The sequence below is a fragment of the Gigantopelta aegis genome, chromosome 9 (assembly GCF_016097555.1).
Source record: "Gigantopelta aegis isolate Gae_Host chromosome 9, Gae_host_genome, whole genome shotgun sequence".
In the NCBI taxonomy this organism is placed as follows: domain Eukaryota; kingdom Metazoa; phylum Mollusca; class Gastropoda; order Neomphalida; family Peltospiridae; genus Gigantopelta; species Gigantopelta aegis.
This window is the reverse complement of record NC_054707.1, coordinates 20,471,942-20,532,889: the sequence shown is the minus strand read 5'-3', so window position 1 is coordinate 20,532,889 and position 60,948 is coordinate 20,471,942. Positions and strand designations below refer to the sequence as shown.

Below are 60,948 nucleotides of genomic sequence, written 5' to 3'. Positions count from 1 at the left end.
CAACTAGGTATGGTATTAAAAGCAACGACAGACCAAACTTTTCTACATAATCTGGGTGAGACCCTTGATCTCAATGCAGGGCTTCTAGATTATGGTATCCCCACTTCTATGGCTAGTTGGGCTAGTAAATAACTAATATTACCATGCCCGACAGCTAATAAAATTTGTTGGTCAAATGTTGCAGTTAAGTCTATTTTGTAAATATGAATATCCTGCCCTTACCCCACCCCCAATGTTAGTGTTTTTAAGCTCTATCTCTGTCTTTATGTGACATTCATAAATTTTTTACCCTTATTTAGTCAAATTGTATTAACGTAGAGCTAGTCAATTTTTAATCGTGGCTAGTCAATTTTTTAAATCACCGATACCATGGCTAGTGGATTTTCTAAAAAATTCTCAAGTCCCTGCAATACATTTTGTCCATTTATCCTTCAAGCAAATGAGAACTCTTCCAACTGGCCCATATCAGCCATAATTTTTGCAGCCTTCAGACTTTCATCCCTCAAATCAGGAACTATGAAGAAATTACAATTTTCAAATTCTCATAGAGAATAATACACGAGTGGCTGGTAGATACCATTTATCTCACAACAAGTTTTTTTAAAATGTATCTAACGAGCAAAAGCGAGTCTGATACATTTTTAAACATCGGGTTATTCTATTTCTTACATATCCTCAAAAACCAGGTTTTAAGCAAATTTTAACATCTTTATCGACTAAAAGATATTTACAACCCTTTGCACTTGTAGCTGACTTATGCATCATAGACACAGGATTGCCAGGTTAACTATACGTCACAGTGTAATCGAGTTCCACTGTACTGTTTTTTTATTGGATGTACAGGTACGGCATTGGTGACCTGGTCATCACCTAAGAGCAGCAAGTCATATGTTACACACGTACCTGTGTAAATAACTGTGTGTTATCAAAAATAATGCATGGTGTTCTCACCAACAGGTGTGTAAGAAAAATAGATAATAATCGCTGGAGGCCAATCTGGGCTGTATAGAGTGGGAAGGTGGGTGATTACCATATATCTTCGCCTATAAGTCGAGTCCCTAATTTCAAGCCCTGAAAACATATTTTTTTATTGACCCATTTATAAGTTTCAGCACATAAGAACAATAATGTACAATATTTGAACAAAAGAAAATTATTTTACAAACTTCAGTTTTCACGTTTTGTACATCACAATCAAACTACATAGCATCAAAACAAAACATTCCCTTAGTAGATAGTGAAAGCTGTTTGACTATCACCGTATAGCACTGTACAGCATGGTTTTGAGCACAGACAACAACTTTATTTATAAACACTGACAACAGATCACTACGATAAAACTGAAAGTATCAGTTAATCACATGGCCTCAGACTAGAGTTATCCACCCATTTGGTTGTCCAAAATACGGAAACTAATGCGAGAAAATATAGTTTTCTTGTGATGTGATTAATGGCTGGGGAGCTGCTTAGTATACTGGATTGTTACACTGGGTTTGACAGGTAAGAGGATGCAGTTAGTGAATATGTGCACTTGGTTTGCACTGGATACTGCATAATGTCCCCCAGAGCACATTGAAGTCATGCAAAATTTGTGTAAAATGCAGAGAAATGGGTGTGATTCGGTCCCTTGGCCCACGTGTGTTTATTTACATTGATATAACGCGGAAAAGAGCTGGACAACAGATGTCGTCCTTTCGAGTGTTCAATGGGCCCAGGCAGGTAATGTTTCCCGTGAAATGCTAATGGCCTGGTGAAATTAATAAAAGTGCTACAGCCACTGGGGCTACATGAGAATACATAGTGAAATTAATTGTGGTCTGAGGCCTGATATAGTAGGATGTTTGACACAGGGTGACACACTTTGATACCTAATTGTGAGGTAACTATGACAGTTACAGCACTCAAAATGTATATGCTAATTGTCCAGATAGGTGGAAATCTGAAACTAATCAGTTTGGGTGATGAATATTTTATTTTGTTTAATTAAATTAAATTTTATTATATTTATATTTTCAAAATTTGTAATTTCACAAATTATGACATGATTCAGCCAGCATTGTACCCCTATCAGGTCATAGGTCATTCTTTTCAATCAGATTGTATCCCTACACCCTATGAGAGCCTCACTTTGAAAGTTAAGGTCAAATAAGTCAATATGGAGGATTTCTTCAATGATGTTTGACACAGTGTAACACACTTTGATACCTAATTGTGAGGTAACTATGACATTTACAGCACTCAAAATGTACATGATAATTGTGCAGATAGGTGGAAATCTGAAAGTTATCAGTTTGGGTGATGAATATTTTATTTCTTTAAATTAAATTAAATTTTATTATATTTATATTTTGAAATTTTTAATTTCACAAATTATAACATGATTTGACCTGCATTGTACCCGTATCAGGTCATAGGTCATTCTTTTCAATCAGAATGTATCCCCACACCCTGTGAGAGCCTCACTTTGAGTATTAAGGCTAATTGAATAAGTCAAAATGGAGGCTTTTTATCAAAAATACCAGAGGGTAATTTTTTCAAAATGTGATCCTGGGCCAAATGGTGAATGTATAATATGGAATGGGCCTCCCAGACCAAATGGATATGGTCCTATTAAGTTCAAATCACCAATCACAGGCCAGTATCGTACAGTAAATGCTCACAGATTAAGTTTCATGGTCTTTAATAAGGAGATGGACATAGATGGCAGTGACATCAGTCACCTGTGCCATAACCATCTTTGTATGTTTAAAGATCACTTATCTGCTGAGCCACATGCAATTAACAGCTCGCGCATACAATGTGTGAACAGGGATGTCTGTCAGGGACATGGACAATACCCTCCCTGCCTCTTGCATCTCAGAATGCATAACATATAAGAATGTAAAACTATAACAAAGTTTAATTTAAAGAAATATTTTATGTCATAAAATCAAATATAAATATCACATATAAATATCACATGATACATTTATTCAAAAGCATACATTTATTCACATTACTATTTTTTATTGTTTAAAGTCAATCTTCAATGTCTAGGGTTCATGTCCACAGCAGAAATGCTATCATGCAAACTGATAGTTCCTATATTATATGTATCACTTGAAAGTTTGTGACAAAAATTACTTTGAGTAACTGTGGTCACAAGAGTTGTCTGTTCTTTGACTGTCAATATCTAATAATCCTTTCTTGTAGTCAGCTTGTTGATCTCTGTGCAAATGTTTATATCGTAAGTGATCTCTAATTTTACTTCCTTGCTGGACTAAGTGCCTTTTAACCACCTGTGGATTGTTTTGATATCTTTTTTAATAGTCCGACTCTTTGTCCATCTGACGCAGTGAACGCCTCACCCGAGCTGACAGTTCGATGCCACAGTACTTGCACTTTTCTATCATCGATGTTCCCGGGGCGTTGTTCAGCCTGTGGATGGTGGATGCAGCTCTCCCAGTCATCGTTCGTGAATAGTTCACATTCTTAGGTAAGGAAACACTGAGAAAACGGTTCGCAGCCTCACATTTCTGTGTGTCTGTATACAGTTTCATTTGCTCTACAGCTGAAATACTTAGTTTAATCTTCAGAAGTTCCAGTACTAATATTTTGTCATTTTCATTCATATTCAGCTCTGTGATTCTGTGTGTACCCAGGAACATGGATCGGTGCCACCAGTTGTTCGTTATTCCTCCACTGCAGACGACCGAGTACCGCGAACACTTTGAACAGTCACCACCGTAGCACGAAAGTGTCGATTGCAGGACCTTTGGTAAGTTTCGTTTCAGTACACCGATATTACCAGTGTGTAGTTTCATCAGTTCTTTAAGAATTAAACTGCACCTTGCTTTCATATCCTGGCTGAATACCTTCTGTGCTTCACGCTTTTGTTCACGGGTGGACCCAGTAAACATGTCGGGACTGGAGTTAGCTTTGTAACACTTACGAAACTGACTCTGACCTAAGTGGGTTGGATCAGCTAGCCGCTGCACTTTCCACATTGGATGTAGAAGTTTCAAAGCACTATCAACTCCAGCAGATGATCTGGAATCTCCATCTGTTGTGACGTATTTTATGAGAATACCTTGTAGAGCCAAGTCTGTTCCGATATCTTTTCCCATCTCGTATTCCGACAGCGGAGCAAATGGCGGCAAGTTTGCTGTGCAGTCAGGATGACCACCGGGACACGTCACATGAATACCTTTGTTTCTTAACCAGGCTCCGGTCCAACAAAGTTTATTCTGGAAGCAGGCACTTACAATGAATTTTCTTTCAGTCATTGTTTCACACGCAAGTCCTATAGCTTGTGATGCATTCTGGCCCGGTTTCTTCCGACTTGTTATTGTCGTGGAGTTGTATCTCCCATCCATGGCTATGTTAATTTCATCACGTTCATTTCCACGTTTCATGTTAATGTCTTTCAGTAGCTCAACTTTTTGTGCCATATCTTTTTCATTTAGATCTGTTACAGCCGTTGATACCTTGTATGATGTTCTCTGCATGCTGCTCCGACACGGTGGTGGAATGTCCATGCCTGCCAATAGCACTCTTACTCTCGTATTGCCGACGGGAGTATCTTGGAGACCGATAGCAAGACCCACATTAGTTTTTGCTGCATTTGGGCCAGGCTTATTTGTCTTCACCTCATTGTACAATTTGCTTTCAGGAGCAGTGAAGTCACAATTCACACAGTGTAATGTGACTTTCCAACAAAGACCCCACTTAACCTCTTTTAATATTTGCATTTCAGGCTCGTCGCACTCAGGGGGAAGCTGTTGAGTGGTATCTGAAAGCTGCATTCCATGCATCTACCATTCTGTCATTGTCCATTATTCTCATGCCTTCTTTGTCTTTACACCGTTGTTCTTCTTTCATTTCAGACGCAGTACATGTACTCATAATGGGACGTAGCAGGCGGACTGGCTGTGACGCACCTTCGCAATCTGGAGTAGATATGGTGGCTGAAGTGGAACTCGACTTCGTGACCAAGGCAAACTCGTCTATATTCATCCGGACTACTGGTCGCAACTTCTCAGTGTGAGATTCTGGACTTGCATGTTCATGCAGCAGAGTTGCACCCTTATTCCAAGGTGCATGTCCCTTCTTGAACTGTGTCTTTCGTCTTGTATTGCCTTCCATGGATGTGACTCGTAGTGTATAAAACAGTGAAATACTTATTGTGGTATGCATGTCCACCCTTATATATATCAGTTCATGTGTGATGTCACTTTCAGTTCTGATGCATTAAAACATTTCAATGCAGTGGCAGTTGACAGCTTTTTTTTGTTCACTGTGTATTCGGTACTGCATCTTTGCAGGCTGGTGCCCTGTCCTCTGCATTCAGGTGTGACCTGTTACGGTGTGCAGACACCTTGCTAATTACCCTCACCAGAATGACACTCGAGCAGTCCTAATTTGTAATTGGCATATGTTGACTGTGTGCAGTATCCAAAATTTAACAGTTTTAAAGATTAAATTTTTGTTAAAAAGAGAACTTTGTGGGAATTTTTTTTTGAAAATGTATCAATTTAAATTAAATTGATTTTTTTTTAGAAAAAATCATATTCCTGCCAACTGCTATATTTCAATTGCAGAGAACACAATAAGGAGCAAGTTTCTTTTTGTTGTTCAGAAAAATGTCTGTAACTTTTAAAGTTATTGCATAATTACTAGTCCACTATTGGGAATAATTTGACGCAGATTGCCGCCTTTTGCAGCTCAGGCAGTCCCCCATTTCACAGGCTCCAATAGCCATATTTGGTATCAAATATTCTTTTTATTGCCTGTATGCAACTTGACATATGTATTTAAATGCCATATGTGAGTTTGAGTGTCATGGTGAAAACAATTTTGGTCTGATAGGCCTCAGACTAGAGTTATCCACCTATTTGGTTGTCCAAAATACGGAAACTAATGCGAGAAATATAGTTTTCTTGTGATGTGATTAATGGCTGGGGAGCTGCTTAGTATACTGGATTGTTACACTGGGTTTGACAGGTAAGAGGATGCAGTTAGTGAATATGTGCACTTGGTTTACACTGGATACTGCATAATGTCCCCCAGAGCACAATGAAGTCATGCAAAATTTGTGTAAAATGCAGAGAAATGGGTGTGATTCTGTCCCTTGGCCCACGTGTGTTTATTTACATTGATATAACGCGGAAAAGAGCTGGAAAACAGATGTCGTCCTTTCGAGTGTTCAATGGGCCCAGGCAGGTAATGTTTCCCGTGAAATGCGAATGGCCTGGTGAAATTAATAAAAGTGCTACAACCACTGGGGCTACATGAGAATACATAGTGAAATTAATTGTGGTCTGAGGCCACATGTTTTGCCGCCATATTAATACATGTAAGGAGGACAACTCTGGAAAGTACACTGGTTTTGTACCAAATGATGTATGTCCCTATTGCTCTAGTGAACTGTAGAGATCAGTCTAATCTGTTTTAAGGGAAAGCTCAGTAATATTCATGAAGTTAATCACCGACAAAACATTGTTTGAACAACCATTAATGCCAGTGACCAGATTTCAAAATAAGCTCAGGCAACAGATAGTTAGTATTGTTTACATTTTTGCTATTAGTGATGACTGTTATTTTAACTAAGTGGACTGTTCTCTTGGCATGTGAGAGATCGCACGCCTTTTTGCATAACCGAAACCGTTCTAATGCCAAAAAAAAAAAGGTTATACAAAATAAATGTGTCAAATTAACATATTTGAGTATAAATACAGGGCATACTTCAACAATAAAACTTGTAAAATAATCCCCAAAACGGTAATATTTTTGGGTGAAATTTTTTTACCCTCTTATAAGTCGACCCCCCAAGTTATAAAATAATTTTTGGGTGAAAAAAATTTGACTTATAGGCGAAGATATACGGTAAACTTCCCGAAGCTACACTTATGGATAGCAGCTTGCTTTCACTCATTAGATATACAACTCGGTGTACGATAAATAGCATCTAACTGCCACTCGTGTCTTATTCCCTGAATATAATCTACCCATCTTATGTTGTAAGCTTGCTGTATAAATGTCATCCATCGGCAATGTACAGGTAATTAATAAGCATTGTGAAAACACTGACACAGTGCAGTGTGCCCAACAATAAGCTGTATTTTGACACTAATACTTCTAGAAACTAATTAATTATATTCCAATTCTCCGTGAGACTGCATACAAACCCTACAATAGTAAGATTTCCTCCACTGATGGTGTTTATCAAGAAGTTTACACAAAGAATGTGGTAAAGCTGTAGAAAGAGAGTGTGTGTGCGGACAATACACATGTTTACATCATTACTTACATGCAAATCAAGTATTGTTGGATCCAAAGGATCAGCTGGGAACATGCCATGCACCTACAAATGCAGTAATATATTCTAAACAAGCACTATGAAATGAGGAAACATGCTGTATACTAATAGAATCAATAACCATTGTGAGGTGTACATAAGACATTAATTCCATCCCAAGGGATTTTTTTTTTTTTTTGAGGGTCGAGGTTTGCTGATTGATTCTTTTTCTTGCACATTTAATCACAGTATAACAAAGCATTAGTTCTGTGATCTATAATTTGTTTATTGTAGAACGATTCATGAACTTTTCACCTATAAACTCATTTAATCGTATGTGGAAAAAGAATATAGCTACTTAAAGGGACATACCCAGGATTTTAAACACTAAGACATATTTTTCACTATTAGAGATGTTTTTCATCACTGAAATCAAACATTACTTATATTTTATTGTTTAGATTATCCATTTCCGTACAATCAAAGTGTTTCTGGTCATCCTGGGGTTTCTAATACAACAAAATGCATTTTTTTCATAATTTTAAAAACCCACGTGCATCTGAGAAGTAACAGTTATGTAGTCGCATTTTAGTGTATTTTTAAAGGTATTTCAACATCTCAGACTCTTGTTTCACTCTGTTGTAGACAAATTTGTTACAGGTTTGTAAATTAACCAAACTTAGTGTCCATTTTTACGGGTTGAAACTAGGGTCTATTTGAAAAATATGCCTTAGTGTTTAAAAACTAGAGTCTGTCCCTTTAACCATAAATATAAAGTTGAAAATATTAATTTGTTTAAATACACGGTACAGAAAGAAATGTTTTATTTAACGACACATTTAATTTTCGGTTATATGGCATCAGACATATGGTTAAGGACTCCAGTGTACCACGACTGGTATATCAAAGGCTGTGGTGTGTGCTATCCTGTCTGTGGGACGGTGCATATAAAAGATCCCTTGCTACTAATAGAAAAATGTAGTGGGTTTCCTCTCTAAGACTATATATGTAATAATTACCAGATGTTTGACATCCAATAACCGATGATTAATAAATAAATGTGCTCCAGTGGTGTTAAACAAAACACACTTTGCTCAGTGGTGCAGTGGTTAAGCCATCGGACTACAGGCTGGTAGGTACAGGGTTCGCAGCCCAGTACCGACTCCAAAGAGCGAATTCTTAAGGGCTCAGTGGGTAGGTGTAAGGCCACTACACCCTCTTCTCTCACACTAACCACTAACCAACTAACAACTAACCCACTGTCCTGGACTGACAGCCCAGACAGCTGAGGTGTGTTCCCAGGATAGCATGCTTGAACCTTTATTGGATATAAGCACGAAAATAAGTTGAAATGAATGTGTGTGTGTGAAATTGGCTTAATTGCTACATATAGGTTGATGTTTGTAAGCTTGACTATATGTAAAAAAAATAACACTTAGTGAAATAATTACATGTACCATTAGTCGGCCATAATTAAAGTCAATAAATCAATTATAACTGTGCATGACTCCCAGCAAACTAATACCATGATACACATCAAATGTATTGGAAATTGTCCTGTATCTGACAGCTTTTATTTGCTTTTTATGGATAACTAACAACGATGCATCGATTCATGACATTAATAAGACTAACTTCCCAAGTTCATTATTTTCCATAAATCAGTGCTTTCAAGTTGTAATTGAGTTTCATAGGAGAGGGACATAGCCCTGTGGTAAAGCGTTTGCTTGATGCACGGTCAGTCTGGGATCGATTACCGTCGGTGGGCCCATTGGGCTCTTTCTCGCTCCAGCCAGTGCACCAGGATATGTGCTATCCTGTGGGATGGTACATATAAAAAGATCCCTTGCTACTAATGGAAAAATGTAGCAGGTTTCCTCTTTGGTCTGGGATCGATCCCCATCGGTGGGCCCATTGGGCTATTTCTCGCTCCAGCCAGTGCACCATGACTGGTATATCAAAGGCTGTGGTGTCTATTATCCTGTCTGTGTGATGGTGCATATAAAAGATCCCTGGCTGCCAATCAAAAAGAGTAGCCGATGAAGTGGCGACAGCGGGTTTCCTTTCTCAATATCTGTGTGGTCCTTAACCATATGTCTATATGTTTAAGGTGTTTAATAAAACATTTCCTTCCTTCTTTCTTGACACCTCAGGCTGGCACTCCACCGCTGACCTCCATCCTCCCCAATCTAGCAATTTGCCCTGTACTTTCATAAACAACAAAATGGTATTCATCCATTTTCATATAGGTTCTACATGCATGGTCTGTGGGGAACAAGTTGGCCATAAAGTAATATTCCGCTATATAGTGAAGCCAAAGGATCGAGAGCACCACAAATTGCCATCTTCGCTTGAATCTGCCCATGGAATTAGCGCCGGTAATTGTATTTATTATTTGGTAAAAATCAATAGCTGTGCCTCTTTAGATAATTTAGCTGGTAACAACTGACAAAACAATATCTCAAGCATCATGATAAGTGTGAACGTTCTTCCGTCAAAAAATGTATTAGGATGAAAATTTTGCTAATGAATGTCAAATTGGAAAGCAGGGTTCTAGGATTTAGACAGTTATTGGGCAAAGCTGGCTGTTACCGGGTAACAAGGTTTTGTTTGCAAAAAATTCTACAAGTAACGGCTTATATGGTGTTTTTTTCATATTTTAACATCAATTTAATGTGATGTATTGTTATGATGATCACTGTTCTGGGCCTTCAAAACAAGAAGCTAGGCAAAGATGTGACAGAGTTTAAAGTTTGTTTTGTTTAACGACACCACTAGAACACATTGATTTAATAATCATCGCCTATTGGATGTCAAACATTTGGTAATTTTAAAGAATCTTCTTCTCTTTTTTTTCTTCTCTTTTTTCAAATCTTTTTTTTACAAAGAAATATATATGAATGGGTTTGTTTTTGTGGGTTTTTTTTGTTCTTTTGTTTAACACCACCACTAGAGCACATTTATTTATTAATCTTCACTACTGGATGTGAAACATTTAGTAATTTTGACATATAGTCTTACAGAGAAGAAATCCGCTAAATGTTTTCCATTGTTAGCAAGGGATCTTTTATATGCACTATCCCACAAAAACAGGATAGCACATACCATTGCCTTTAATATACCAGTCACGGTACATGCACTGGCTGGAATGGAAGGAAAGAAGGAAATGTTTTATTTAACGACGCACTCAACACATTTTATTTTATGGTTATATGGCGTCAGACATGGTTAAGGATCATACAAATACTGAGAAAGGAAACCTGCTGTCACCACTTCATAGGCTACTCTTTTCGATTAGCAGCAAGGGATCTTTTATATGCACCATTATACAGACAGGGTAGTATATACCACGGCCTTTGATATACCAGTCATGGAGCACTGGCTGGAACGAGAAATAGCCAAATGGCCCCACCGACGGGGATCGATCCCAGACCATCTACGCATCAAGCGAACGCTTTACCACTGGGCTACGTCCCGCCCACCCAATTTGGTGCACATACCATTGCCTTTAATATACCAGTCATGCTGCATGGCTGGAACTAGCCCGAGTACTCTGACTGTAAGAGAGCTAGACGGACATTTGGACATAAATACACTCATTACAGTCAGAGACCAAGCTATGTATTTTTTTGGCAATTGCCGACAACCATGTGTGTATTAGTGATTAATATCTGAATTTGTTTTAATCAAGTAACTCGAAAATGGTCGATGTAAATGTATTTGATGTCAAACATAGGATTGTAGTGGTATTAGAGCAGAAATCTTTGACAACTTTTTGATTGTCAGCAATTGCCAAAAAAATACATAGCTTGGTCTCTGACTGTAATGTGAGCGTGTTTATGTCCAAATGTCCGTCTAGCTCTCTTATAGTCAGAGTACTCGGGCTAGGCTGGAACGAGAAATAGCCCAATGGGCCCACTGACGAGGATCGACCCAAAACCGACCGTTTATCAATAGCGAGCACTTTATCACTGGTCTACATCCCACCCAAGATGTGGTAGAGTGTTTGCTTGATTATGATGACGGCAGGCTTGACAGCCCTACAGTCCTCCATGACTGATACATGTATAGCAAAGGCTGTGATATGTTTATTTTAATTTTTTTTAAACCAATATTGATTGACGTTTGTATTAATGTTGGGGATTGACCAACAGGCGATGCCTATATTAAGGTCTCACCGTATATTTGACAATTACATTTTACATGGCAATTTTACTTTAGTTTGACATCACAGAAACAGCTTAGTGCATGATGTTATTCCAGCACAGACATGAAAAGGTTAAGGGGGCTTAAGAGAGCTTTGTGAGTTAGACCACATGCCTGTAGTACAGCACTCGCTCGATGCGCGATTAGTGTGGGATCGATCCCCGTCAATGGGCCCATTGGGATATTTCTCGTTCCATGCCTGTAATTTATGGTATAACAAACAAAAAAAGTTTGTTTTGTTTAATGACATCACTAGAGCACATTGATTTATTAATCATTGGCTATTTGATGTCAAAACATATGGTCATTATGACACAGTCACAGAGAGGAAACCCACTACATTTTTTCATTACTAGCAAGGGATCTTTTATATGCACCATCCACACACAGACAGGATAGCACATACAATGGCCTTTGATATACCAGTCGTGGTGCACTGGCTGGAATGAGAAATAACCCAATGGGCCCACCGACGGTGATCGATATCCTAGACCGACTGCGCATCAAGCGAGCGCGTTACCACTGGGCTACATCCCGCCCCCTCATGGTATAACAGTAAAATAGTATTGTGAAATCCTAAATTTGTGTGATTTTGCTTTTAAAAAACCCACACACACATTTTGTTGGGTACTTTAATTTGTGAATTGTAAAGGTTAAAAAGTTTGTTTTGTTTAACAACACCACTAGAGCACATTGATTAATTAATCATTGGCTATTGGATGTCAAACATTTGGTAATTCTGATTCGTAGTCATCAGAGGAAACCTGCTACATTTTTCCTAATGCAGCAAGGGATCTTTTATATACACTTTCCCACAGACATGAAAGCACATTCCTCGGCCTTTGGACAGTTGTGGTGCACTGGTTGGAATGAGAGAAATAACTAAATCAGTTGAATGGATCCACCAAGGTGGTTCGACCCTGCAATGCAAGCACCTCAACCGAGCACTCAACCGAATGAGCTAAATCCCGCCCTCGTAGTTTGTATTATATGTATAAATGTATTATATTTTCGTTGTGTTCTTAATTTGTTTACTGCACTATAGTCCATGAATTACACATAAATTAGATAATCACGAACAAGAACAAAAATGATTTCACAGTATCATAATTTAAAAGTGAAACATTCTGCTTGGTCAGTAATAAATTCAATGGGTACTTGACATTGGATGCACAAGTACACATACATAGCAATTTGGAGATAGGGAATATGTTTTAGTAAATATAACAGACAGGAATAAGTAGCACAAATGGCATTGTTGGAGAGACAAGGACGGGGATGTGGAGATGGAGATGGAGCAGGAAGAAATTATATGCCATTCAAAGGAGAGAAAGGAAAGGGTGTGTGGAATAAAACAAATAAATAAACACACATCCTGTGATTATTGCTACAACAATACCTGTCCCCTACTGGGCCTCAAAACATTTTTGTATCAAATTCAGGGAAGGAAGGAAGGAAGGAAGGAAGGGAGGAAGGAAATGTTTTATTTAACAACACACTCAACACATTTTATTTACGGTTATATGACATCAGACATATGGTTACGGACAACACAGATATTGAGTGAGGAAAACCCACTTTCGCCACTTCATGGACTATTTATTTTTATTTTTTTAGCAGCAAGGGATCTTTTATATGCACCATTCCACAGACAGAATAGCACATAACACAGCCTTTGATATACCAGTCGTAGTGCACTGGCTGTAATGAGAAATAGCCCAACGGGCCCACCGATGGGGATCGATCTTAGACCGACTGTGCATCAGGCATGCGCTTTACCACTGGGCTACGTCCCGTCGGATGAACAGATGGAGATAAAACCTATTGTCTCCTCAATATGCAGAGGACCAATAAAATAAAATGATAACTAGTCGAGATCTGTGGCTGTACAGATTCTGAAACACCAAAACAATGTTGGTTTTATAAATAGGATGGCATTGGGGTTATTGTACTGGTAAATTATTCTTGAGGGAAAACACCAAATACATCTATAATTTCATGCATAATTTAATCATGCTCAGAGCATAAAGCAAAAATGATTTTCCATTTAGTACTTTACATCTCGGTAAGCACCATGCACAAGCAGTATACAATCAATTGAGTGCCTACTTTGATGTGGTCGGCTATCTTCGTAACGGAGTCCAGTGAACCAGAGATTTCCATTTTCTTGGCTAGCACCCCCAGCATTGTCCGGTCAATGTTAATAAGCTTGAATCCAAACGCCTCAGTTAAATCACTCATCAGTTTACCCTTCTTTGAGCCTGGTCCACCTGAACAAAATAATGTCAAAAGAAATTTAATAATTAATAAATAAATATACAGTGTATTGTGAAAAGAAATAAGGGGACACCTGTTATTGAAAGGAAGGAAATGTTTTATTTAATGACACACTCAACACATTTTATTTATGGTTATATGGCATTTGACATATGGTTAAGGACCACACAGATATTGAGAGGAAACTCACTGTCACCACTTCATTGGGCTATTTTTTTCGATTAGCAGCAAGGGATCTTTTATATGCACCATCCCACAGATATGATAGTACATACCACGGCCTTTGTTATACCAGTTGTGGAGCACTGGCTGGAATGAGAAATAGCCCAATGGGTCCACTGGTGGGGATCGATCCTAGATCGACCGCGCATCAAGCAAACGCTTTACCACTGGGCTACGTCCTGCCCCGCCTGTTATTGGAGACCAACTTTAATTCACTAGTAATGTCATAATCTATAACATGCAACGCCTTCTTTAAAGTTTCCCATCGTTTTGACAACTTCTCCTCTTTTCATTTGTAACTGTACTACCTTCTTTGTACTTTCCTTAAGCTAGAAATCCATGTGTACATATCGTGCATGTGATTCGTAATGCATATTGGAACGATCACTGAGGAGTTTGGGAATTAACGTATTATGCATTATGCATTACGCATTGCGTATAAGCGCTTCAGTTAATTTAAATATAAACTGTTGTTTATGCACCACACACTAAGCATTATGTACACATGAATTCCTCGCTTTATATGCCACATTTCGAACAGATCTTTTTGTACTCGGGTCCAGTCGACTACCATACACCCATCATGCTAAATATTGTGTACATTAATACAACCATTATTGAGGCGCCATTTTTGTTACTTAACGTAGAAGACTCTATATATATATTTATCCCATAACTTACCCATGAAATCCATGTCATAAACTTAATTTTGTGTAATAATGGTATGCAAATTTAAAGGTATATGCAATTTTGCAATGTCTCTAGTTGCTGTCAATGTGTCATTTGTTTACAAGCCAACAAGATCTGAGTGTAACATTTTCATAATATTTAGTTAAAATGTGTGACATCAAACTAATTTGTGCTAATGTTATAGGATAAATAGAATTCGCTACTCATGTCTTTTCATATGTAAAATATCAACCTCATCTAGTTAACTGGTATTTGTCTCGGCAGAGCCTCGACAAATACTGATTAACGTAGACTCGGTTGATATTTTCCATATTAAAAAATACTTGTGACGAATCCTCTATATATACTGTACAGTGGGAAAGCCCAATGTATAAGGTCACCACACCCCATCTAAATTCTCTCGCGTGTACCGGCCTCGGTGGTGTCGTGGTTAGGCCATCTGTCTACAGGCTGGTAGGTACTGGGTTTGGATCCCAGTCGAGGCATGGGATTTTTAATCCAGATACCGACTCTGAACCCTGAGTGAGTGCTCCACAAGGCTCATTGGGTAGGTGTAAACCACTTGCACCGACCAGTGATCCATAACTGGTTCAACAAAGGCCATGGTTTGTGCTATCCTGCCTGTGGGAAGTGCAAATAAAAGATCCCTTGCTGCTAATCGGAAAGAGTAGCCCATGTAGTGGCGACAGCGGGTTTCCTCTCAAAATCTGTGTGGTCCTCAACTATATGTCTGACGCCATATAACCGTAAATAAAATGTGTTGAGTGCGTCGTTAAATAAAACATTTCTGGGTTCGGATCCCAGTCGAGGTATGGGATTTTAAATCCAAATACCGACTCAAAACCCTGAGTGAATGCTCTGCAAGGCTCAATGGGTAGATGTAAACCACTTGCAACGACCAGTGATCCATAACTGGTTCAACAAAGACCACGGTTTGTACTATCCTGCCTGTGGGAAGCGCAAATAAAAGATCCCTTGCTGCCTGTCGTAAAAGAGTAGCCTATGTGGCGACATCGGGTTTTCTCTTAAAAACAGTGTCTGAATGACCATATGTTGGATGTCCAATAGCCGATGATAAGATAAAAAAATCAATGTGCTCTAGTGGCGTCGTTAAATAAAACAAACTTTACTCTTTTTTTCTTTTATATGCACCATCCCATATATAGGATAGCAAATACCATGGCCTTTAATATAACAGTTGTGGAGCACTGGCTGGAACAAGAAATAGCCCAATGGGTCCACCGATGGGGATCAATCCCAGACCGACCACGCATCGAGCGAGCGCTTTACTACTGGGCTACGCCCCACCCACCCCCACCACAGGACAAAGTAAAAAGACTGCTTTTATATGTTTCCACTTTAGAGAAGTTACCGTATGTTATCAAAAAATTCTGGCTTTGATAGAATTCCAGTTTTCAGAGATTGTTTTTTTTTATGGATTTGACTGTATATGCAAAGGGCTTAATGAATATTGTTTAAGAATTATTATTAATTTTAGACCAGCCCATCTAAATTTGCTCCGAAAATATATTATATTAATAATTTATATAGATTAGGAATGTTGATATTTTCCTTTAAGGGCACAGCCAAAACTTTTTAACCCCAATTTTCCCCTTTTTATACTTTTGGAGTTAATATTCAAAATTTTCCCTATTTGTTAGGTTATCCCTGTCCCGAGTCAGACCCCCGATCCTATCGGAGGCCAGACTCGAGATAGGCGTGTTTGAAACCCTAGTGGTATATGGACACGTTAAACAAGTTACTAAGCTAAGTATATGCAAAACATAATACCGGGTACTGGTTTGCAATTTTCAAATAATATCATATGCATGATATTTGCAATGTTTCACAAGCTGTGCAGGCAATGCACACAGTGTATTTAATATATCTTGCTTTCATAAGCAAAAAAACAAACAATTTTTTTTTAACTTAAACAACTGCAAAACATTTATCGTCTTCTAGCAACCTCAAAGACAAACACAATCTCCCAAAACACTGTTTTTGTTTCAGGAAAACATGATTTTGACTTTAATGGCATCCACTGTAACGTGGCCTTTGATCAGCAACTACCTATTAAATGTCTAACATATATATATAGTAACTGTAACACTTAATTGTCCTCAGAAATTTCATGACATTTATATGGATATGTACATGTGGGTTGAAGGACAATGAAATGGAAACGAACAGGTAAACAGCATGCAATCAGCATATTTTTCTCTATTGATTAATCGTTGGGTTCGTGAATCCCGATAGAAGGATTTTTTCCCCTACATTAGAAACAGATGCAACAGCATCATGCTTCTTCTCTGCTGAACCATGTAATCTATGGCCACCTTTATTTGATTTATTTTTCAAATATTTATTTAAAGCATTTTTAAAGAATATTGTGTGTGAGCATCAATATGTTTTAAGTCAAAAATGTAAACTGATCCTTGTGTTCTTTTCTGCTACTGAAGCAGAAAGTAGCTCAGCATTAGTGTGTTCATCTGACGTGAAATGGATTGTAAACTATTGTTTTGTTTAACAACACCACTAGAGCACAGTGATATTTAATCACCGGCTATTGGATGTCAAACATTCAGTAATTCTAACACAAAGACTTCAGACGAAACCCTATATATTTTTGCATTAACATCAAGGAATCTTTAATTTGTATGCAGTTTGCCATTAACAGGACAATAACATACATGTACAACCACAGAATTAGATATACCAAGCATGGGGGGAAAATGGGTTAACAATACCACTACTAATCATCAGCTATTGGATGTCAAACATTTGGTAATTCTGACTTCAGAGGAAACCCTTACTTCTTTTTTTATTTTTTATTAGCCACATGGAATCTTTTATATGCAGTTTTTGGTTATTGGATGTCGAACATATGACCATTTTGACACAGTCATAGAGATGAAATCCATTAGTAGCAAGGGATCTTTCATATGCACCACCCCACAGACAGGGTAGTACATACCACAGCCTTTGATATACCAGTTATGGAGCACTGGCTGGGATAAAAAAAAAAAAACCCAATGGGTTAACTACACCACTAGAGCATATTACTATTTAATCATCAGCTAATGGATGTCAAACATTTGGTGATTCTGACACAAAGACTTCTGAGGAAACTCATAGTGACTACAGTTTTCCATTAGCAAGGTATCTTTTATGTTTCCCATAGACAGGACAACACACACCACAGCCTTTGGTACACCAGTTATAGAGCATTGGATGGGATGGGGAAGAAACAATAGGTTAACTATACCACTAGAGCACATTTGTGATTTATTAATCATCAGCTATTGGATGTCAAACATTTGGTAATTCTGACATACTTTGTTTTTCCATTAGCAGCATGGAATCTTTTATGTATGCAGTTTCCCATACCACAGCCTTTAATATACCAGTTATGGAGCACTGGTTAGAATGGAACAAAAACCAATGGGTTATCTATACTACTAGAGCATATTACTATTTAATCATCAGCTATTGGATGTCAAACATTTCATAATTCTGACATACTTCTTTTTTTTTCTCCATTAGATGCATGAAATCTTTTATATGCAATTTCCCATAAACAGGACACCTCATACCACAGCCTTCAATATACCAGTTATGAAACACTGGCTGGAATGGAACAAAAACCAATATGTTAACTATACTACCAGAGCATACAGGGGCGGATTATGCTTTAGGTAAGGGGGGTTTCCGAAACAATATGTAAATGTTTATAATTTGAAATTATAAATTTTACGTGGACATGAATTTAGATCTAAATGGTGGGGTTGTTGGGTTTTTTTTAGCTGGGGGGGGGGGGGGGGTCTGTGCAAATGGGAAACCCCCTATAATCTGCCCCTGAGCATATTACTATTAAATCGTCAGCTATTGGATGTCAAACTTTTGGTAATTCTGACACAAAAGACTCCTACTTTGTTCCATTAGCAGCAAGGGATCTTATAAATGCAGTTTCATCAAAGACAGGACATCACAAGCCACAGCCGTTGATATATACCAGTCATGGAGTTATACTACATGTCGTTGTCATGGGAAACGTCAGTGATACAGAGTACTCACCTGATGTGTGAGGGTTTGTATATCCTAACCAGTCCATTAGCAAAGTCTGAACTGTTCTATCTTTTGTTTTTCTTATTTCACCACATCACTACCACACATTGATTTATTAATCATCAGCTACTGGATGTCAAATATTTTGTCGTTTTGACATGTGCGTAGTTTTAAAGGGACATTCCTGAGTTTGCTGCAATTTGTAAGATGTTATCGACTAACAGAGACTTTTTAACAATTGTAATTACATATCTTTTATATTTTTCTGCATAAAATATTCGTGGCTGTACATTAAACGTGTTTCTGATCATTCTAATATTTGTACTAGGTTAAATTTCAATTTATTTCCTACAATATTTTTTTTCGTATGTACAGAATTATTTGAAGACAACATCCAGTTTGGGCTTCTTACAAATATTAAGATGACCAGAAACACATTGAATATACAGACACTGATATTCTAAACAAGAAAATATATTTAATATGTAATTTTAATAGTAGAAATATTTTATTAGTTGAAAACATCTTATAATGTAGCAAACTCAGGAATATGTCCCTTTAAAAGAAAACCCACTACATTTTTCCATTAGTAGCAATGAATCTTTTATGTCAGGACAGTGTATATATATATATATGTATACCATAGTCTTTGATATACCAGTCAGGAGGCATTGATTAGTATGGGGGGAGGAATAAAAAAAAAAAAAAGTTAATGTTTGTTTTGTTTAAAAACACCACTGGAGCACACTGATTAATTAATCATCGGCTATTGGATGTTAAACATCTGGTAATTCCGACTCCTAATGCAACAAGGGGTCTTTTATATGCACTTTTCCACAGACAGGAAAGCACACACCACGGCCAGTTGTAGTGCACTGGTTGGAACGAGAAAAAAAACAATCAGCTGAATGGATCCACTGAGGTGGTTTGATCCTGCGATGCAAGCACCTCAGGTGAGCACTCAACCGACTGAGCTAAATCCCCCCCCCCCCCCCCCTTTTCTTTTAGTAGAGTAGCCTATATGCTGACAGTGAGTTTAATTCCTCTCTCAGCAAATATGACTAGCTTGTCTGGTCAAAAATTTATCCTAAATTATTGTAATTATTGCCAAATTTACAAAACCTGGTTTTGTTTTGGTTATTTTGGTGACGTTTTTTGTGGGGGTTAAGGCAGATATTTAAGCATTGTAATATATCAAGGCTAAAGCCATAATCAGGGCTCGAACCTAACGCCAGCACCGATGGCAAACTGCCGTAGGTAGAGAGCATTACCGATGGCACTTTTGTGTATATATATATGTATATATATATATAAAGAAGAAACGCAAAACCACATTGTCGTAACATTTGGAGAATTGATTTAATTATTGAATGGTGAGTCCGATAATTACCAAATGTTGCAGGATTGTTCACAATTCACTCTAGTCCATTGTGAGTAAGTGATAGGACACACCACCAAGGTCAAGGTCATCTGGAGTCAATACCGGGTGTGGCCTCCGCGTGTGTTGACAACTGCCTGGCACCGCCTGCCCATTGAAGCAACCAGAGTACAGATGACGTCCCTGGGGATGGTGGCCCACTCGGCCTGCAAGGCTACTGCCAGTTCGGGCAGGGTCTGGGGCTGTGGTTGTCGCTGTCGGAGGCGTCAGTCCAACTCGTCCCATAGATGCTCAACTGGGTTCAAATCCGGTGATATCGATGGCCAAGGAAGGACATTAATGTTGTTGTTCTGTAGGAAAGCCATTGTGAGACATGCTGTGTGAGGCCTGGCGTTGTCATGTTGGAACACTACGTTGGCGTTGGCCATAACTGGAACGATGTGTGGCCGGAGGATCTGGTCAATGTAGCCCTGTGCATTCAGGTTGCCCTGCACGTGGACCAGGTCAGTTCTGCCAGTGTGTGAGATGGCTGCCCACACCATGACACTACCCCCGCCGAATCTGTCCACTTCCTGCACGCAGTTTGCCGCATAACGTTCACCACGACGCCTATACACGCGACATCTTCCATCATGACGTCGGAGCAGAAATCGGGACTCGTCACTGAACCACACCTGTCTCCATCGCAGTTGAGGCCATTGTCGATGAATCTGGCACCACTGCAGTCGGAGTCGACGGTGTTGTGGTGTTAAAATGACACCTCGAACTGGACGTCTGGCACGAATTCCTACCTCACGTAGGCGGTTCCGTACGGTCTGGTCGGATATCCTGCGCAAACCTGGTATTGCTGCGGCTGTGGAGGTGGCAGTAGTCAATCGTTCCCGAAGGTGGCGTACCCGGATGTAGCGGTCCTGCCCGGGGGCAGTGACCCGTAGTCGACCGGATCTAGGGAGGTCACGTGTTGATCCATGTTGCTGGTAACGGTCCCACAGTCTGGAGATGGTGCTTGGGGACACATGGAATGCCCTGGCAACGGCCGTTCTGGATTCGCCTGCGTCTAGTCGGCCGATGGCATTGTTTCTCTGCGGTGCACTGAGACGTGGCATGTCCTGGATTGTCAACTGTCGGCCAGATACAGAGGCCAGGCAAGCGAACACCCTGCACTTTTATACTGTCGGTGTTCATGTTGCACGTGCAGACTACGCACGTGCAGTGGTGACATGGTTTGCACGTGGTTGCGTTTTTGCGAATATTCACATTTTGGAACTTTATTGTACAGTAGCTGCGTTTTATCGAATATAACCGTGGGAATGTGTTTGGGACATGCAATGACCTTATATTCACAAAGCATGAACCGGTAGGAAACATAAAATCGGAGTTATAACCCATTTGTACCCTTTTGCGTTTCTTTTTTTGAAGATATATATACAGTATATATATATATATATATATATATATATATATATATATATACACACACACATTAAGACAAAAACAGGCTTTGTAAATTTGGCCAAATGATTTTAGCCTTTCATACATGTATTTCAGCCTGCAACATGCCTGTTAAATACTTTTCTTTTTTCTCTTTCTGATATAGGCCTGTATATAATGGACCACGTTTATCCAATTATGGCTGTATGGGATTATGGTAATGCGTTAGTAAGAGAGTAAGCCTGCTGTTTGCTACACAGCTGCTCACGTTACCAATAATTAACAGCAAAGGCTCACAATGTCAGTGGGAAGATTAATTAATTGCTTTTTTTTTATATACAGACTAGCTAGTCCGTTTGCGTCAAAAGGGAACCGATGAATTGACATGTAACTTTATAACAAATAAAATTAAAATTCATATAAAAATATTGTAATACATTTTAAAACCATACCAACTTTAAAAATTTTGCTAAAAATTTCAATGGAAATTTAAAAAATGTCTTTACAAATTACCATAATGTTTTTAATTTTTTTTACATGTGTACAAATTACCATTAAAAAAATACTTTTTTTTACATGTAAGTTGGGATGTGTTTAAAACATAATAATTATGTTATTATACAAATTTTAATTGCATTCATTATAAAGAACTGTAGCCTATACATTGCAATTCATCGGTTCCTTTTCACACAATTACAGGGTGTATACTACCAAATCAAAACCCACAGACGACAATAGTAACATATGTGGCTAAAACTCCTACCTGCAGCGTATCAATCAACATAAACGCCACGGATATAAATACTACCACCCCTCACACTTAAAGTGAATCAGAAAAAATTGGGGGTCAAGCTGCTCGTTTCTGAGATAACGGGTAGCGTCTCTGACTACCCTAGTTCCGCACAAAATTCGAGTACTTTTTTTTACAGGTACCCCATACATGTTTCAAGCACAAGGCTACTTGACACATTTGGTACTAGACGAAAACAAATTGCATTTTTTTTTTTACCCAGATGAAACTATTATTTTTCACAACCAACACACTCACATTTATAACCAATCACAGGACTTGTGGTGTTCACTTCTCTATCAAAAGTTCAGTGTACCTCGAACTTTGACCCAGCCAGAAGTTATTTGGTTTAGTACTACCTACAAGGGTTGGCTAGGTAAATGTATTAATATACCTATTTTTATTAATGCATGTGGCAAATGCAACTTTAAAAGATGCATTGCAAAGAAAAAAAAATGCCGAGTTGTTTTAGCTGAATTCAGTTTAGTTTTAGCTCACACCAATTAAACAACAGCAGGAAGTACGTGGTATTTGTTTTGACAGTCAATCCACTGAAAACTTCAACTTCAAACCAGCTTCTCGTTTCGACAGCCTGCACCACCAGGTTGGATTCTTTTTTAGCGAGATTCCTTGCCTCCACGTCATTTCTCCATTTGACTGTCGACTTGTTTTTTTCGTGACTCATATGACAGCCATTCGAACCGGTTGTTCTTGTTTAATCTCTACATGTCCGAGCCTGTCCTAGCAGCACTGGAAGATTTACCGCCCCACTCTAAGAAGAAATAGGAAGCGGGGTCGGCCCCTACTACTCTTTTTCTAGACTTTACCTTGCTTTATAGTGATACCATCTTGTATCCTCCAGAGTCAGGCCCGTCCGCACCACTATACCAAACCATGACGACTGGACTATACCCTAGTCTGATACTCTCTCTCTCGTTCAGACGGATCCGGCTTCTCAAGATCTGTATTTCAGCACAGCACTACACCTTCAATGTCTATCGACTGTCAATCTAGGGGTTTTCTTGACGGGATGCAACCCATCTCGTCCCTTTAAGCTGTGCGGACCGGCCTCGGTGGCAGGCCATCGGTCTACAGGCTGGTAGGTACTGGGTTCGGATCCCAGTCGAGGCATGGGATTTTTAATCGAGATACCGACTCCAAACCCTGAGTGAGTGCTCCGCAAGGCTCAATGGGTAGGTGTAAACCACTTGCACCGACCAGTGATCCATAACTGGTTCAACAAAGGCCATGGTTTGTGCTATCCTGCCTGTGGGAAGCGCAAATAAAAGATCCCTTGCTGCCTGTCGTAAAAAAGAGTAGCCTATGTGGCGACAGCGGGTTTCCTCTAAAAACAGTGTCAGAATGACCATATGTTTGATGTCCAATAGCCGATGATAAGATTAAAAATCAATGTGCTCTGGCGGCGTCGTTAAATAAAACAAACTTTTTTTACTTTAAGCTGTGCACCCAAACGGCCTTAATGAGGCCACTCGCGTGGACATATCGACCAGACTTTAAACTTTTAGATCTGTGTTCAAAATTTTATGTCGAAATTACTTAATTACTTTAATATTATTAAATAGTCTGATCCTCTCTTCTTTCTCTTATTTAATTTTGGACTGTCCTTCTAAAATGCTCCAAATTATATAAATATTCGGCCGAGCAGTCAATTCTTTTTATTTTTGGCTTTTGTAACCTTTTTTTTTTTTTTTTTCATTCTATTAACTTTTTTACTAATTGCTATTTTCAAAATTCTGCCCATTCCCCCCCCCCCCCCCCCCCTCCATCCCGAGTCAGGTCACCGATCTTATGGACTCGGGATGGGCATGTTCGAAACCCTAGTGGTATATGGGAACGTTAAAACTAGTTATCATCATCATCATCATCAAACCAGCCATTTGTGTTAGTCGGTGGTAATTTCCTCCACCTCTTATTCATGCTGGTGACATTGGTTAAATATATAATGCATCAAGTAATTACTATACCGATGCATCGGACACATTATTTGCATTAATATCTTGCTCGTATTAATTTTATGATTTACAGCACATACACTTTCAATGGCTCAGGGGACCAGAGTTCCCAGAAACCTCATTATATAGTCCCATATTACTGATTGTAACCATTTAAAAAACAAATACATTATGTAATATTTGTGACTGATCCTGAAAAACCCCATCTGTATTTTGACTTCATCTGGAATATTAATCAAACTGGAATGTAACTTGCCTAAAAGACTTCAGCAATCCCTGCAATTAAGGAAATGTAGTGGAAAAAAAGAATGTTTTTATTTTACATTGCATTCAACACAATTTAATTAATATATGTTGTTGGAAATATGATTACGGACCAGACAGATGAGTGAGAAAACTGATGCCACCAGATCATGGGCTACTCTTTTCTATTGGCAGCAAGGGATCTTTTATATGCACCATCCCACAGACAGGATAGTACATGTATACTATGGCCTTTGTTACACTGGATGGAATGAAAAATATCTCAATGGGCCTACTAAGGTGGATTGATCCTAAACCGAATGCACATATGATGAGCCCTTTACCAGTGGGCTGCATTCCACCCCTCCAAACTTTATAGGATGCAGGAAAGATAAATGCACAAAATGTTTTCTAATAATCAGTTTCACAGACAGCTCTTGCATTCAGTTCTAGGTACAGGGATCATGCTGTTTTTACATCATAATTATGAAAGATGGCTCACTTTTAACATTTCATTTAACCTACCAGGAAAATTCCAGTACCAATTCCAAGAAAATAAAATGAAGAAATGGGGCACTCTCTTCAGTGGAACTAATTCCTCACCTACATGCCGCTGATAGGCTACTATAATGGTGTGATCTCGTATAAGGTTTCATGTAGCTCAGCGACAGGTTCTTGCCTTAGCCTCTCTAGCACAGACATATATCAGCAAACTAATGAGGGAAGGAAATGTTTTATTTAACAACCCACTCAGCACATTTTATATACAGTTACGGTATATGGCATCTGACATATGGTTAAGGACCACACAGATATTGAGAGAGGAAACTCACTGTCGCCACTTCATGGACTACTTTTTTCGATTAGCAGCAAGGGATCATTTATATGCACCATTCCCAGACAGGATAGTACACACCATGGTCTTTGTTATACCATTACCAGTAGTGGAGCACTGGCTGGAATGAGAAATAGCCTAATGGGCTCACCGACGCGAATTGATCCTAGATCAATCGTGCATCAGGCGAGCACTGTACCACTGAACTACGTCCTGCCCCCCAATGAGGTATAGGACACAACCCTTTCCTACAAGCATCTTTCTGAAGGAGAACTGGATGTTCCACAAAAAAGTGTCATCATGGACACTAACAAACTGACTAAAATCAGCAGGTTTGAGGTCAAAGAGGGTAATCTTTGAATTTGTGACACTTTTTGGTGGAACTTGAGGACATGGAGGATGATCCACTAGTCAGATGAAAGAAGGTTGCGTATCACAGACGTCAGTATCCAGGTCTGGCAGCAAACAATATACCAATATATACATGGCCTGGAATATTCATCCCACAGTGGAGGATCAGTAATGATGTGGGGTTTCTTGTCCCTTGACTGCAAGCTGGACAAGTACAGGCATCAAATCCTTGATCCGATTATTGTACCACATTTTGACATCACCCTTTGGCAACCAGTCCCGTCTCCATGGACGACAATGTGGGATCACACCATTCCTGATAGGTAACCAAGTTCTTCCAGCAGAACGTCATGTTGACCATCCCTTGGTCCACCATGACTCCATGCAGACCTCAACTAGTTGGAATACATCTAGGATATCCTGGGGTGTAACATACTAGAAAATGGAGCCATCAGTATCTAATCAACTGGATGAGGAACTGGAACAAGCTCTGCACATGAATGCATATAAGACGTCTCACTGGATGCATGAGAATGAATGGATGGGGTGGTCATGTGGTGACTATACACACTATTTCATCACTGGAATCCATGCTGGGGCCATAAAGGTAATTTTTAGCAACAACTTATCAGCCACATACATGCAACTCTCATGGGCACCTTGCAGCCTCATACTTATTGTTAACTCATACATGTATACTTGTACCAATTTTTAAAATAAAATGAATATTATGAATACCACTTCCTAAAATGTCATGATTGTTATCTGTATTTAACATATTGGTGTACATGTAGATCAAATGTTTCCAGAGTAATTACAGTAGAAATATTGCTATTAATTTTTTAAAGTTAAAAACTTCTTAGTTTCATTAACACCACATTGAATAATCAATCATCGGCTACTGGATATCAAACATTTGGTAATTCTGACATGCAGTCTTCAGACGGAACCTGTTACATTTTTCAGTTAGCAGTAACGGAACTTTTATATGCACTTTCCCACATACAGGACAGCACATACCATGGCCTTTGATATACCAATCTAGTCCGGAGGGACGTAGAAAGTGTTGACTTAATGTGCCCTGTGCACTAATACCAATCATGGGGTGCTGGCGGCTACAATGCAGGGCTAGCTCTGGCACTCGCCAAATTCGCCAATTGTGAATTTTGAAAGCAGTTGGCGAATTTTATTTTAGTTTGGCGAAATAATTTCATGTAATAATTTACATTTTTTTAGAAAATAACTGACAATTTCTGCAAGTTTTTAAGTTTAATAGACAATTTGGCGAATTGTTTTGCTCACCCAGTGCTAGCCCTGCAATGGCGGGGGTACCTTGGAGTGGATACATTGAGGTGATTATTATTCAAATTACAAAGGGCAGACTCTCAATCATTGGTGTGACTTTGTCTGGGACTGAATAAACAAGCTGTATGAAGTTCAATATGAATTCATTAATTTTGTTTTATTCACATTCTTCTGATACATCTCCAAACAACTATTTAAATATTACTTAGATACAGTTAATTAATTAGGTCTTAGGAATTAATGAACTTACCAAACACAAATATAACAACAGGGCTTGTATCCAAAATTTTGACATTGATGCCGATTCGGACGCTGATTTTCTTTTTTCTTTGGGCTGCATCATTTCCAGACTTCTTGGAATTCCTCCTGGAGCTTCCACCACAACCCATTGAAACACAGTGTCAGTACCAGGAACCTACAGACACAGCATATGCCGTTTAAATCTACATGGACACATACTTTTACTATCCGGTGTCCTGGACATATCTACTACGTGCATGTATGGCCGGCGATGCTATTTAGATTTGGGTCTCGCTACGCGAACACTGAACACTGTTTTTCTCTCGAGAATAGCCAAAATCAATAATCAACGCTGCTCAAAAGTCCCTGTTTTTAGCTCGATTGCGAAAAACAAATGTTTCCATTGTTTGGCGTGTTTTGATGGAAAATCATTGTTGTTTTTGTGAGACTAGCTAATACACTATGTCATATTCCACGAATGTCTTTTTAGTTGACATTTCAATCACAAAATTGAGCTCTGCTGTCAGAAAATATGGGTTTGTTTTTATATCGCTCGGCACATTTCGTAGTTTTAGGTTTTCCCGCAATCGGAATATCTCGTTATAATCCTGCCTTTTCCGGTGCATTCGGAACATTTCGGTCCATCTGCCTGGGGAATCCGAAATCGACCGAGGTGGCTTGACATTCCGCGAAGTAAAGTACCGATCGCATGTAAAGTTCTCGACAAGTTTGAACAAGTAGATTAAATGTCTAACACATGCACACGATTGTACAGCTTTTGTGAACACCATTTCTCTGTATTTATGTCTACGCTGTGAACGATGACAGACGGGCCAAGTTCTGCTAAAAAATCTAAGACTGACAGTCTGCCGTTGTGCCCTTACGGAGCACGATGTTATCGGACAAAACCAAACCATTTCCTGGAGTTTGCCCATAACAAAGATGGGGGTGATAAACAAACGGACGCAGGTGCGTCCAAAGTCAGTGACGCTGCCATAGATTTACCGGCGTGTAAGTACGGTGCTAAGTGTTACAGGAAAAACTTACTGCATTTTGCGGAATACTCGCATCCGACAGCAAAACCTGGGGATGGAAAGAAGAACGACATTGACAGTGGGAGTGACACGGATCCTGTAGATTCTGAAGAAGATGTAAGGTTTTTAAATATGGTATTTTCATAACCGTATGAGACAGGGGACAACTGCCCCACCCCCACTCCCTAATGCTGGAGCAAATGCTCTGATTTGGGCAAAAAATTATGTATATGTTTTCCCTAAATTTGGTGTCAGCATGTATCATTTGTATGTAGCCCAGTGGTAAAGTTCTCGCTTGATGCACAGTCGGTCTAGGATCATAACCGTTGATGGGCCCATTGGGCTATTGCTTGTTCCAGCCAGCTAGTGCACCACAACTGGTATATCAAAGGCTTTGGTATGTGCTATCCTGTCTGTTGTGGTATTATGCACATAAAAGATCCCTTGCCAATAATGGAAAAATTTACCGAATTTCCTCCCAAAGACTATAATATAATTACCAAATGTTTTACATCCAATAGCCGATAACTAATAAATCAATATGCTCTAGTGGTGTCGTTAAACAAAACAAAGACACAAACTGTTAGTTCATTGCATTAATATGAACTACTGTCTGAGATGCGTCTTATAGTATTAAACCCTCTCAACAGACCCATTGGATTTTCTCTCGTCTCAACCAGTTCCGACCCAGGACCGGAGCCCTATCTGTGAGGAAAGACTGAAAACTGTTGCATTTGGAAATTTGGTGATTTTTCATTGTTCAGTTTTCCTTAAAATTCAAATACACTTTCATTTAGTAATTATTCGGTATTTTTGTTTTACCTACAAACATGTAAGTGGTACGATATATAGTAGGACAGATTTTCAAAGTTTTATGGTTGTATAAAATATGTTGTGCAAAACCGTCAGCGCCGCAGGCACCAAGCCCCAAAGCCCCATAAGGAAAATTTAAAAATATTAACCACCTTCATAGCGATTCTGGTGTGTTTTCGGCTTATTACCTGAGACATTTAAATTCCCGAGAAAAAAAAATGGCCCAAAAAGTGTAAGTTTAGAGAACATCTAACATAGTTTAGGGATTTAATACAGAAGTACATACGGGGAGTTACCCCAGGCATGGAATGGTAGTCTTAGATATTAAACCTTGCAGCATACTAAAAGTGTCACGTTCTTATTGTTTATCGTTACAAGGACTTAGAACCTGTACGCCCAGGTCAACCTAACACGATATGGTGTCAGAATCCGGAGGTTTTTGTAACAAACAAAGGTGAACTTTGGAGTATTTCCAGAAATAGGAAGTCACAGCCTCGTCTTGTCAGTTCAATTAGCAAAATTAGTTTGATGTCAGAATGTTCCGCGCAAAAGATTCATCGAATCAAGGGAAACAACTGTATTTTTAACTATCCTAACAGGACAGATAGAGTTTTTCGTCTACTGTTAAGTCAGTGAACATTAAAAACAAAAAGGACAGAAAATGAGAATGGAGAAGTTGCTGAACAAGTGTTGAGACACCAATTTCGACCTAATATTCCTGTTCCAAGTAAATCAGAGGTACATGCACTAACTATTGAGGTAGCATGGAGAAAGTTCAAAAGGCAATGGAGCAGTTACGAAATTGCAACAAGATTAGAGACTGAGTCCCCTAAATACCGTACTTGGAGTGAGAGATGACACAGTTCGTCAGAAACTCTTGGAGGATAGAAAGTTGACATTGTCATCATGCATAGAAGTGTGCCGAGCACACGAATCATCACACATACAAGCAAAAGCAATTACGAGCAGTGCACCAGGGGTCATAGACAGAGTGAACAGGAGAAATAGCCCGGGAACCAAACATACTGTGTAACAAAAGAAATGCAAGAAATGTGGAAGGCCACATAAACCACATGATGTTTGTCCAGCCAAAGATGCCGAATGCCATAAGTGTTCTAAAATGGGACATTATGCTGCAATGTGTTACAGCAAGGTTGGCAAGCCGGGTGGACAGAAAACTAGGTCTCACCGAAATGTTAGTGGTGTGACTGAAGATTCAAGAGAAAATGCATTTCTAGGTGCAGTTTCCAAGATGGGGGTCGCATCTTGGTATGTTAATGTTTTTCATAGAGAACCAAAGTGTGCGTTTCAAGATGGACACAGGTGCAGATGTAACTGTCATCCCAGAGGGCTGCATACCAGAGATAAAAACTCCACTTGAGAAGTCTATGAAAGAACTGTTTGGCCTTGGCCAAAACTCACTGAATGTGTTGGGCAAGTTCAGCACTAGGATGAAGTTTAAAAATGCTGTTACAACTCAAGAGGTCTATGTTGTGAAGAATTTGCAAGAGCTGCTGTTAGGCAGGCCAGCAATTGAAGCATTACAACTGATAAAATGTATTGAGTCAGTTCAGAGTACATCCAACAGTTACAGAGAGGTATATCCTAAGCTCTTCTCGGGTCTGGGTAAAACAAAGGAAACCTACAAGATTGACTGCAAGAGAATGCTGTACTATATGCCATCTCTGCTCCAAGACGGGTACCACTGCCACTGCGCCTGGAGGAGCTAGATGTGATTCGTCCAGTGACCACACCAACAGACTGGTGCACACCAATAGTAGTGGTGCCTAAAGAAAAGAAAGACACAATCCGCTTGTGTGTAGATCTAACAAAGTTGAACGAGAGTGTCCAGTGAGAAAACTATCCTCTTCCTTCCACAGACCAGCTGTTGGCACAGCTTGCAGGAGCGACAGTGTTTACCAAGTTGGACTGTAATAGTGGTTTCCACCAAGTGCCATTAGATGAAGGTTTACAAGAGCAAACAACGTTTATTACTCCATTTGGGCACTTTTGTTATAAAAGGCTGCCCTTTGGAATTTCTTCAGGTCCTGAGGTGTTTCATCGCATCATGTCACAGTTGTTGTCTAACATCCCAGGAGTGATTTGTGACATTGATGATGTCCTGGTGTCAGGGCGCAGCCAGCAGGAACACAATAAGAGGCTGAAGGAGGTTTTGCAGAGACTGGATGATGCAGGGGTGACCTTAAATGAAAAATGTGTTTTTAATCAGAGCCATATTAAGTTCTTGCGACATATCATCTCTAAGGAAGGTGTGCAGATGGATCCAGCAAAAGTAGAAGCTATCCAGAAGTTACCTCGTCCCCAAAATGTGCCAGAATTGTGCCGTGTTCTGGGCATGATTAACTTTGTAAAGAAGTTTGCTCCAGACCTCGCTGACCAGATCAGACCTCTCCGGGAGTTGCTAAAGAAAAACATTCAGTGGACTTGGGAAGAAGCACAGGAACAGGCGTTTGTTCGTCTGAAAGAACAGTTAAGTTCGCCACCTGTGCTAGCTCATTATAGTCCAGACCGACCTACTATGGTGTCTGCAGATGCATCGTCCTATGGACTGGGAGCAGTCCTGCTTCAAGAGAAAGATGGAAGGATTTATGACCTCGACAGAGCTACGTTATGCACAAGTGGAGAAGGAAGCACTGGCATCCACTTGGGCTTGTGAGAAATTTTCAGATTTCCTCCTGGGCCTCCCATCATTCATCATAGAGACTGACCATCGACCATTGTTGACACTTCTCAAGACTAAGGGCTTGGATGAGCTATCACTGCGAATATAAAGATTTCGCATGTGCCTTATCTGGTACAGCTATGAGGTAATTTATACAGCGGGTAAGAACCTGACGACTGCAGATGTGTTTTCTTGCACTCCGGTTGCATCTACCCAGGAAACTGACCTGCTGTTGGAAAGTGATGCCACAGCCTTAGTACAGTCTGTGATTGATGGTATACCAGCAACCCAGGGTTGGCTAGTAGAGATCAGGATGAAGCAGCAGCAAGACCGGGTATGTAGTCAAGTCGCTCGTTACTGCAGAGGTGGATGGCCTGCTGTGAAGTCCAAACTTTATCCAGATGTTTGTCCATTCTTCATGGCGAGAGACGACTTAACAGTCCAAGAAGGACTATTACTTTATCGCACTAGAATTGTCATCCCAGTGGAACTGAGGAAGGACATTTTGACCCGAATTCATGATGGCCATCAAGGCATTGTAAAGTGCAGAGCTCTGGCCAAGTGTTCTGTGTGGTGGCCAGGACTATCTCAACAGATCCAGTCCATGATAGAAAACTGTGCAATCTGTGAGAAAGAGAGAAAAGCTAGACCTGAGCCATTGAAGCCGAGCAGTGTTCTGGATTTCCCATGGCAGAAAGTGGGAATGGACTTGTTTGACTGGTGTGGTAAGCAGTATCTACTCGTAGTAGATTATTTCTCTCGTAACATTGAGTTGGCTTATCTACAAGCCTCGACCTCTTCAGCGACTGTTATTGTTCATTGCAAGAGTATCTTCACATGACACGGGATTCCTGAAGTTGTTCAATCAGATAATGGACCACAATTTGCATCCCAGAAATTCAGCAGATTTGCTACAGAATATGGATTCACCCATGAAACCAGCAGTCCTCATTATCCGCAAGCTAATGGAGAAGCTGCATGAAAGGGCTGTGCAGATGGTCAATAATTTTCTGTTGAACGCTGTCGACCCATATCTGGCGCTACTTAACTACAGAGCGACTCCTCTCCAGTGTGGTTTCAGTCCAGCAGAAATGTCCATGGGCTGTTGCCTGAGGACGAGAGTTTCAGTCGTCCCTGCCTTGCTTAATCCTGATTGGCCTAAGCTGGCTGACATGAAGTTGGCAAATGCAAACCAGAATAAAGTGCAGAAAAAGAACTTTGACAGGTGGCAGAGCTACTGCACTTCTGACTCTGTCACCTGGAGATCAGGTTTGGATCAAAGAACCGACTGAGATGAAGTGGGAAGTTGTGAAGCCTATTGGTCCAAGATCTTATGCAGTCAGGACATCGATTGGGCTATGCAGAAGGAATAGGAGGCACCTAAATCGACGAAGTTCAAGTCCGCGTCCTCATCAACTGATCAACCCTGCAGTGTCATCGACCTTGCCAAACCCTGCAGAAGACAATATTTCTATGGAAATCGACCCTGTACCAGTGATGTCTGAGGAGACCATGACAGAGTCCGCTTCAGCATCGCCGTCGTCTTCTGATGTAACAAACACCCATCCATAGGGGACTATAATCAGAAGTGGTCGTGTAGTTAAAGTACCACAAAACCTTTAAATGTGGGAAGTTTCGTTTTAACTTGAACTGCGTAGAGATATTCGTTTCAGTAGTTAGCCAGTTTCTTATCTGAACACTGCAAGTAGGACTTATTTGGAACACGAAAAAACAGTTAAGTCGGGTAGTTTAATCTTAAAGAAAGAGGGATGTAAGGTTAGAGAGCATCTAACATAGTTTAGGGATTTAATACAGAAGTACATACGGGGAGTTACCCCAGGCATGGAATGGTAGTCTTAGATATTAAACCTTGCAGCATACTAAAAGTATCACGTTATTATTGTTTATTTTTACAAGGACTTAGAACCTGTACGTCCAGGTCAACCTAACACGATAAAAAGAGGGGGGGGGGTGAGCCCCCCTAGCCCCCTAGCTCATACGGGCCTGTATAGTATTAGTCCATTTTTGTTGTCAACTGACAGTTAAGTTCTATTTGAAACAGTATTTATAATACACCAGTGATTAAATTAACCCAGGTTTCAAACAACGTGGCCCAGTAATTTAAGTTCCTTTTCATTCCAAAATTTGGCAGAGATTAACAACACAGTTTATTAAACAATTTAATTACCAAAAAAGAAATAGGTCTACACAAATTATACTATGCAATATAGCAGGTGCAAGTGTTTTGCACTCTGACATCAAATGTGAACCGTTATGTCATTATATGTAAGATGCTACATTTTCAAATTCTGTAGATCAAACTGATAGCACTTATTGGTCAATGCCCAGTAGTAAAGTACTTGCTTGATGTGTGGTCTGGGATCGATCCCTGTCGGTGGACCCTTTGGGCTATTTCTTGTTCCAGCCAGTGCATCATGACTGGTATAACAAAAGTTGTGGTATGTGCTGTCCTGTCTGTGGTATGGTGTCTATAAAAGATCTCTTGCTACTAATGAAAAAATATAGCAGATTTCCTCTCTAAGACTATATGTCTGAATTACCAAATGTTTGACATCAAATAGCCAATGATTAATAAATCAATGTGCTCCAGTGGTGTCGTTAAACAAAACAAACTTTTTAACTTTTAGTTAATGTCGTAGACTGGAGGAATGCAGTGATGTATTATGATTTATTGGTCTGCAAATCCACAGAGCAATGCAGTACAATCTAAAACAGAAACCCATGTGAAGTTATGCATAAAATGCATGATATAATAATTCTGTATAGTAACTATAATGTCCATCTATATTTATGTTATTTCTTGTTCCAGCCAGTGCACCACACCTGGTATATCAAAGGCTGTGGTATGTACTACCCTGTGTGGGATGGTGCATATAAAAGATCCCTTGCTGCTAATTGAATAGAGTAGCCCATGAAGTGGCGACAATGGATTTCCTCTCTCATTATCTGTGTGGTCCTTAACCATATGTCTGACACCATATAACCGTAAATAAAATGTGTTGAGTATGTCGTTAAATAAAATATTTCCTTCCTTCCGTTATTTATTTATGTTATGAACACACTGGAAACAAGATGCTGTCATTTGTAGATATTTATTAACCCCATGACATTCTGTTAACATGGCTTCCTTGCCTCATGTCTGTGTGTCCCTGATGACGTGTTATACTCCGACATCATGTATTTAGCATTACTGTATTTAATGCGTAACAAGTACCATATACTACTATAAACACTACAGTAACTGATATTTAGACTACTAACTATATTCTGTATTGTTTTTGCTTTTTTTTTTATTCAGGAAAAGAAGTCTCCACAAAAGGATTCTAAAGACATTCTTAACCGCGGCATGTCACTGGTAAAAAGCTTTTCTCAGATGTCAGAGAATGAACGTAAAGAGCTGATTAAAAAAGCGTTTGAGATGAAGCAGAAACTTCAAAAGGAACTGGAGGAGACCAAGAAACAGGTGGAAGAAAAGGACAAACAATTAAATACTCTGCAGGAACAGGTACTTATCAGAGTTATTTTCCCTTATCGGTTAATACACGTAGGTACATTTTAAAGGAAACATATCACGTAAACCATATTTGGCACCAACCATGTACAATTAATTATAAATTGAATCACCTAAAAAAAATTTTAATCAAAATTACTTACTTAAAATATCTCCATAAAAGAACCCCAGATACGAGCTCTTAGCGGAAATTGCCGATCTTTAATGAGCAGGGCAATCACGAGGTCCGTGACATCAGAGACGCGTCGCTTGCATTAGTCCGTACCACTCATAAAGAATCTAAGACTTGTCCAGCTTACCAAAACAATGAGTGTTCGTTCGCAAAACGTTTTGCCGTATCAATATGAGCTGTTAGTAAATGAAGAAAGACACACATTTACTTACAACAGTGATACTGAAGAAAAAACGGATAGCGAGTCGGAGGGTGGAGAAACTGATGGTGCCAGACCAGACCAGTCGACCAATTTACAGCCCGGAGCCCGAAAGTAACCCGGAGACAAAACCAAAACTCGGATGCTAATGCCGAGGTGTATACTGTTCATATTTAGTATAAAGATACACCTCGATATGATGTATTTAAATATGTAAAAAATATAAATGTAGGACAAACATTTTTTGGGTTGTTTTTTTTAGAAAATATCGCATTTTTTATGTTCGGGCTGTACATAATGAAATCTGTATGCACAGTGTAAACAAACGCTCTAATTTACGACAAGGCGCTTCACCTTGAACAACATAAATGACTTGAGAGTATAATCAACTTTTAAACTAAATATATTTCTATTTGCATCAATAGAACGAAATGGGGTTATAGTATTTTTCTCTCATAAAAAAAGTAGCATATTATTAGGCCTATTGGTAGGGTGCGTTAGAGTAAAAACGACCACTCACGATACCCAAGTGATAATTTTCTTTTCTTTGGTACTACGTAATTGGTCAGTTTTGTAATTTTAGATGGGAAAGTCTACTTAATCAAGGGTTTTACAGCATTATTTACAGTAATGAAGCAGGGCGGCTGATAATGTCCATTAACATTGTACTATAGTCGCGACAGGTTACGCCACAATACCCTGTGATCTTAAAAAAACTGGCACGTATTTTGTACGTATGTCTAGACCGTGGTAATCACTTACCTGGTCGATACCCTGCAATATACACCTGCCAATCAGGAATCACATGTGGAGGCCACGGAAAGAAAGGACCAATTAACTAAAACAACACTCCGATTCTCAAGTCAGCCCGTGGATGAAACATAATAGTTATTTCGACACCGACAGTAGTGGTTTATTTTGTATTAAACTTCGTGTTGCTTTGGGGCTTCGGGCGATGAGGAACGTTTTTGTGACGTATTCCGCCCGAAGATTAAAAACATTATTTAAAATTATTATTGTTTTATTTAACTACATCGTACTGAGATGTATCCTCATGTCAAATCCCATGTTTGTATATGCCATATTTAATTACTTATTGACGTTTCCTTCTTCGGACGGTGAATACAAATTTTGTTATGTAGGCCTACAGCCCTAACATGAAAAATCTTTTTTTTTCCAAAAAAATAAATAAATAAAAAATTCTACATTTTTGTTTTAACATATATAAATACATCATGCTGAGGTGTATCTTTGTGCCAAATATGTACAATGTACACCTCGGCATTAGCAACCGAGTACTGTTTTTGTCTTCGGGTAACGTTCGGGCTCCGGGCTGTAAATAGGCTGACACCAAAGTACTATGCGGTGTTGGTGTCCAATCTTTTCTTTTGCGATAAAATACACGCGTCTTTCTTCGGATACAATCCTTTGGAAAACCATAAAAAGACAATCCCAATCGTTTAAACTGTTTATTTTTACACCCAAAGGCCGCGCAGTACGGCACTGTTGGACTGAAAAGATCGTAAGCCCCTTACTCCATATATAAACAGTTAACAACAATGGAAGAGTACAGCGGCTCTGACATCACTTCCCTTTTTTTCCGAACGCTCACGAAGAAATATGCATAAATCGTACTTTGATACTGATTAGCGTAATTTCTTCATTTTAAGTTAACTACACATATTTTATTGTTATAAAGTTATTTGTATATTATTTTTATATCATTTTTCTTTTAAAATGAGCTATAATATGGTCTCGTGTCATGTTTCCTTTAAACTATAGCTGATTGGTATAAAACATAAAGTATAAAAAAAATTGATACTTTGTAAAAAAAAAAAAAGGAAATCTTTTGCCAGTGCACAGGCTGCTACTACTGAAAAAGAAAGCAAAAAATAATATTTTATATGCACTTTAGTTTAAACAATATTTTAAACATTTACTGGTGGGTTGGTAGACAGGCTAGAAGCCTATATTAAGACCTTTCCCTATATTTTTTTTACAAACAAACTGTGTCAAGATGACAGACAAAGTACAAGTAATAACTAACAATAATAAAACATAATAGTAGATGATTAACATAAAAATGAAAAAATATGCACTTTGATGTACCAGTCGTGGAAGGGAGGGGAATATAAACTCAAGTCCATTGAGGATAATCAATGCTATGACACATCACATCTCAGATAAGTGTTCCACCAGTAAGCAACATTCCACCCCTAATACATTTAAGATTTGTTGGAAAACAGTTCATTAAGGTTAATGTGTTGAGATTTAGTTTTTTTGATTTTTATCAAGTGGACACGGGTCGTCTGTTGGTTAATGTATTGAGATGTTTTTTCTTGTTATCAGGTAAACACAGGTCTGTTGGTTAATGTGTTGACATGTTTTTCTTGTTATCAGGTGAACACGGGTCGTCTGTTGGTTAATGTGTTGACATGTTTTTCTTGTTATCAGGTGAACACGGGTCGTCTGTTGGTTAATGTGTTGACATGTTTTTCTTGTTATCAGGTGAACACGGGTCGTCTGTTGGTTAATGTGTTGACATGTTTTTCTTGTTATCAGGTGAACACGGGTCGTCTGTTGGTTAATGTGTTGACATGTTTTTCTTGTTATCAGGTGAACACAGGTCTGTTGGTTAATGTATTGAGATGTTTTTCTTGTTATCAGGTGAACACAGGTCTGTTGGTTAATGTGTTGACATGTTTTTCTTGTTATCAGGTGAACACAGGTCTGTTGGTTAATGTGTTGACATGTTTTTTATTGATGTTTTTCTTGTTATCAGGTGAACACAGGTTGTCTGTTGGTTAATGTGTTGACATGTTTTTCTTGTTATCAGGTGAACATGGGTCGTCAGTTGGTTAATGTGTTGAGGTGTTTTTCTTGTTATCAGGTGAACACAGGTCTGTTGGTTAATGTATTGAGATGTTTTTCTTGTTATCAGGTGAACACAGGTCTGTTGGTTAATGTGTTGACATGTTTTTCTTGTTATCAGGTGAACACGGGTCGTCTGTTGGTTAATGTGTTGACATGTTTTTCTTGTTATCAGGTGAACACGGGTCGTCTGTTGGTTAATGTGTTGACATGTTTTTCTTGTTATCAGGTGAACATGGGTCGTCAGTTGGTTAATGTGTTGAGGTGTTTTTCTTGTTATCATGTGAACACAGATCTGTTGGTTAATGTGTTGACATGTTTTTTATGTTATCAGGTGAACACAGGTTGTCTGTTGGTTAATGTGTTGAGATGTTTCTCTTGTTATCAGGTGAATAGGGGTCTGTTGCTGGTGGAGGGGGAGGAGGCAGCCCTGGAGGGGGACAAGACGGTGTATTTCACTCTTGAGGCAGAGCGGGTGTACAAGGAGGGTTCGGCCGCTCAGATTCACTTCAGACTGGCAGAATCACAGTTCTACCGACTCACCAGTGGTCCTTCCGCTCAGATGTGAGTAGACACTATTAAAGGTATCTTTAAACATAAAGTGCCGAATTTACAAACCTTGTTTTTCTTAAATGCAGATGTTTAAACATTGTAAATGTAGTTACACGCATGTAAGAAATAAACAGACTTTATAAATTTGTGCAGTTATTGTACAGTTTATGTTTACATGAATACTACATGTCCACATTTATTTTCCTAGGAAGGGGTGCAACATCAAAATAGTGTTATCTATACAATATTCCAAAATAAACTAGCATACATTAAATAAAAGCAATCTTCTAGACGCATCCAACTGACCAAGACTTTACATCTTCCGCACTAAAAAATATTTGTAAAATCCAGTATAATGGATTATCCAAGTGCCGCAAAAATCTTGTGCTTAATGTATGAATATATATGTATATATGTAACAGGAATCCCTAGATCTCTCTGTGTATCTTAAACCCGTTTATTAGTTTCCCAGATTCGATTTATCTGATCTGGCTTTCAAGGTAGTTGTCTATAATAAAGAGTTTCACTAAGGTCTAGTGCAGAAGACGAAATGAAAACACAAAATTAACTATGTCAACTTTTATTTACACTTAACATAAAATAACACAAAACATTGATTAGGAATATGATTGCTTCAAACCTTTCATCCTACCCCAAATCTAACAATTAACACCTCGAAACTCCACACAACCTAATAAACAAGACAAGTTCGTAGTTCAGGCAAACATAGTATCTTTCTACTGCAAACAAAATCACTAATACAAAACCACACAACAATAAGCCACTATTACAAAAACTAACACAACCACTAAACCACTGTTACCAAACCTAAAACAGAACAAAAGACATGGTCTACTCAAACAGAAGTTAGGCATGCACTGTACCTTTGGCTATCTCCCAAGTAAGACCTAGATATATAGTACTTCCCCCTTAATATAGTCTACTCAGGACTTCTCAAAATAATTTAACTTTAATATAATAATAATAATTCAGCCAATGCTTAATTAATACCCAACTTAATCTACTCTAATTACAAAATATATTTACCAAATTACAATACCCAAAATATTACCAAATAAACAAATCTATATCCCATATAATAAAATATTAATTATTAAAAAATAAATCCATATCACCTATTTTCAACACAACTTAATTCCGTTTCCCTTACATATATAACAGTTGTCAAATGTTTTTTTGTTTTTTTCAGTTACCGTGTTTCTAAAGTGGAATATGTTGTGAACCCCAAAACACAGAAGTTATTCAAGTAAGTTGTTACCTTTTGAGATTTAAAATGCCCAAACCAGTTAAAAAGTTTCCTGCAGGTGACAATTTCATAAAACATCAGGACCCGGTAACACAAAGCACTGGTAACATTATGTATGGTGTACGTCTGACGTAAGTGTTATGAGTGCTTTATGTTACCGGGCTCAGGAGTTTAATTTTGTGACTAGCATTTTTACTAGTCACATGTTTACATGTGTTTGGCATCTATTTCACACAGAAACTTGCATCATTACAGTAGATGGAGCATTGTAAGGACAAAAGAAAATGAAAGGTATATACTTCAAACTATATTAGTTGTATTGTTAGTAGTACTACAAGTTGTTGTTTAGTCGTAGATTTACTTTATGTGTAAAACTCGGCTTACAATGTTTTGTGAAATTGACCTTGGTTTAATAATGCCCCATTGGGCTATTTCTCATCACAGCCAATGCACCACGACTGGTATATCAAAGGCCGTGGTATGTGCTATCCTGTCTTTTGGATGGTGCGTATAAAATATCCCTTGCTGCTAATCGGAAAAGAGTAGCCCATGAAGTGGCGACAGCGGGTTTCCTCTCTCAATATCTGTGTGGTCCTTAACCATATAACCGTAATTAAAATGTGTTGAGAGAAATCGTTAAATAAAACATTTCTTTCTTTCTTTGGTTTAATAACACATAATGCAACATTTTACATTGTTGATTTCTTACACACCCGTTTGGAAAAAATACTGAGATTCATCAACAATTTCATTTCACAACTTTATTTAGGTTTCTAAATTATTTTTTACACAAGACCATTTTATGATAGTTGAGACAGTTAATTAATTCTATGGTTTTGTTGTTTTCACAGAGAAGCCAGAGAAACTCTGAAGAAAACGCGGGGCGAGGAATATTCCTACCCTGTGTTAGCTTTCCATGGTACCCAGCAGAATAACATCACACCCATTTGTGAGACGGGCTTTAAAGTTCCTGGTGAGTACTTGTGTAAACATTCAGTCCATTAATTTGCCAAATCCATTCTTCAGCGCTTTTGTTGATTACATGAGATTTCATTTCCCCAAAATTCCGGGAGGGGGTACCCCCAAATAAAGGTCAATATCTCAGCCCGCACTAAATTGCTGCAATGTCATCATTGGTTTTCATAATTTACAGACTCAGATGAACATTTTGACATATGGTGACAAATGTTGTAACGCCGGTTGCACCTTCTTGAAAACTAGAGGACTTTTGCCAGTCTGCTGCTGCACTATCTGTACAAATTATTTGAACCGTTTCGTAGCAGGGGTGGGACGTAGCTCAGAGGGACAGCGCTCACCTGATGCACGATCGATCTAGAATCAATTCCCATCGGTGGGCTATTTCTTGTTCCATCCAGTGCACCACAACTGCTATATCAAAGGCCGTGCACCACAACTGGTATATCAAAGGCCGTGGTATGTACTACCCTGTCTGTAGGATGGTGCATATTAAAAATTCTTTGCTGCTAATCGAAAAGAGTAGCCCATGAAGTGGTGGCAGTGGGTTTCCCCTCTCAATATCTGTGTGGTCCGTAACGTCATATAACCGTAAATAAAATGTGTTGAGTGCGTCGTTAAATAAAACATTTCCTTCCTTCCTTTCGTAGCATGACGCACCATCCATCTATTACATTGTGGTTGTGACTGGTGACTGTATACCGCTTTTAGTTTGATGCCAAGAAAAGATTAGGTCCATGACCTCATTGCAGTACAGACTCTAAATGGTTAAAATGTCCGGGAAAAGATGTTTATTTGGCAACACCCCCAGGGCAGTACATAGCGCAGTGGTAAAGTGCTCACTTGATGCGCTGTTGGTGTGGGATCGATCCTTTCCGTGGGTCCATTGGGCTATTTTTCATTCCAACCAGTGCACCATGACTGGTGTATTAAAGGCCTTGGTATGTACTATTCTGTCTGTGTGATGGTGCATATAAGAGATCCCTTGCTGCTAATGGAAAAATGTAGCATGTTTCCTCTCTAAGACTACATGTCAAAATTACCAAATGTTTAACATCCAATAGCCAATTATTAATAAATCAATGTGCTCTAGTGGTGTCGTTAAACAAAACAAACTTTTTGGCAACACCCCATAACATTATTTTGTACTGTTTTATTCAATGGCTAAAAGCCGCCGTCTACTAAACGATCATTGCTAAAAAATTAATCAATCATGTGATGTGCAATAGCATCGCTTGGCGAATATAGAATATTTTGGGCTATTGCAAGATCCTTGTTATGTGCGATGTGAAATTATTTTGTAATTCCAGTGTATTTTGGAATCCAGTGGTCACATGATCGCTTGCGATGGGTCCATCAGACGTATTCTTTCCACCTATCACTCCATTGCATCATACCATCATACAGGTGTACGGATTTGACCACTTCACATGATGAAACCATCGCATAATGTATGGCCAACAATAGGAAATAGGTGGGATAGGAATTCTATCACGCTATCATTAAGTGGAGGGTGGCTATATAACAGCACTGTGGCTTTTGATCTAACAACTAAATAATAAATCCCATTGCCAATCAACAGGTATTTAGTAGTAAAAAGTCTTTTAAATGTACTTTCTCCAAAACAGTACAGCACATACCATGGCTTTTGGTGTACCAGTTATGAAGCATTGGGTGGAACTGAGTACTGGGTGGCATGGGAATTAACCCAGTAGCTATACAGGACGCTTGATGCACGGTCGGTCTGGGATTGATCCTCGTCGGTGGGCTCATTGGGCTATTTCTCATTTCAGCCAGTATGCCACGACTGGTATATCAAAGGCTGTGGCATGTGCTATCCTGTCTGTGGGGAAAATGCATATAAAAGATCCCTTGCTGCATTAGGAAAGATGTAGTGGGTTTCCTCTGATGACTACGAGTCAGAATTACTAAATGTTTGACATGCAATAGCTGATGATTGATTAAACAATTTGCTCTAGTGGTGTGTTAAACAAAATGAACAAAACAGTAGCTATACATGCTCCTCGTAAGAACATAAACAAAAGCCAGTTCCTGTTAATATATAGGGGGGCTGGACAGAGTCCTGTGGTAAAGCACTCGCTGGTGGGATATTTCTCATTTCAGTTAATGCTCTACAACTGGTATACCAAAGGCCATGGTATAAATCATCCTGTCTGTGTAATGGTGCATATAAAAGATCTCTTGCTGCTAATCAAAATACGAGCTACTCTCGGCCTACTAAAATTCCAAACCTATACATAGCTCCCTACCTTTTATTTTTAGAACGACCATCAAAATTGCGCCAAACTTCCTTCATCAAAATGCACACTCATTTCCCTTTGGCTTAATCCTACGGGACATTCCAAATTACATAGCACCATACCAACCCCCGCCTGTTACCAACCACGGTTGGACTGCTGGTGCTCCCTTGCACCTGCCAGTGCAGGCGGTCCCTCCTTCACCCACCCCAACCCTGTCCTGGACGGAGGAACCGGCCAAGGCCAGTACTTGTGCCCAGGACAGGCATGCGCTACAACAGCTTACTTTGAATGTGCCCATTAAACAATATCCCAATTTCCCAATCGAAATAACCAGCCTCGGTGGCACAGTGGTTAAGCCATCAGACTGCAGGCTGGTAGGTACAGGGTTCGCAGCCCAGTATTGGCTCCAACCCAGGGCGAGTTCTTTAAGGGGCATTCTCATTATGCGATTAGTCATACCGACGTGTTGCATGCAATCGAATTGTACTGTAATAACACCTAGTCATACAGCCGTGTTGGAATCGTACCGATTAGAACATGTTCTATTTGTCATGACAAATCGTAGGCTCTCAGCCAATCAAATCACATTAAAGTACAACCGTTTAGTTTTGTCACTTCTGGGTTTTTTCATTTGCTTCTAGACATGTCAAAATGTCTGGATTTCATGAGTTAATAAACCCCATTATTGTCCGGATGTGATCATTAATTGTTTTGTTACATAATGCCATCAGTAAATTATCTACATTCATGTTTTCTTTATTTCACTGGAAATTTGTATGCACTTACATTTCATGCAAAATATTTTTAAACTGACTAGCTTTGTTTGACGTTGTGCAATCTTATGTGGGAAGATGTTACACAATTCGAGTCGCTACGACAAATCGCATGTGACAAGTCAGTCTGACAAATCGCATAATGAGAACACCTCTTAAGGGCTCATTGGGTAGGTGTAAGGTCACTACACCCTCTTCTCTCTCACTAACCACTAACCAACTAACAACTAACCCACTGTCCTGGATAGACAGCCCAGATAGCACGAAAATAAGTTGAAATGAAAAAAAAAAAATAATACTCGAAATAAGTACCCCATGGAGTGACAACAACAGGTTTTCGCCCTGAGAATTTAAAATGAGTGTAAATCATTTATGGGTTAAGCAAGAACAAATTCAAGTAACCTATTTCTCTTTTTGTGCACCCATCCTCACTATGTAAATGATGTCCTATTGTCCGTCCCACAGGGAACGCCGTTTTTCATACTGTGAAATTTACTATCTATAAGTTATTTATTTCCGAGCCAATATATTTGTAAATTGCACACCAAAAATAGTATTTTTTTGTTATTTCCAAAACACTTTTACTTTTCTTATTATTTAAAACAAAACTGAAATTAATAGCAAATTTTTTTTTTATAGATGAAACAGATGAAACAATTATTCTGTCTGTTTTAAGAAGTGCATAAGTGGAAAGCAGGTGTGTAGATTTTAAAGGATTAGGGTTTATCCTGTATTTTATTTCTCCCCTACTAATCCAACTAGATTTGACTATAGGATGTGTCTCCATCCTTTCTTTGCCTGACTGTTTTCTGTTTGTCCGTCTGTCTGTCTGACTGACTGACCCACATATAGTTTTCCAGACTTTCGTTTCGTAATGCCTCAAGATATTGAGCTGAAATTTGGTAAATAGCTTTACTGTTACAGACCAAGTTTGACTTTCATGGCGATTTACCCATTTTGGACAGTTGTGGCCCTAGAACGTAGGAGATATGAAAATTTGTTGTGGCCCGGTAGGGGACATGTATTGGTTTGGCAGTATAGGCCTACTCTCAGAATGCTTGTTTTAAATGATTTTACAGGTGACACAGACTTCAAACACAGTACTGATACTGGCTGGTTTGGGAAAGGTGTTTACTTCAGCGAATTTCCAGGCTACTCAATAGGCTACATCAAAGGAGCAACCAAGCTACTTCTGTGTCAAGTCCTCACTGGAAAGGTAATCAGTGGCTTCAACTCCTCATAGGGAAGGAAGGAAGGAAATGTTTTATGTAACGACGCACTCAACACATTTTACCGGCCTCGGTGGCATAGTGGTTAGGCCATCGGTCTACAGTCTGGTAGGTACTGGGTTCGGATCCCAGTCGAGGCATGGGATTTTTAATCGAGATACCGACTCCAAACCCTGAGTGAGTGCTCCGCAAGGCTCAATGGGTAGGTGTAAACCACTTGCACCGACCAGTGATCCATAACTGGTTCAACAAAGGCCATGGTTTGTGCTATCCTGCCTGTGGGAAGTGCAAATAAAAGATCCCTTGCTGCCTGCCGTAAAAGAGTAGCCTATGTGGCGACAGCGGGTTTCCTCTAAAAAAATCTGTGTGGTCCTTAACCATATGTCTGACGCCATATAACCGTAAATAAAATGTGTTGAGTGCGTCGTTAAATAAAACACTTCTTTCTTTCTTTCTTTCAACACATTTTATTTACGGTTATATGACATTTGACATGTGGTTAAGGACAACACAGATATTGAGTGAGGAAAACCCGCTGTCGCCACTTCATGGGCTACTCTTTCCGATTAGCAGCAAGGGATCTTTTATATGCACCTTTCCATAGACAGAATAGCACATACCACAGCCTTTGATATACCAGTAAGTGATGCAGTGGCTGGAGCGAGAAATAGTCCCACTGACGGGCATCGATCCCAAACCGACCGCGCATCAAGCAAGCACTTTGCCACTGGGCTATGTCCCACCCCCAGCTCCTCGTAAGAACGTAAACAAAAAAACCAGTTCTCTTTAATATATCCATTGGTAATGCACTCACCTGATGCACGATTGGTCTAAAATCCAGGATGAGTCCCCATTGGCTATTTAGAGGCAGGATGTAGCTCAGTGGTACACTAACAACTAACAACTAACCCACTGTCCTGGAAAGAAAGCCCAGATAGTTGAGGTGTGTGCCGAGGACAGCGTGCTTGAAACTTAATTGGATATAAGCATGGAAATAAGTTGAAATGAAACAATTTAAATTTTCCCACCTGCAGGTGTGTAGTAATGTAATGCAAGTGATCAAGAATAATGTCACTTATGAATAATGATCTCATTGTTATTTTTCGAATAAATTAAGTTAGGAATGTTTAGGATAAGTATTTTGTATGACACTATACATGTACAGTGCATACATGAAAGCAATTTAAAGTAGTACTAACATATTTGACTCCTTATTGTATGCATGCGACATTTGGTTAAGTTTAAGTGAATTTCTAATCTTAACTTGACACAAGACATCTTTTGGCAGAACGGTAACCGGATGGGATCTTTATTACAAAAAAATTTAATATTAATAACTGAACTCAAACCGAATTCAAATCCAGTTGTGTCAATAGAACCTATTGGCGCTGTAAAATAGATTTAAAACAAATAGATCATATTTAACAATTTCATTATAACATTTTAACCTTTAAAGGAGACTGTAATACGTTTTTCTTACACACCCATTGGTGATAACACATACTTGTTAACACATGTATGTGTGTTAACAATTTCAAGACATATGACTGGATGCTCCTAAGTGATGACCAGGTCACCAATGCCATACATCCAATAAAAAACAGCACAATCGAAATCAATTACACTGTGATGTATAGTTAACCTGACAATCATTTGTCTGTGACGCATAAGTGCAAGGGCTGTAAATAACGTTCAGATGAAAAGATGTAAAAATTTGCTTAAAACCTGGTTTTTGAGGATATGTAAGAAATAGAATAATACATTTGTGTCCGTTAGATATCATTTATCTCACAACTCGTTGTATAAAAACATATCAGACTCATTTTCGCTCGTTAGATACATTTTTAAAAAACTCTTCTTCTTTTTTCTTTTTTTCCCCACTGCCCCGTTTCCTTTTTCTCCTTTGAATTCCATCTCATTTCTTCCCGATCTGGCAACTCTTCTTATCTTTCAACTTCTTTTCGCTGTCCACCTCCACATCCCAGTCACAACAACGGCAGGTGCTTGTCTCTTGTGGCTATCTTTGCCACACACCTGCCATTCCCCATCAACTTTTAGCTGTGGGCTTTGTCTGACCACATTTTAAAACAACTCGTTGCGAGATAAATAGTATCTAACGGCCACTCGTGTATTATTCTCTATTTCTATTTTCACTGATGTGGGAATGATGTGTTGAGACTTGTTTTATTGACTGCAGGTATTTCAGTGCACAAAAGTAATAACTGGGGCTGCGTTGACAAAGGGCTACGACTCACACACCTCGCCAGACAAGAAAGAGCTTGTCATCTTCAAGAGTGCTCACATTTTACCATCATACATTGTCCACTACACAACAGCCAACACAGAATTCAAGTATACTGTGAGTTATGACAAGTATTTTCTTTCATTGATGTGTTATTGTTAAGAGCTTGTCATCTTCAAAAGTGCTCACATTTTACCAGTGTACATCGTCCACTGCACAACAGCCAACACAGAATTCAAGTATACAGTGAGTTATGGCAGACAGTTTGTTTCACTGATGTGATAAGAGCCCGTCATCTTCAAAAGTGATCAACCGGCCTCAATGGCACAGTGGTTAAACCATCGGACTATAGGCTGGTAAGCACAGGGTTCGTAGCCCGGTACCGGCTCCAACCCAGAGCGAGTTCTTAAGGGCTCAATGAATAGGTGTAAAGCCACTACACCCTTTTCTTTCTCACTAACCACTAACCAATTAACAGCTAACCCACTGTCCTGGACAGACATCCCAGATAGCTGAGGTGTGTGCCCAGGACAGCGTGCTTGAACCTTAATTGGATATAAGCACGAAAATAAGTTGAAATGAATAATGAAAAACGATCACATTTTACCACTGTATATTTTCCACTAGACAATGTCCAACACAGAATTCAAGTATGCTGTGAGATATGCCAAGTATTTTGTTTCACTAATGTATTCTAAATATAATTTATGCACCTTTCATTCAAAACCCCATCCATCTATTTCCCAAGCCACTCAATATTCCTTTCCAGTGCATTAATATGACCAGTACATGAAAAGCTATGATATGTACCATCCTGCTTATGCAGGGTTTCTAGAATATGGTAGCCTGCCCATTGTTAGTGGGGGTTTTTTTTACCGTTGGGCTAATAATTAGTTACTCACCATGTCATTGTCAAAACTATTTGTGGTCAGAACCTCACCTAGTCAATGCTCCTTTTCAAAACCCTCCTTTATACATATATATAGATATTATTAGTGAATGAATGAATCAATCAATCAATGACATCATTACAAAACCTGCATTATTTTTGTATTATTATTATTAATTTTTTTTTGTTTAAGTTGTGATATATCTTTACTTCAGACCAGGTGACTAGTAAAACACTGGGGGTTTTTTACCACTGATTTGTGTAGCAATCCAATCAAATTCATTCTTACAAGTTTATGTGTTTAATTAGAGTTTTAGATTTGCTATTACTTGGAGTTTGTTGCTATTCTCTATTCTCAAGTGCCTGCTATCAGATTTAGCATTAAACTAATGTGTTTAATTAGAATTTTTAGGTTTGCTATTAATTGGAGTTTGTTAATATTCTCTGTTGTACGTAGTCTGATACAGGTAAACCAAGTGTCTTCTATCAGATTCATCATTAATTTAAACAAATGTGTTTAATTAAGAGTTTTAGATTTGCTATTAATTGGAGTTTGTTAATATTCTCTGTTGTACGTAGTCTGATACAGGTAAACCAAGTGTCTTCTATCAGATTCATCATTAATTTAAACAAATGTGTTTAATTAGAGTTTTAGATTTGCTATTAATTGGAGTTTGTTAATATTCTCTGTTGCAGTCTGAAGGCAGTAAGCTGAGTGCCTCCACATCTTCGGGGTCTGGCTATGCTGACATACAGAATGCAGACGCTACAGGGTAATTTCATTAATTAATTTTATCTTGATTCTCATGCTTATCTAATTAAGGTTCAAACACTCTGCCATTGGCACACACCTCAGCTGTTTGGACTGTGTGTCCAGGTCAAGGGTTAATGGTTGATGAGAGAAGTCGGTTTTGTGGCCTTACATGTCAAATGTATAATTTTTCACAGAGTTATGGCCCATGAACTTAGGAGATACAACAACAAACTTTGTTGGGCTTGGTAGAGTATCGGGCAGGACGTAGCCCAGTGGTAAAGCACTCGCTCGATGCGCGGTTGATCTGGGATCGATCCCCGTCGGTAGGCCCATTGGGCTATTTCTCATTCCAGCCAGTGCACCACAACTGGTATGTTAAAGACCGTGGTATGTACTACCCTGTCTGTGGGATGGTGCATATAAAAGATCCCTTGCTGCTAATCGAAAAGAGTAGTCCATAAAGTGGCGACAGCGGGTTTCCTCTCTCAATATCTATGTGGTCCATAACCATTTGTCTGACGCCATATAACCGTAAATAAAATGTGTTGAGTGCGTCGTTAAATAAAACATTTCTTTCTTTGGTAGGGGATATGTAAAGGTATTGCTGTGTAGCACTAGCAGTTATCTCGGAATGCCTGTTTTGAATAAGTAACAGCATCTTCAAGGTTTTCTAGTGAAATGGCCAGCACTTTCATACAGTGTTCGAGATTTAATAAATTTGTGCAGTATCCCAGTTGGATACTAACATTTCAAAATCTGGTATCCTATCTGAGAATTTAGTATCCCAATTAAATGAAATGCATAAATAACATTGTAACAAACATGGACGACACTGTTACTTAACTTCACTATTAAATGACGACTTTCATTGTTTCAGCGAAAAAAAAAAATGCAGGATTAAAAAAAAAAAAAAAAACATTATATGGTATCTCGGTGGGATACTGGGTTATTGAAGACTGGTATCCAAATTTAAATTCCGGTATCCCCGGGCTATCGGGATACCATTAATATCGAACACTGCTTTTATATTATATTTCATGCTGACAACTAGAACTTCAGGTTATATGTCAAAGTCTTAATGTTTCAGATTAATTAACAAGTTTCAGCATTTAATAAAATTCTTAAAATTACTAAAAGAATTCAATTTCAGGCCATAGGATTTCAAACAGTATCTTCGTTGTTTGGTGTAGTCTGGTGTTTGAGATGGGCCAGTACACTTTCAGTATCTTCGTTGTTTGGTGTAGTCTGGTGTTTGAGATGGGGCCAGTACACTTTCAGTATCTTCGTTGTTTGGTGTAGTCTGGTGTTTGAGATGGGCCAGTACACTTTCAGTATCTTTGTTGTTTGGTGTAGTCTGGTGTTTGAGATGGGGCCAGTACACTTTCAGTATCTTCGTTGTTTGGTGTAGTCTGGTGTTTGAGATGGGGCCAGTAAACTTTCAGTTTCTTCGTTGTTTGGTGTAGTCTGGTGTTTGAGATGGCGCCAGTAAACTTTCAGTTTCTTCCTTAAGCAGGTGTTGTGGGAGCTGGAAAGTCTGTTGATGCGCCAACACTTTGATCCATAGAGGAGTATAGAGAGGACATTACTCTGATAAATTTTGAGTTTTGTTCTTCGGGAGTATACTGAAGATCTCCATAGCTGTTGTAGCTTTCCTAAAGCTGACCTGGCCTTTCCTAATTGTGTTTTGATATCTAGTTCTGTACATCCTTCTAGATTGATGATATTGCAAAGATAAACAAACTTGTCTACTTATTCAAGTCGATCGTTGTTGATCTCGATTGGTTGTTGTGTCAGGTCGCTGTTTGTCAGCACTTTTGTTTTCTTTACATTGATTGAGAGACCATGGGAAACACATTTTTCGGTTCTATGCCTTGTGATCATGGGAACCCATCAGAAACTGTTTATATTCTTTCCGTTTAATAGTCGTACTTGATATACATTGTAATAATCATGGTTCCATGATTTTACCGACACGGTACCGGAAAGGGGCTTTTCAAATATTATGTAACGTTTAGGGGTGGGGTGTGTGAGTCCAAGCATTATGTGGCATTACAAGGGTGGGGGGGGGGGGTGTATTGAACAGCATTACGTAACCCAATTTTGTTTTTTCTTAAACCCAAAACAATTATAAATGAAGCTGAAATGCTTTAATACACCAGATTTTTTAATATGGTGCAAGTGAAAACCTGCAGGGTTTTTTCTCCATCATAGAGCAATACGTCACTTTAATGACATCATCGTAGTACCAATGGGTATAAATAAACATTGCCACGTTGCTTTGTCTGTGTGTTGGGGGGGGGGGGGGGAGGTATCTCCGAGCGTTATGTAATATTTTAGGTGTGTGTATGATCTAGTGTTACGGGGTGTTATAAGGGGGTGGATGGGTGTCTAATTTTGACAAAAATAGCATTAAGTAATATTTGAACGGCCCCAAATGATCGTTACCATGAAATCCGAAGGCCTGCAATTTTATTATTATAATTGTTTTAATTATGTAGCTTTTCGTCTGTCCTGCATAATATTACTGTAATTTGCATTTCTTTGAATTCAATTCCATTCTTTTATTGTATGTAAGGCCATAAGCCCATATATACAAGAACTAGTATACTGATATATTTTGGGACCAGTTGTTCAAATGATTAGCCAGCTGTTTTAGAAACACAAAATGGAAACATTTATTTATATACATATGTTTAAAAAACCCAAAACAACAACATCATATCTTGCAACATATCATCGATTATCTTACTACGACCTTCCATGAACGCCAACCAAACAAGTTGAGTGATACAAATCGAGATCAATTATGAGTAATGAATATGATATTGAACTCGCCACCACCCCGCACCAATGTATATGTCCCTCGAGAAACAATTCTCATTTGTCACTCCCTAAAGCTCGAAACTACTGAGGACTATTTCACTCAGTATACAAACTGTGAAACACCATACAAAATGGAAGTTCGTCCAATATCCCATAAATATTACATTTCCCCAAAATTATAAAAAAACGATATTTATAAATGCCCGTGGTCAGCATAACCATTTTTTTACATTTGGCCCCTGGTGCAGGTAACAGCATTTTCAGCTGAACATTTAAATTGTACATGTATGCACTGGAGTCAAATCAAGTGAAAACATTGTTAGATGAATTACTGTAAACTTTTCGAAGAACTGAACATGTTGTCATAGAATGTAATGTATAATCTGTATTATGGATTGCTTTTAAAAAAACATTCATAAAGCATTATTTTTAGAAATAATTTTTTCTTTCTTACAGGGTATTCAAAGATCAGCGAATTTTATTTTCTGGTGAAATGCAGACAATACGGAAAAATATGCAAGAGTTGTTGGTGAAACATGAAGGATCTGCAGGTATTAATGAGTACACTTGTACCGACAAGGCATTAGCTGGAGATATACAGACATGAGGTGGATTTGTCATCTACCGTACTGTATCGGGAAGTAAGCTCGACTCCTGAATTTAGCAAATTTACAAATTGGGAAAGAAAAAAAATCTTTAGCCAGATATAAGTTTCAATTGGTCAAAGAAAGAAATTATACCCCACTTCCGGTCTCGTTGTCATGGTTTCTTTTGTGAAATATGAAAATTTAATATGAAATTAAAAATTTTTTATGAGTCATTGTGTTATAATACAGCAACATTATGGTAAAAATTAATTAAATTAATTTATGTTTCATTATAATAAAACATACTTATAAATTTGATTTTATTTTATGGGTGCCATGCTGGGTATCTAAACAACATTCCACCACCCTCCATATGACTAATTGCCCTTATAGACAGCTGACTCGGGTTTTGAAATTTATTCATCACGCTATAATCGATATATTATGTATTTCAGGAACTGTTAGTAATATGACATTGCTCGTGGCATCTCAGAAACTGTATGATTCGGGATCCCGTTCAATATTAACTGCAAAGGAGAAAAAGGTAAAAATATCATACATGTCTTTTTCTTTTGTTACCTGCCTGGGGAACAACTGAATGTGTTGTAAAAAAAATACTGGGCATACCAAACGAAAGTGGGGTCAAATGCTGAGAAACTTAATTTGTTTCATAAGCAAAAGAAAGGTCAGAAAAACTTACGTTGGTAGTTTTCATAGAGTTAATATTTGCATGTGTAAGCTACCGTCTGTAAAATTCTACCGGCCTCGGTGGCGTCATGGCAGGCCATCGGTCTACAGGCTGGTAGGTACTGGGTTCGGATCCCAGTCGAGGCATGGGATTTTTAATCCAGATACTGACTCCAAACCCTGAGTGAGTGCTCCGCAAGGCTCAATGGGTAGGTGTAAACCACTTGCACCGACCAGTGATCCATAACTGGTTCAACAAAGGCCATGGTTTGTGCTATCCTGCATGTGGGAAGCGCAAATAAAAGATCCCTTGCTGCTAATCGGAAGAGTAGCCCATTTAGTGGCGACAGCGGGTTTCCTCTCAAAATCTGTGTGGTCCTTAACCATATGTCTGATGCCATATAACCATAAATAAAATGTGTTGAGTGCGTCGTTAAATAAAACATTTCTTTCTGTAAAATTTTATTCTGACCATTGACATTTAATTTATTAAATATAGTTAAAGCATTAAATGAATTTCTTCTCTGTATTTCATTGGCATTATTAATTAAGGGCCAAGTAGAGTTTTTTTTAAAGTTAGTTAATAGATCCATCTTGGCGAAAAGACCCATCATTTTCTTTATACATTTCAACAAGTGCTCTATAATTTGTATCATATATTTCATTTCATTTCAACTTATTTTCATGCAAGCACACTGTCCTGGGCACACACCTCGGCTGTCTGGGCTGTCTGTCCAGGACAAGGCATTAGTCATTAATTGTTTGTGGTTAGTGAGAGAGAAGAGGGTGTAGTGACCTTACACCTACCCATTGAGTCGTTAAAACTCGCTCTGGGTAGGAGCTGGTACTGGGCTGCGAACCCTTTACCTATCAGCCTTGTGTCCAATGGCCTAACCATAACCACAACACCGCCAGTAATAAGACATATGACAAGTGGTTTGGCTTGTTAATTTAAATTATAATTTCCCCATTATTTTTCTATTATTTCAGGTGCCTGTGGTGAAGGAACAGTTTATTTATGACTGCATCAATGCTAAAAAGTTTCTCGACATAAAAGATTATCTTCATGCATGATCTGAGTGGGCAGGACGGTATTCAGTGTTAAAGTGACCCTGTGATGAGTGATCAGTCCAGGGTCGAATCATGTCAGTGGGCCAATTGGACCATTTGTCATTCCAACCAGTGCACCACAACTGGTCAAAGGTCGTGGTATGTGCTTTCCTGTCTGTGGCAAAGTGCATATAAAAGATCCCCTTGCTGCATTAAGAAAATGTAGTGGGTTTCTTTTATTGACTACGAGTCAGAATTACCACATGTTTGACATCCACTAGCCGATAATTAATATATCAATGTGCTCTAGTAGTGTTGTTAAACAAAACAAACTTTACTTTTCCAACCAGAGTTCCGCAGCTGGTGTTATATGATGGACTGCTGGACAATCAAGCTGACGGCAGTGGTTCAAATCCCGTCAAAGCTGGCTCACACATTCATTCATCTTTCTCATTTATAACCCTCTGCCTATCATTCTCATTATCTTAATATAAAAAACTTTCCAATTTCTCCCACGATTTCAATCTGTTTCGGCCCTTTCTGTCAGTTTCCTCCGACTCTGTCTTCTGAACTGTCCACACCATCGCCTACCTGTCTCAGTTTCCTCTACGGGTACAGTATCTGTGTATTTCCCTGCACTCACCAGGCATCTTCATCCTCTGCTGCTAATAAAGCTGGTCTGACCCACAGCACTAATAACCGCCAGTAGTAGGGGTGCATAGTAGGTGGTTACACGTACCTCTTAATAATGCCAGAAGTAACTACTGAACACTCCCCGAAGTGGTCAGACTAAGCCCACAGCTAAAAGCTGATGGGGAATGGCAGGTGTGTGGCACAGATAGCCGCAAGAGACGAGCACCTGTCTTGGTTGGAGAGACAAGGACTGGGATGTGGAGGTGGACAATGAAAGATGTCAAAAGATAGGAGTTGCCAGATCGGGAAGAAATGAGATGGAATACAAAGGAGAGAAAGGAATTTGCAGTGGGATAAAAAAAAAAAAAATATTTGATGGAGTATATAAAAGATTCCCATAGACAGTGCATACCACAGCCTTTGATATATGTCCCAGTCAGTTGTGTGTCATTGGTTAGAACAGGAAAAAACTATCAAGGACATTTAATCTGTGAGCCAGCTTACTGCATAAACGCATTCCTCCTGTTACAAATAAAAAAAGTTTTATAAATAAAAATTTGAGTGGTTAACTACAAAAAGGGACAGGGCCATCAGAACTATTAGGAGTGTAGTTTCTAGTTTAAAGATGCCAGAAAGCCGTGCTAGAAAAACGGTCTAACACACATGCCTAAACAGTAATCTGCCCTTTTCTAGGTGGAGTTCTAGACTGTGGCGAGCGACGTTTCTAGGGGATTGCCCTGGAAAATACATTGACTTGAGTGAGATGGAGGGGGAAGGTTTCGACCCTCAAACTCCCCTGCTCATGTGTTTTTATTGTTGATTAATTGGTCTCATAGTTCAATCAGCTTGACAGCTGTTGCTACATTTCATTTCATTTTGACTTATTTTCATGCTTATATCCAATTAAGGTTCAAGCATGTTATCCTGGGCACACACCTCAACTATCTGGGCTGTCTGTCCTGGACAGTGAGTTAGTGAGAGAGAAGAGGGTGTAGTGGTCTTACACCTACCCATTGAGTCGTTAAAACTCGCTCTGAATGGGAGCCGGTACCGGGCTGTGAACCCTGTACTTACCAGCCTTATGTCCGATGGCTTAACCATGACACCACCGAGGCCGGTACCGGGCTGTGAACCCTGTACCTACCAGCCTTATATCCGATGGCGTAATCATGACACCATCAAGGCCAGTCCTCAAACTCCTCTGCTCACACATTTGTATTGTTGATTAAATGGGCCCTTAATTCAGGAGCTTGACAGCTGTTGCTACCTGTTGATCACAATGTAGTTCAGTGAAACCCCTCTAAACCGGACACCCTTGTGGCCAATATAAATATCCAGTTTTAAGAGGGATTCTCTTTAGAGAGGTTAGGTTCTGTACTGGTTTTTAAAAAGGGACTCTGTAAAACGTCCGGTTTTGATGGAATTCCGATCTTGAGAGATTTCACTATATATGACATCACATAATATGTAACATTCGTTCTCATATATCAGCTGAGAGAAGGAGTGATGCTACAATACAAATATCAAATGCAGAGAATTTTATAATACAATGTACTTAATACTAAAATTATAAGATTCATTGAACTAGAAAATACATCTGGCACACGTTCTTTTGTAGATGTTTTTTTTTTACCCTTGTCTCAAGAAAATCAATTCTTGAAGGTCGCTAAAGTCATTTGTCTCAAGAAAATCAATTCTTGAAGGTCGCTAAAGTCAACTGTCTCAAGAAAATCAATTCTTGAAGCTTGCTAAAGTCAATTAATATTCTTGAGACTCGTGTCAGAAAATTACTATCTACAAAAGGATTGGTGCCAGAAACTATTATTCTGGAGGATGTTTCGTTCATTGCATAAAAAGTATGTTTAAAAAAATAATATAATTTTTATATATAATTTTTAAAGTAAAACATAAGTATCCTTTGTTATGGTTTTTTTTTTGCACGGCTGGAAAAAATGCACACACATACACTTGGAGTTGGTATAACTCTATGTGTTCAAAAACAAATTGAAAAATTGTTGGCTGTGACAAATACTATAGTTTTATATAATATGGCAACACTGAATGTCAATACACAGCCACAGTAGCTCGAATTTTGTTATGCTTAGAGACTACATGTATATCAAATACCAGGAGAGTTGACAGGTCTGACTAAATGATAGCTTGTTACGAGTTTTAAACATTCTTATTGAAACAGGCTCATGGTCTGCAAGACATTATGTCAGATCAAGTTTCTTAAACCGTGATAAGTATAGGATATCAAACAAGCTTCCATTTTGTATCATGTTTATGTTCCGAGTGAAATAATTTTCAATTGTCACGAGCTTCAGTGAGTATGTGACAATGAAAATTATTTCACGAGGGACATAAACATTATACCAAATGGTAGCGAGTTTACTATCCTATTTATTACCCATAATCGATCTTAAGTTATATCACTCAACTTGTTTGATTAACGTACCTGTAAGGATGGAGTGCACCAATCGATGATGTCATTGTGTGACGTCAAAGTGTTACGCCCCACTTGGCGTTCTAATGGAACATATCACATTGATATTTACCAAGTTGTTTTTTAACCATATGGGTAATAACATTGTTGTCATAACTACGTTTGTCTGCACTCCAGTGCATCTATTCGCCATTATGGCATTTTACACAAGTAAAATAAAATTTTCTACAATATATTATTATTGCATATTACCATATTTTATATTTAAAAGTATAAAATATTTATGATCTTGTTTTTGTTTTAATTTAGAAAATTTAATTTTTAGTTTTACTTAAATTTACAAAACCGTAAACTTCTATAGAATTGTGACATGAGTGCTATATATATATATATATATATGTCAGACAGGATTTTTATATTGTCTTGAAATTTGTTGTGGTTTTTAAAGTGGATGGTTCTAAGACAAAGACTTTTGTTTTAATTAGAATATCTATGTTTATGTGTATGTGTGTGTGTGTTGTTAAAGCACATTTTAAAATTTGTTTTCAAATTTTAATGTGTAATTCATCCAGCAAAGTTGATAATAAATTTGTTTGTGATCATATCACAACAATTCTAATGTACCAGATGTTCTTTGAAACAGTTGATTATGTTGTATGCAACTTTTGTTTTAGTTTTGTCAAATCTTTTAATATGTTAACTATTTGTATAACATTCATTAAAATATCATTATTTACAGATTCACTAAGGTATATTAGGATACATATTTTACATTAAATTGTGAAAAAAAGCGACATTTGTTATAGTTTTTTAATTTTTACAACTTTTACAAAAGATGGCACAGTGTAAATGGATACAGTTTTGTAATCATTTAATAATTTAAATTAACATCCATGTGGGTTGACCAAGACAAATAATGTTTGCTACAGTGATGAAACCCCCAGGATTTTTTGGCAAAGTTTGGAAGATTTGATGTCACCCAGAAATGTTGCTGTCATTGATCTTTGATGAAAAGAGAAAGAAAGAAATGTTTTATTTAATGACGCAGTCAACACATTGTATTTACGGTTATATGGCGTCAGACACATGGTTAAGGACCACACATATTGAGAGCGGAAACCCGCTGTCACTACTTCATTGGCTACTCTTTTTGATTAGCAGCAAGGGATCTTTTATATGCACTTTCCCACAGACAGGATAGTACATACCACGGCCTTTGATATACCAATCGTGGTGCACTGGCTGGAATGAGAAATAGCCCAATGGGGCCACTGACATGGGTCGATCTCAATCCGACCGCGCATTGAGCGAGCGCTGTACCACTGGGCTACGTCTCGCCCCTTGATGAAAAGGGGCAGAGACAAAGCCCAGTGGTAAAATGTGCGATAGGTCTAGGATTAGTCCAGCCAGTACTCCACATCTGGAGCAGCAAAGGCCAAGGTATGTACTGTCCTATCTGTGGGATGGTGCATATAAAAGATACTGTGGTGTCGATTGAAAGGAGTACTATAATAGCTAGTAGTCCATGGAGTTTGTAATTAGTCCAATCTGAAGAGCAATCTTTCTTTTAAACAATTTCATTTTGTTAATCAACATGATTGCACATTTCAATGCATATGGGGTTAAAGATCCAGTAAATAAAATCAGTATCCAGTACGACTTCCATTTACAGTCATCCCAGTGCAGATCCTTCTTTATTACACTGTGGTAGAAGAGATACCCATGTGATATTTATGAAGATGTGTCTTTTGAGAGGTGATAACCTCCGATCAGGTGATCGACTGTGTCACACAGTACAACTCGACATAGATGTTAATACAAAAAGTGTTCACATGCATGGTTCTTTCATTCATATTTGTAACTCGGGGGGGGGAGGGGATGGGGGGATGGATTATCGGTGAGGTACATGATACACCCATCAGGAGTTTGACTGAAAACCACATCTATACTACTCAAAAGAATTTAAGGGTCAAAAATTTATAACCAAATAAGTTTCAGAGTGTATTAGATTGATGATGTAAACTACACCAAAAATTTAATTTATTGTTCCATATTTACAAAAAACCACAAATAAACGTCACTGTATACAAGAAAGTCACATGACATGCTGTCAAAGTTGAAGGTTGTCAAACATAGATTTTACACATTAGAACATTCGTTTAATAGTGTGTGAATCCACCCCTGGCGCGAATACACTCGACACATCGTTGCCTCATGCTGTTGATCAGACGTCTGAAGAACTCTTGGGGAATGGCCTGCCACTCTGCCATAAGAAGTTGACCCAGATCATGAAGGTTGGCCGGAGGGGCATGGTTATCCCGAACTCTTCTGCCTAATTCGTCCCAGCCATTCTCTATTGGGGCCAAGTCAGGCGAATATGCTGGCCAATCCATCCTGGCGATACCTTGTTGTCTGAGAAAGTTCGTTACCACCCTGGCGCGGTGGGGTCTGGCATTGTCATCCTGCAGAACTGCCCCGCCGCCAATCTGCTGAAGGCCTGGGAGAACCAACGGCCGGATAATCTCATTCAGATAGCGGATTCCATTCAGATTGCCATCCACCACATAGAGGGGGGTCCTGTGGTGGATAGAGATGCTGCCCCACACCATGACGCTGCCACCACCGAACCGGTGACGTTGTCTAACGTTAACGTCAGCGAAGCGCTCTCCAGGACGTCTGTAGACACGAACCCGACCGTCGTTGAACTGGAGACTAAACCTGGACTCATCAGTGAACATCACTCGACCCCACTGAACATGTTGCCACCGCAGATGAAGTGTGCACCAGTGATGTCTGGCCGTTCTGTGACGTGGTGGGAGTGGTGGTCGAACAGCCTGGCGACGGCAGCGTAGATTATTGGCTCTCAGACGATTGCGTATGGTTTGATCAGACACTCGAGTTCCAGTCGCAGTCTGCAGATTGTCACGTAATCGACGTGCAGTGGTTGTGCGTTGACGTAGAGCCATATTGGTGATGTAGCGGTCCTCTCTATTTGTAGTGCTTCGGGGTCTTCCCGAACGTGGACGATTTCGAACAGAATTCGTTGCTTGGTACCGTTGCCACAGTCGGCCAACGACACTCTGACTGACACCAAGTCTCAGAGCAACATTTCTTTGCGTATTGCCATCCTGAAGCCAAGCAATAGCCCTTCCTCGATCTTCGATAGTCAGTAGACGTCGTACCATTGTCAAATT

The 60,948-nt window shown here is 38.9% G+C and overlaps 2 protein-coding genes across 2 annotated transcripts; one reads left to right on the top strand and one right to left on the bottom strand.

Annotated features, from left to right (window-relative positions):
* Window positions 1-431: 431 nt before the first annotated feature.
* On the bottom strand, window positions 432-27,829 carry LOC121381493. The gene is made up of 4 exons (XM_041510813.1): window positions 27,293-27,829; window positions 13,592-13,752; window positions 7,285-7,342; window positions 432-514 (listed from the first exon to the last, which is right to left on the bottom strand). The coding sequence occupies exons 1-4, from the start codon at window positions 27,429-27,431 to the stop codon at window positions 432-434; spliced, it is 441 nt and encodes a 146-aa protein (XP_041366747.1). The 5' UTR covers window positions 27,432-27,829.
* Window positions 27,830-27,994: 165 nt separating this feature from the next.
* LOC121381203 lies at window positions 27,995-54,897 on the top strand. Its single transcript, XM_041510397.1, has 11 exons — window positions 27,995-28,433; window positions 35,132-35,338; window positions 38,975-39,150; window positions 40,349-40,405; window positions 41,257-41,378; window positions 45,494-45,630; window positions 47,841-48,002; window positions 49,471-49,547; window positions 52,808-52,902; window positions 53,394-53,482; window positions 54,616-54,897. Exons 1-11 carry the CDS (start codon window positions 28,104-28,106, stop codon window positions 54,697-54,699), a joined length of 1,536 nt encoding a protein of 511 aa, XP_041366331.1. The 5' UTR covers window positions 27,995-28,103; the 3' UTR covers window positions 54,700-54,897.
* The last annotated feature ends 6,051 nt before the right edge of the window (window positions 54,898-60,948 follow it).

Bases quoted from the DNA above. Each gene is read 5' to 3' on its own strand.
- LOC121381493 (XM_041510813.1), bottom strand. From the start codon at position 27,431: ATGGGTTGTGGTGGAAGCTCCAGGAGGAATTCCAAGAAGTCTGGAAAT. The intron at 13,753-27,292 runs GTAAGTTCATTA...TATTTTGTTCAG, and splicing joins TGTTGTTATATTTGTGTTTG to GTGGACCAGGCTCAAAGAAG. The intron at 515-7,284 runs GTAATGATGTAA...ATTTCTTCATAG, and splicing joins AATACTTGATTTGCATGTAA to TTCCTGATTTGAGGGATGAA.
- LOC121381203 (XM_041510397.1), top strand. From the start codon at position 28,104: ATGACAGACGGGCCAAGTTCTGCTAAAAAATCTAAGACTGACAGTCTG. The intron at 39,151-40,348 runs GTGAGTAGACAC...TGTTTTTTTCAG, and splicing joins AGTGGTCCTTCCGCTCAGAT to TTACCGTGTTTCTAAAGTGG. The intron at 48,003-49,470 runs GTGAGTTATGAC...TCTCTGTTGCAG, and splicing joins ACACAGAATTCAAGTATACT to TCTGAAGGCAGTAAGCTGAG.